The sequence below is a fragment of the Procambarus clarkii genome, unplaced genomic scaffold, assembly GCF_040958095.1.
Source record: "Procambarus clarkii isolate CNS0578487 unplaced genomic scaffold, FALCON_Pclarkii_2.0 HiC_scaffold_261, whole genome shotgun sequence".
Classification (NCBI taxonomy): Eukaryota; Metazoa; Arthropoda; class Malacostraca; order Decapoda; family Cambaridae; genus Procambarus; species Procambarus clarkii.
The window spans coordinates 11,393-83,481 of NW_027189294.1; the positions used below are offsets into that span (position 1 = coordinate 11,393).

The following is a 72,089-nucleotide window of genomic DNA, read 5'->3' on the forward strand; positions in this document are numbered from 1 at the left end:
AAATCGCCTCATACTAAAGGTAATTAAGCCAGGTCTTTCATGTTCCATGTACTGTATACAGTTTTCTCTGAAATACTTGTCATATATAGGTTTCTGGCTTCACAGCTAGCGCACTTTTGACAGGTCAAGACGAGGATGCAAGATTATGTGCACCAGTTACTGGGTGATAGAAGCTACCTCAAAGAGGATAATTTGGTGTCTACACTCTAGTTATACCTGGTGGACTAACCTGCTGTACTATAAGAGAAGGAACCTCATCAATGTATGTAGCTATTACTGTAGTTTGATTGGCTGCATATATATTAATTTAATAAACCCCCCCTAATGTGTAGAGGATCGATTTGTGAGATTATGAGATTATTGCAGAAATACAGTCCACTTATCATTATACAAATTGCTATCGAAGTATATAAATTAACGTAAATATAAATTCATATAAATTAAACAAATATAAATCTCACAGGTCGGTTCCCACAAAATCTGCGAGGCACTGAATGCCAGTTTCCATGGAGTGTTCACTACCGAGCCTGAGCAGCTCCCATTGTTGGAAGGGGTTACCCTAGATGAAAGACTATCAGATATAGAGGTGACAGCAGAGGAGGTAATGAAACAGTTGACAACTCTAGATGCAACTAAAGCAGTTGGACCAGACAAAGTATCACCGTGGATACTAAAAGAAGCAGCACAGGCCCTCAGCGTGCCTCTGGCAATGATCTTTAATGAGTCACTTATGTCAGGAGAATTGCCCAGTTGCTGGAAGAAGGCAAATGTCGTGCCGATCTTCAAGAAAGGTGATAGGGAGGAGGCACTTAACTATAGACCTGTATCACTGACAAGCATCCCCTGTAAAATACTGGAAAGAATAATTAGGCTACGACTGGTTGCACACCTGGAGAACATTAGGTTTGTGAACAAACGTCAACATGGGTTCTGGACAGGGAAATCGTGCCTAACAAACCTTCTGGAATTCTATGATAAAATAACGAGGATAAGACAGGACAGAGATGGTTGGGCAGACTGCATATTTCTGGACTGCCAAAAAGCCTTTGATACAGTACCGCACATGAGACTGCTGTTCAAGCTCGAGAGGCAGGCGGGGGTGGGGGGAAAGGTCCTAGCATGGATAAGGAACTACCTAATAGGAAGGAGCCAAAGAGTTATGGTAAGGGGCGAGAAGTCGGACTGGCGAACAGTAACAAGTGGAGTACCACAAGGATCGGTGCTGGGACCAATTCTATTTCTTGTATATGTTAACGACATGTTTACAGGCGTAGAGTCCTACATGTCGATGTTTGCGGATGACGCAAAGTTGATGAGAAGAGTTGTGACAGATGAGGATTGCAGGATCCTCCAAGAGGACCTGAACAGGTTGCAGAGATGGTCAGAGAAATGGCTACTGGAATTCAACACGAGCAAATATAAAGTTATGGAAATGGGACTAGGAGATAGGAGACCAAAGGGACAGTACACAATGAAGGGGAACAGCCTACCTGTAACGACGCGTGAAATAGACCTGGGGGTGGACGTAACACCTAATCTATCTCGATCCTGAGGCACATATAAATAGGATAACGACAGCAGCGTACTCTACACTGGCAAAAGTTAGAACATCATTCAGAAACCTAAGTAAGGAGGCATTTAGGGCGCTTTACACTGCCTACATAAGGCCAGTCTTAGAGTATGCCGCCTCATCATGGAGTCCCCATCTGAAGAAGCATATAATGAAACTGGAAAAGGTTCAGAGGTTTGCAACGAGACTCGTCCCAGAGCTACGAGGGATGGGGTATGAGGAGCGCCTGAGGGAACTGTGCCTTACGACACTAGAAAGAAGAAGGGAGAGGGGGACATGATAGGAACGTATAAGATACTCAGAGGGATTGACAGAGTGGACATAGACGAAATGTTCACACGGAATAGTAACAGAACGAGGGGACATGGATGGAAGCTTGAAACTCAGATGAGTCACAGAGATGTTAGGAAGTTTTCTTTTAGCGTGAGAGTAGTGGAAAAATGGAATGCACTTCAGGAACAGGTTGTGGAAGCAAATACTATTCATAATTTTAAAACCAGGTATGATAGGGAAATGGGACAAGAGTCATTGCTGTAAACAACCGATGCTCGAAAGGCGGGATCCAAGAGTCAATGCTCGATCCTGCAGACACAACTAGGTGAGTACACACACACACACACACCACACACACACACACACACACACACACACACACACACACACACACACACACACACACACACACACACACACACACACACACACACACACACACTCACACTCACACACACACACACACACACACACACACACACACACACACACACACACACACACACACACACACACACACACACACACACACTCACACACACACACACACACACACACACACACACACACACACACACACACACACACACACACACACACACACACACACACACACACACACACACACCACACACACACACACACACACACACACACACACACACACACACACACACACACACACACACCACACACACACACACACACCACACACACACACACACACACACACACACACACACACACACACACACACACACACACACCACACATACCACACACACCACACACACACACACACACACACACACACACACACACACACACACACACACACACACACACACACACACACACACACACACACCACACACACACACACCACACACCACACACCACACACACACACACACACACACACACACACACACACACACACACACACACACACACACACACACACACACACACACACACACACACACACACACACGGATGACGCAAAATTAATGAGAAGAGTTGTGACAGACGAGGATTGTAGGATCCTCCAAGAGGACTTAAACAGGTTGCAGAGATGGTCAGGGAAATGGCTACTGGAGTTTAACACCAGTAAATGTAAAGTTATGGAAATGGGATCAGGTGACAGGAGACCAAAGGGACAGTACACAATGAAGGGGAACAGCCTACCTGTAACGATTCGAGAAAGAGACCTGGGAGTGGATGTGACACCTAATCTAACTCCTGAGGCACATATAAATAGGATAACGACAGCAGGCTCTACACTGGCGAAAATTAGAACTTCATTCAGAAACCTAAATGAGGAAGCTTTTAGGGCACTTTACACTGCCTACGTGAGACCCGTCTTAGAGTATGCCGCGCCATCATGGAGCCCCCACCTGAAGAAACACATAAAGAAACTGGAGAAGGTTCAGAGGTTTGCGACGAGGCTTGTCCCAGAGTTACGAGGGATGGGATATGAAGAGCGGCTGAAGGAACTGAACCTAACGACACTAGAGAAAAGAAGGGATAGAGGAGATATGATAGGGACATATAAAATACTCAGGGCAATTGATAAAGTGGAAACAGATGAAATGTTCACACGTAATAATAACAGAACGAGGGGACATGGGTGGAAACTGGAAACTCAGATGAGTCACAGAGATGTTAGGAAGTTTTCTTTTAGCGTGAGAGTAGTAGAAAAATGGAATGCACTTGGGGAACAGGTTGTGGAAGCAAATACTATTCATACGTTTAAAACTAGGTATGATAGGGAAATGGGACAGGAGTCATTGCTGTAAACAACCGATAGCTAGAAAGGCGGGATCCAAGAGTCAATGCTCGATCCTGCAAGCACATATAGGTGAGTACATATAGGTGAGTACACACACACACACACACACACACCACACACACACACACACACACACACACACACACACACACACACACACACACACACACACACACACACACACACACACACACACACACACACCTGCCTCCCCTGCTAAACTTGACTAATATGAGGCACATATTTCACCATGTAATCGATAATATTGTTATTTATCTGATAATTAGCATAATTTAGCGCGGTACATCACAAGCCGGTTCATTATATCCCTTCGTAATATGCATTATATATCTCTATTAACTACATAGATCTTGCGAGCAAGCCAGGCTCCATACAACACAAGCCTGCAACACAACTACCACAACTGTAGCACATATGTGCTCTTACACCCGCTCCACTACCTGGTATCTCACGCTTATCTGTTTATACCTGTCGGCACACCTGTAAACAGATAAGCTTGCCTTGTCAACCATGTCTTGTCAACCATGTCTTGTCTACCTTGTCCTGTTAACCTTGTCCTGTCAACCATGTCTTGTCAACCTTGTCTTGTCAACCTTGTCTTGTCAACCTTGTCTTGTCAACCTTGTCTTGTCAACCTTGTCTTGTCAACTTTGTCTTGTCAACCTTGTCTTGTCAAGCACAGCTGTTTGAGAAGACAGTTCAGGAATCATTAGTAAATGAGCAGGAACATCATTACATGATTGGTTATAAGACACTTCTCCGTCTCTCAAAACAGAAAATATTGAGAATTTTGTTGTCTTTATCAGTCCATTTGGCTGTTCAGGTGCCTGGTTGATCAGGTGGCTGGTTGATCAGGTGGCTGGTTGATAAGGTGGCTGGTTGATAAGGTGGCTGGTTGATCAGGTGCCTAGTTGATCAGGTGGCTGGTTGATCAGGTGGCTGGTTGATCAGGTGCCTGGTTGATCAGGTGGCTGGTTGATCAGGTGGCTGGTTGATCAGGAGGCTGGTTGATCAGGTGCCTGGTTGATCAGGTGGCTGGTTGATCAGGTGGCTGGTTGATCAGGTGGCTGGTTGATCAGGTGGCTGGTTGATCAGGTGCCTGGTTGATCAGGTGCCTGGTTGATCAGGTGGCTGGTTGATAAGGTGGCTGGTTGATCAGGTGCCTGGTTGATCAGGTGGCTGGTTGATCAGGTGGCTGGTTGATCAGGTGCCTGGTTGATCAGGTGGCTGGTTGATCAGGTGGCTGGTTGATCAGGTGGCTGGTTGATCAGGTGCCTGGTTGATCAGGTGCCTGGTAGATCAGGTGGCTGGTTGATCAGGTTCCTGGTTGATCAGGTGGCTGGTTGATCAGGTGCCTGGTTGATCAGGTGGCTGGTTGATCAGGTGGCTGGTTGATCAGGTGCCTGGTTGATCAGGTGGCTGGTTGATCAGGTGCCTGGTTGATCAGGTGCCTGGTTGATCAGGTGCCTGGTTGATCAGGTGGCTGGTTGATCAGGTGCCTGGTTGATCAGGTGGCTGGTTGATCAGGTGCCTGGTTGATCAGGTGGCTGGTTGATCAGGTGCCTGGTTGTTCAGGTGGCTGGTTGATCAGGTGGCTGGTTGATCAGGTGACTGGTTGATCAGGTGCCTGGTTGATCAGGTGGCTGGTTGATCAGGTGCCTGGTTGATCAGGTGCCTGGTTGATCAGGTGCCTGGTTGATCAGGTGCCTGGTTGATCAGGTGCCTGGTTGATCAGGTGCCTGGTTGATCAGGTGCCTGGTTGATCAGGTGCCTGGTTGATCAGGGGCCTGGTTGATCAGGTAGCTGGTTGATCAAGTGCCTGGTTGATCAGGTGGCTGGTTGATCAGGTGGCTGGTTGATCAGGTGGCTGGTTGATCAGGTGCCTGGTTGATCAGGTGCCTGATTGATCAGGTGCCTGGTTGATCAGGTGCCTGGTTGATCAGGTGCCTGGTTGATCAGGTGCCTGGTTGATCAGGGGCCTGGTTGATCAGGTAGCTGGTTGATCAAGTGCCTGGTTGATCAGGTGGCTGGTTGATCAGGTGGCTGGTTGATCAGGTGGCTGGTTGATCACTGGGAAGGGGTCAGGATAAGGATTTGGGATGGGACGGAGGGAAAGGAATGGTGCTCAACCACTTATGGACGGCCGGGGATTGAACGCCGACCTACATGAAGCTAGGCCGTCGCTCTACCGTCCACTCAACCACATGGTTGAGCTCTTCTAGTGGGGATGACTAATTAGTACATTTGACAGGTATTTCAAACAGCCAGTAAGGTAGCGAGGGGCGTGGGGGGGGGGCGTCAAGTCCAGGGACCAGATTCACGAAGTAGTTACGCAAGCACTTACGAACGTGTACATCTTTTCTCAACCTTTGACGGCTTTGTTTACATTTATTAAACAGTTTACAAGCATGAAAACTTGCCAATCAACTGTTGTTATTGTTATAAACAGCCTACTGGTGCTTCGCAGCTCATTAACTGTTTAATAATTGTAAACAAAGCCGCCAAATATTGAGAAAAGATGTACAGGTTCGTAAGTGCTTGCGTAACTGCTTCGTGAATCTGGCCCCAGAAAACTTTTAGTTCAGGAGATTGATACATACGAAGCTAGAGGGCGTAACCGGCGGTGCCCGGGTCCACCACAGAACGCTGTGCCATTGAAGTAGTGACAGTCCCAGAATGTCATCAGATGATCACGCGCCTACCATCTCATTAGTAGAAATAGTACCAGACAGTAGCCAGTGTGACAAGTACCTAGCAACAGTACCTAGTGTGTCAAGTACCTAGCAACAGAACCTGGTGTGTCAAGTACCTAGCAACAGTACCTGGTGTGTCAAGTACCTAGCAACAGTACCTGGTGTGTCAAGTACCTAGCAACAGTACCTGGTGTGACAAGTACCTAGCAACAGTACCTGGTGTGTCAAGTACCTAGCAACAGTACCTGGTGTGTCAAGTACCTAGCAACAGTACCTGGTGTGACAAGTACCTAGCAACAGTACCTGGTGTGACAAGTACCTAGCAACAGTACCTGGTGTGTCAAGTAACTAGTAATGGTACCTGGTGTGACAAGTACCTAGCAACAGTACCTGGTGTGACAAGTACCTAGCAACAGTACCTGGTGTGACAAGTACCTAGCAACAGTACCTGGTGTGTCAAGTAACTAGTAATGGTACCTGGTGTGACAAGTACCTAGCAACAGTACCTGGTGTGACAAGTACCTAGCAACAGTACCTGGTGTGACAAGTACCTAGCAACAGTACCTGGTGTGTCAAGTACCTAGCAACAGTACCTGGTGTGACAAGTACCTAGCAACAGTACCTGGTGTGACAAGTACCTAGCAACAGTACCAGGTGTGTCAAGTACCTAGCAACAGTACCTGGTGTGTCAAGTACCTAGCAACAGTACCTGGTGTGACAAGTACCTAGCAACAGTACCTGGTGTGACAAGTACCTAGCAACAGTACCTGGTGTGACAAGTACCTAGCAACAGTACCTGGTGTGACAAGTACCTAGCAACAGTACCTGGTGTGTCAAGTAACTAGTAATGGTACCTGGTGTGACAAGTACCTGGCAACAGTACCTGGTGTGACAAGTACCTAGCAACAGTACCTGGTGTGACAAGTACCTAGCAACAGTACCTGGTGTGACAAGTACCTAGCAACAGTACCTGGTGTGTCAAGTACCTAGCAACAGTACCTTGTGTGTCAAGTACCTAGCAACAGTACCTGGTCTGGCAAGTACCTAGCAACAGTACCTGGTGTGACAAGTACCTAGCAACAGTACCTGGTGTGACAAGTACCTAGCAACAGTACCTGGTGTGACAAGTAACTAGCAACAGTACCTGGTGTGACAAGTACCTAGCAACAGTACCTGGTGTGTCAAGTACCAAGCAACAGTACCTGGTGTGGCAAGTACCTAGCAACAGTACCTGGTGTGTCAAGTACCTAGCAACAGTACCTGGTGTGTCAAGTAACTAGTAATGGTACCTGGTGTGACAAGTACCTAGCAACAGTACCTGGTGTGGCAAGTACCTAGCAACAGTACCTGGTGTGACAAGTAACTAGCAACAGTACCTGGTGTGTCAAGTACCTAGCAACAGTACCTGGTGTGACAAGTACCTAGCAACAGTACCTGGTGTGACAAGTAACTAGCAACAGTACCTGGTGTGTCAAGTACCTAGCAACAGTACCTTGTGTGTCAAGTACCTAGCAACAGTATCTGGTGTGGCAAGTACCTAGCAACAGTACCTGGTGTGACAAGTACCTAGCAACAATACCTGGTGTGTCAAGTACCTAGCAACAGTACCTGGTGTGTCAAGTACCTAGCAATAGTACCTGGTGTGACAAGTACCTAGCAACAGTATCTGGTGTGACAAGTACCTAGCAACAGTACCTGGTGTGTCAAGTAACTAGTAATGGTACCTGGTGTGACAAGTACCTAGCAACAGTACCTGGTGTGACAAGTACCTAGCAACAGTACCTGGTGTGACAAGTACCTAGCAACAGTACCTGGTGTGTCAAGTACCTAGCAACAGTACCTGGTGTGACAAGTACCTAGCAACAGTACCTGGTGTGACAAGTACCTAGCAACAGTACCTGGTGTGTCAAGTACCTAGCAACAGTATCTGGTGTGTCAAGTACCTAGCAACAGTACCTGGTGTGACAAGTACCTAGCAACAGTACCTGGTGTGACAAGTACCTAGCAACAGTACCTGGTGTGACAAGTACCTAGCAACAGTACCTGGTGTGACAAGTACCTAGCAACAGTACCTGGTGTGGCAAGTACCTAGCAACAGTACCTGGTGTGTCAAGTACCTAGCAACAGTACCTGGTGTGTCAAGTAACTAGTAATGGTACCTGGTGTGACAAGTACCTGGCAACAGTACCTGGTGTGACAAGTACCTAGCAACAGTACCTGGTGTGACAAGTACCTAGCAACAGTACCTGGTATGACAAGTACCTAGCAACAGTACCTGGTGTGTCAAGTAACTAGTAATGGTACCTGGTGTGACAAGTACCTGGCAACAGTACCTGGTGTGACAAGTACCTAGCAACAGTACCTGGTGTGACAAGTACCTAGCAACAGTACCTGGTGTGACAAGTACCTAGCAACAGTACCTGGTGTGTCAAGTAACTAGTAATGGTACCTGGTGTGACAAGTACCTGGCAACAGTACCTGGTGTGACAAGTACCTAGCAACAGTACCTGGTGTGACAAGTACCTAGCAACAGTACCTGGTGTGACAAGTACCTAGCAACAGTACCTGGTGTGTCAAGTACCTAGTAATGGTACCTGGTGTGTCAAGTACCTAGCAACAGTACCTGGTGTGACAAGTAACTAGCAACAGTACCTGGTGTGACAAGTACCTAGCAACAGTACCTGCTGTGGCAAGTACCTAGCAACAGTACCTGGTGTGTCAAGTACCTAGCAACAGTACCTTGTGTGTCAAGTACCTAGCAACAGTACCTGGTGTGGCAAGTACCTAGCAACAGTACCTGGTGTGACAAGTACCTAGCAACAGTACCTGGTGTGACAAGTACCTAGCAACAGTACCTGGTGTGACAAGTAACTAGCAACAGTACCTGGTGTGACAAATACCTAGCAACAGTACCTGGTGTGTCAAGTACCAAGCAACAGTACCTGGTGTGGCAAGTACCTAGCAACAGTACCTGGTGTGTCAAGTACCTAGCAACAGTACCTGGTGTGTCAAGTAACTAGTAATGGTACCTGGTGTGACAAGTACCTAGCAACAGTACCTGGTGTGGCAAGTACCTAGCAACAGTACCTGGTGTGACAAGTAACTAGCAACAGTACCTGGTGTGTCAAGTACCTAGCAACAGTACCTGGTGTGACAAGTACCTAGCAACAGTACCTGGTGTGACAAGTAACTAGCAACAGTACCTGGTGTGTCAAGTACCTAGCAACAGTACTTTGTGTGTCAAGTACCTAGCAACAGTATCTGGTGTGGCAAGTACCTAGCAACAGTACCTGGTGTGACAAGTACCTAGCAACAGTACCTGGTGTGACAAGTACCTAGCAACAGTACCTGGTGTGACAAGTACCTAGCAACAGTACCTGGTGTGACAAGTACCTAGCAACAGTACTTGGTGTGTCAAGTACCTAGCAACAGTACCTGGTGTGACAAGTACCTAGCAACAGTACCTGGTGTGTCAAGTAGCTAGCAACAGTACCTGGTGTGACAAGTACCTAGGAACAGTACCTGGTGTGACAAGTACCTAGCAACAGTACCTGGTGTGTCAAGTACCTAGCAACAGTACCTGGTGTGACAAGTACCTAGCAACAGTACCTGGTGTGACAAGTACCTAGCAACAATACCTGGTGTGACAAGTACCTAGCAACAGTACCTGGTGTGACAAGTAACTAGCAACAGTACCTGGTGTGACAAGTACCTAGCAACAGTACCTGGTGTGTCAAGTACCTAGCAACAGTACCTGGTGTGACAAGTACCTAGCAACAGTACCTGGTGTGTCAAGTACCTAGCAACAGTACCTGGTGTGACAAGTACCTAGCAACAGTACCTGGTGTGTCAAGTACCTAGCAACAGTACCTGGTGTGACAAGTACCTAGCAACAGTACCTGGTGTGACAAGTACCTAGCAACAGTACCTGGTGTGGCAAGTACCTAGCAACAGTACCTGGTGTGACAAGTACCTAGCAACAGTACCTGGTGTGTCAAGTACCTAGCAACAGTACCTGGTGTGACAAGTACCTAGCAACAGTACCTGGTGTCTCAAGTACCTAGCAACAGTACCTGGTGTGACAAGTACCTAGCAACAGTACCTGGTGTGACAAGTACCTAGCAACAGTACCTGGTGTGTCAAGTACCTAGCAACAGTACCTGGTGTGACAAGTAACTAGCAACAGTACCTGGTGTGACAAGTACCTAGCAACAGTACCTGGTGTGTCAAGTACCTAGCAACAGTACCTGGTGTGGCAAGTACCTAGCAACAGTACCTGGTGTGTCAAGTACCTAGCAACAGTACCTGGTGTGTCAAGTACCTAGCAACAGTACCTGGTGTGTCAAGTACCTAGCAACAGTACCTGGTGTGGCAAGTACCTAGCAACAGTACCTGGTGTGTCAAGTACCTAGCAACAGTACCTGGTGTGTCAAGTACCTAGCAACAGTACCTGGTGTGTCAAGTAACTAGTAATGGTACCTGGTGTGACAAGTACCTAGCAACAGTACCTGGTGTGGCAAGTACCTAGCAACAGTACCTGGTGTGTCAAGTACCTAGCAACAGTACCTGGTGTGTCAAGTAACTAGTAATGGTACCTGGTGTGTCAAGTACCTAGCAACAGTACCTGGTGTGTCAAGTACCTAGCAACAGTACCTGGTGTGTCAAGTACCTAGCAACAGTACCTGGTGTGTCAAGTAACTAGTAATGGTACCTGGTGTGACAAGTACCTTGCAACAGTACCTGGTGTGACAAGTACCTAGCAACAGTACCTGGTGTGACAAGTACCTAGCAACAGTACCTGGTGTGTCAAGTACCTAGCAACAGTACCTGGTGTGACAAGTACCTAGCAACAGTACCTGGTGTGACAAGTACCTAGCAACAGTACCTGGTGTGACAAGTACCTAGCAACAGTACCTGGTGTGTCAAGTAACTAGTAATGGTACCACACAGTACCTGGCAGTACCCCGGTGTAAGGCTCGATGATCTCAACACGCACCTGGGAAATAATATACATTAACCTGTAACGGTTTAATTTAGCAACAACTAATAAGATACAATAGAGTCAAATTTCAACTCTAAATAAATTAATTCTTTTATGTTATTTAGTGCTTTCACTCTCCTGCTCTAAGGTGCATTGTCACTACGTGTAGTCTGGCTCTGTGTGGCTGTGTGTGGCTCCGTGTGGCTGTGTGTGGCTCCGTGTGGCTCCGTGTGGCTGTGTGTGGCTGTGTGTGGCTCCGTGTGGCTCCGTGTGGCTGTGTGTGGCTGTGCGTGGCTCCGTGTGGCTGTGTGTGGCTCCGTGTGGCTCCGTGTGGCTGTGTGTGGCTCCGTGTGGCTCCGTGTGGCTGTGTGTGGCTCCGTGTGGCTGTGTGTGGCTGTGCGTGGCTCCGTGTGGCTGTGCGTGGCTGTGTGTGGCTGTGTGTGGCTCCGTGTGGCTGTGTGTGGCTCCGTGTGGCTCCGTGTGGCTGTGTGTGGCTGTGCGTGGCTCCGTGTGGCTGTGCGTGGCTGTGTGTGGCTGTGTGTGGCTCCGTGTGGCTGTGTGTGGCTCCGTGTGGCTCCGTGTGGCTGTGTGTGGCTGTGCGTGGCTGTGCGTGGCTGTGTGTGGCTGTGCGTGGCTGTGCGTGGCTGTGTGTGGCTGTGCGTGGCTGTGTGTGGCTGTGCGTGGCTCTGTGTGGCATTTGGCAGTAACAGATGCGGGTATTTTGTAGTATATTGATCAGTTCGAGTTGTGCAACTTGTGGGAGTGTTGTGCGTCAGAGTTCCGCCAAATGTCATGAGGCGAGATGTCGAGAGCCGGAGGCGCACGTCCACCCTCTACGGAGCTCCAGCAGCCACTGACGACCTGCCGCAGCTCCCGGCTGGGAGCGTCACCTAGCAGTTGTTTTTGCCACACTTTACATAATTCCACAACGTTTATAAGTAGGCATGTTGTGGCCTTGTTGTTGTTGTTGTTGGTGGTGGTGGTATGTGGTGACGAGGCTTCGTTCCTTCCTCCTTGTTGGCAGGTCCGATCATTAGCAGTGGTGACCCGTCCCCGCCTGATAAGACATAGTGGTGACCCGTCCCCGCCTGATAAGACATAGTGGTGACCCGTCCCCGCCTGATAAGACATAGTGGTGACCCGTCCCCGCCTGATAAGACATAGTGGTGACCCGTCCCCCCTGATAAGACATAGTGGTGACCCGTCCTCCCCTCATAAGACATAGTGGTGACCCGTCCCCCCTCATAAGACATAGCGGTGACCCGTCCCCCCCCCACCTCATAAGACATAGTGGTAACCCGTCCCCCCCTCATAAGACATAGTGGTGACCCGTCCTCCCCTCATAAGACATAGTGGTGACCCGTCCCCCCCCTCATAAGACATAGTGGTGACCCGTCCCCCCCCACCTCATAAGACATAGTGGTGACCCGTCCCCACCTCATAAGACATAGTGGTGACCCGTCCTCCCCTCATAAGACATAGTGGTGACCCGTCCTCCACTCATAAGACATAGTGGTGACCCGTCCTCCCCTCATAAGACATAGTGGTGACCCGTCCTCCCCTCATAAGACATAGTGGTGACCCGTCCCCCCCCCTCATAAGACACAGTGGTGACCCGTCCCCCCCCCTCATAAGACATAGTGGTGACCCGTCCCCCCCCCTCATAAGACACAGTGGTGACCCGTCCCCCCCACCTCATAAGACATAGTGGTGACCCGTCCTCCCCCTCATAAGACATAGTGGTGACCCGCCCTGTGACGGAGTTCCCCCCCTTATAATTCTCCCACGCCTGCAGTAAGAGTCATGTCTACTTTTCCCAAGCGTTCTCTACGTTGCAGGCTACAATTTGATATATGGGAGAGAGTGAAGTGTTCTCGGAGAGCCGAGAAATTTGTGAAATAGTAATATTTTGGCCTGTGGTTTAGGCCCTTTAGGGAGCCAAAATGGCGCTGGCTTCCCTGATCTCCCGCCAAAACCGTGTGACGTCAGTGGCACCGGATTGGTCACCGACAGCAATGTGGCACCGGGAGCCAATGAAAACTTCCCGTAGCGAAAGTGACGTCACGAAGGAAGGGGGTCCGGCCAGCGCGCCGGGCTGGCGCCAGCAGTCAGACACGACACGTCATAGAGGTCGGACGTGCGACGAGTGGTCCTGTCTGTCGGACAGCTGTTTCCCACTACCGTGGATTTACGCGTCACCTGAAGTCCGCCAGTACTCTGAGAAGTCTTCCCTAGTTCATGTGTTGAACCAGAAGAGGGAATTGACGGTTATTTGAGCAACAAGTGCTCCAGTCAGGTACTGTGCCAGTAGCAGTGAAGCCGTGCAGTGACGTATGTTGACGTCTGTGGCAATTCACCAGTTCGTGACAGCGTAGTGGCTGACAGAGCCACTGGGTAGCTGAGGAAGAGAGGACTATTTGGGGAAACCGGACGACTGTAGCTGAGACGTAGGCGACGGCCGTTGCTGGGAGAAGACGACGGCCAGGAGACCGACTCCAACCTTCAAGAAGTCAAGGAGGAGGACGGACCTGCAGTGAGGAGGCACGGAGACGACGCGCAAAACGGTGGGACGACGAGAGGCTCTGGTAGGACACGACGACGTGTAGTGTGGGGGCGTTCCCGACACGAGGACCAGGAGCTACATCTCGACTCTCATCGGAGGATAGGGTGAAGTAGGTGGTTCTAGTTCCCTCCCCATTCCCCTTTAGTTAGCTATATTATTTGGCTATATTATCTAGCCTGAAGATTTTATATGTCGTGAGCAAGTCTCACCTATGTCACGGTGAAGCACCAGTGTGCTAGACAGTACTATCAAGAGTACTTGTATTATTTATGTTGATTATTGGTGTGTACAGGCACCAGGAACCAGTGATAAATTTACTGTGTTGTGTATATCTTTCTATAGATTTTGATATGAACATATAGTGGTAAATTATATATAAGATTATGCCAGTATGTGGAGGTTAGGCTATGTGCCCAGAAACTATTTATTTTCCATGTATTGATGATTGATTTATATACCATATATATGTCTATGTTCATTCAGTGAATAATCATTTGTGAGTACAGTGAATTATTGCGTTATCGCCCACGAGAGAAAGTACTGAAAACTCCCGTGTTAATATTTCATAATATATTGTTGGATGAATAACAGTGTAAAGCCAGAACAGTGAATCATTATAGCATTGATTATAGAAAAGACTGTTTGAGCCTGAGTACAGTGTAACCAAGTGATACGTGCGGTTGTAGCCAATATCATGTGTGCGAGTTCAAAGTAATATTGGAGAATTTAAAGGATCAGTGCGCGTGAATCTAGAAAACAAGCAAAGAGCTTCCGCGCGTCGGCCATTGCGATCAGCTGTTCTTGACACTTGATGAGGAAGGGAGATGTTGCCATCTTATGATCACATAATATCCGTGGGAATTTCCGGCCGCGTCAGGATCAGTTGATTTATCGATTATTGTGTGGCCTTGTGACATCTTTCATACATTTTAAGTAAAATACAAAACTCTCTTTGTGTTTTTATCATCCCCTCCATTGATCTTGTGGCTATACTATACCTGACAGCATAGAGTGATAACAATAAGTACCTGCCTGATTCCTGATCTTTGAGTGTGACCTTGCCAAGGCTACCACTGAATACACCAGTCCACTGAGGGTGTTACTGGCCACCTAAAAAAAACACCAGTTGGCGACCTTGTGGTTTACCGTAGAGCCCTATTGTTGGGGAGGGCACACGACAGTCGATATGCACGAGTCGTGTTCTCACTCTTTCTTAATTAGAGGCCGTTAAGATTGACTGGGAGACTCTCCTGGCGTGCAGTGGCGCCGTGAGGATCGAGGGAAGACCCGCAGGGCTACGGGGAGTTACCTTGAGCGTAACTATTGCTCGCCCCAGAGTAAGGGTAGAGAATAATAGAGAGGTGGAAACCCCCAACATTGGCGACCTTGCCAGGATACAGATCGGAGCAAAGGTTGCAGTGGTACTTGGCAGTGGTGTTAGAGATCAGGTGCAGGTTAACACTCATAGCACAAGATGGAGGATGATAAAGTGACGAGGTTTATTGATTCTAGAGACGTACAGGTGCTGGAAGAGTGCACCAAGGCACAGTTACAGGCTATAGCGGATCATTTTGGAATAAAGCTGAAATCTGCCCGAGTTGGTGAAAGAAGACTAGAGATAATGGCTCAGCTAAAGGCTCGAGACGAAGCTTTGGGGGAGGAACGGCCCCAAACACCTGCCAGTGAGGGTGAACACCTGAGTATTGGTGGAAGCAGCAGGGGATCCAGCGGCAGCAGGCACAGCATTAAGCTGGAAATAATGAAGCTGCAGCTAGAAGCACAGCAGCGCAAAGAAGAGCGAGTAGCACAGCAGCGCAAAGAAGAACGAGAAGCAGAAGCGCAGCTGAGGAGAGAAGAAGCACAGCTGCGCAAAGAAGAACAGGAGCGAGAAGCACAGCTGCGCCGGGAAGAACAGGAGCGAGAAGCACAGCTGCGCCGGGAAGAACAGGAGCGAGAAGCACAGTCGAAGCGTGAGGAGCGAGAAGCACAGTCGAAGCGTGAGGAGCGAGAAGCACAGTCGAAGCGTGAGGAGCGAGAAGCACAGCTGCGCCGGGAAGAGCAAGAACGAGAAGCACAGCTACGCAGGGAAGAACGAGAGCAAGAAGTTAGGCAGAGACAAATGGAAATAGAAGCCAACCAGGAGGTGGAGCTGAAGCGAGCTGAACTGGGACTAGGTGCCCCTGCCCCGCCACAGGAAGACCGACGAGTGAGGGAACGAGACCTGCCGGTCTTTGTGCCTAGTGAAGCCGAAAGTTTCTTCGATCACTTTGAGAGAGTTGCTGCTATGAAGAGGTGGCCGAGGGCGGAGTGGGCGGAGTTGGTCCAAGGGAGGCTCACAGGGGAAGCTCGCCAAGCCTTCACTATGCTCGACTTCCAAGAATGCACTAACTACGATGCGGTAAAACGAGCTGTGCTCCGTTCCTTTAAGCTCACGCCAGAGTGTTACAGAAAGAGGTTTAGAGAATGTACCCGGTTGCCAGGAAAATCGTATGCGGAGACGGCGAGGGACATTGAAAGAAAGCTCCTTAAGTGGCTGGACTCTGAAGAAGCAAGGTCGGTCGAAGAGGTCAAGGAACTAATGGCCATGGAAAAGTTTATGTCCGTGCTCTCTCCTGAGATCAGGATGAGGGTAAAGGAGGCGGACATAAAGGACCTGAGGGCCGCAGCCGACCGGGCCGACAAGAAGCCCTACGCCCACGCCGAGAGGGACAGAACCGACCACCCGCATACGTCGGAAACGATAGGAGTTATAGAAGGACGGATGGATGGAGGACAGGAGCGAGTTCTCCCAAGTCCCATCTCTCAAGTTGGAACACCCGAGGATCAAAAGGTGCTGTAGCGCCGATAGAGGAGAACCAAGCTGAGAGCTCGGGAACTGTTACTGCAGGGAAAGAAACGACAAGTGAGGCGGGAAAGACACAGGGTGTGACGGTCTCTGGAGGCAGTGCTAAGGCGAGCGGTGGCGGATGGTCTCCGCCGAGGGGCCGCTGCTACAACTGCGGAATATTCGGACACGTCGCGCGGGAATGCAGACGCCCTAAGCAGCGGGGACACGTCGCTTTAGTGATGTTCGAGGACCAGAGGGCCGAGGGAGTGCGGGATGAACCCGTGCTGAAAGGGGAGAAGAAAGTTCACCCATTCGTGTGTCAAGGAACCGTAAGGATGGGGGTCGCAGACCCCATCCCAGTGAAGATGCTAAGAGACACCGGGGCTGACTTTACCCTGGTAAGTGAAACCCTGTTCCCCGAGGGTTACGAAAGTACCAGTGTGGGGGTGGCACGGGTGACCACTGTGGGAGGCCCAGTGAGGATGCCCCTACACCAGGTAACTTTAAATTCCGAATATGGCTGCCAGACCCTAGAGGTGGGAGTCTGTACATCAATGCCCAAGATGGAGGCGCAGGTCATCTTGGGGAATGACGCGTGTGGAGGATATGTCCTCCCGCATCTCGTGAAGGGCGAAAAGTGCACAGAACAATACAAGAAGACAGGAGGAGAGTTGAACGCCTGTGGGGACGAGAAGGGAATCGCACCGGTGGCGATCCCAGTTTGTACTGTGACACCGAGACAACGCGAAGAACCAGGAGGTTGTGGATCTGATGGGGCTGAGGAGTCGACTGACAGCCTGGGAACAGATCACCTCTGCGTAGGACCCAGAGAACGAGTGGAGGGCGAGAGTAGCCCGAATGGTGAGTTGCAGGTGACATTCACCATTTCTCTAGGGGTAAACCGCGCTCGTCTCGGAGAGTTACAACAGGAGGGGTTCCCCGAATTGGTTAGTAAGGCCGAAGGAGGACGTGTGGGTCCTGAGAAGGCTTACTTTCCATTTATCTATATTATATATGCCGTGCTATCTATGATGAGGGAACGATGGACGCCAGGAGCAACCGTGGGAACGGTGAATAAATATGTCCAGAAGTTCAAAGAACGTCTCACTAGAGCGAAGGGACTGGCTAGGAAACTCCTGAAGAAGGCGCAACGTAAGATGTCGAAGTGGTACGACAGGAGAGCTGCGCAGAGGGATTTTCAGGCCGGATCCAAAGTAATGATTGTGCTGCCAGGTAAAGGTAGAGTGACCAGGTCGCGGTTCAAGAGACCATACCGAGTGCTGCGACGATTGGGTCCAGTGTCGTACGAGATTGGGAAGCCGGATGGACCCCGAAAGAAACAGGTGTGTCGCGCAGACCGCCTGAGACCTTTCTTCAATGAGGAAGGAAGAGCCGACAAGCAGGACGGAACGATGTCCCGAGAAACCCAGCGGAAGACGGGTCTGAGTGTACAGGGGTACCGAGAACTCCCAGAGGAGGAAAGTAAGTGGTCCAGGGCGGACGGCACCAGTCTCACCCGCACTGAGAGTCTGACAAGGATCAAGGTCAAGCACATCAAAGGGAAGGACGACGTAGTAGCGGACGCCCTATCCCGCATACACTAACGAGACATGACTCTTATTTTAAGGGGAGGGGTATGTGACGGAGTTCCCCCCCTTATAATTCTCCCACGCCTGCAGTAAGAGTCATGTCTACTTTTCCCAAGCGTTCTCTACGTTGCAGGCTACAATTTGATATATGGGAGAGAGTGAAGTGTTCTCGGAGAGCCGAGAAATTTGTGAAATAGTAATATTTTGGCCTGTGGTTTAGGCCCTTTAGGGAGCCAAAATGGCGCTGGCTTCCCTGATCTCCCGCCAAAACCGTGTGACGTCAGTGGCACCGGATTGGTCACCGACAGCAATGTGGCACCGGGAGCCAATGAAAACTTCCCGTAGCGAAAGTGACGTCACGAAGGAAGGGGGTCCGGCCAGCGCGCCGGGCTGGCGCCAGCAGTCAGACACGACACGTCATAGAGGTCGGACGTGCGACGAGTGGTCCTGTCTGTCGGACAGCTGTTTCCCACTACCGTGGATTTACGCGTCACCTGAAGTCCGCCAGTACTCTGAGAAGTCTTCCCTAGTTCATGTGTTGAACCAGAAGAGGGAATTGACGGTTATTTGAGCAACAAGTGCTCCAGTCAGGTACTGTGCCAGTAGCAGTGAAGCCGTGCAGTGACGTATGTTGACGTCTGTGGCAATTCACCAGTTCGTGACAGCGTAGTGGCTGACAGAGCCACTGGGTAGCTGAGGAAGAGAGGACTATTTGGGGAAACCGGACGACTGTAGCTGAGACGTAGGCGACGGCCGTTGCTGGGAGAAGACGACGGCCAGGAGACCGACTCCAACCTTCAAGAAGTCAAGGAGGAGGACGGACCTGCAGTGAGGAGGCACGGAGACGACGCGCAAAACGGTGGGACGACGAGAGGCTCTGGTAGGACACGACGACGTGTAGTGTGGGGGCGTTCCCGACACGAGGACCAGGAGCTACATCTCGACTCTCATCGGAGGATAGGGTGAAGTAGGTGGTTCTAGTTCCCTCCCCATTCCCCTTTAGTTAGCTATATTATTTGGCTATATTATCTAGCCTGAAGATTTTATATGTCGTGAGCAAGTCTCACCTATGTCACGGTGAAGCACCAGTGTGCTAGACAGTACTATCAAGAGTACTTGTATTATTTATGTTGATTATTGGTGTGTACAGGCACCAGGAACCAGTGATAAATTTACTGTGTTGTGTATATCTTTCTATAGATTTTGATATGAACATATAGTGGTAAATTATATATAAGATTATGCCAGTATGTGGAGGTTAGGCTATGTGCCCAGAAACTATTTATTTTCCATGTATTGATGATTGATTTATATACCATATATATGTCTATGTTCATTCAGTGAATAATCATTTGTGAGTACAGTGAATTATTGCGTTATCGCCCACGAGAGAAAGTACTGAAAACTCCCGTGTTAATATTTCATAATATATTGTTGGATGAATAACAGTGTAAAGCCAGAACAGTGAATCATTATAGCATTGATTATAGAAAAGACTGTTTGAGCCTGAGTACAGTGTAACCAAGTGATACGTGCGGTTGTAGCCAATATCATGTGTGCGAGTTCAAAGTAATATTGGAGAATTTAAAGGATCAGTGCGCGTGAATCTAGAAAACAAGCAAAGAGCTTCCGCGCGTCGGCCATTGCGATCAGCTGTTCTTGACACTTGATGAGGAAGGGAGATGTTGCCATCTTATGATCACATAATATCCGTGGGAATTTCCGGCCGCGTCAGGATCAGTTGATTTATCGATTATTGTGTGGCCTTGTGACATCTTTCATACATTTTAAGTAAAATACAAAACTCTCTTTGTGTTTTTATCATCCCCTCCATTGATCTTGTGGCTATACTATACCTGACAGCATAGAGTGATAACAATAAGTACCTGCCTGATTCCTGATCTTTGAGTGTGACCTTGCCAAGGCTACCACTGAATACACCAGTCCACTGAGGGTGTTACTGGCCACCTAAAAAAACACCAGTTGGCGACCTTGTGGTTTACCGTAGAGCCCTATTGTTGGGGAGGGCACACGACAGTCGATATGCACGAGTCGTGTTCTCACTCTTTCTTAATTAGAGGCCGTTAAGATTGACTGGGAGACTCTCCTGGCGTGCAGTGGCGCCGTGAGGATCGAGGGAAGACCCGCAGGGCTACGGGGAGTTACCTTGAGCGTAACTATTGCTCGCCCCAGAGTAAGGGTAGAGAATAATAGAGAGGTGGAAACCCCCAACAGCCCCCACCTCATAAGACATAGTGGTGACCCGTCCCCCCCTCATAAGACACAGTGGTGACCCGTCCCCCCCCCCTCATAAGACACAGTGGTGACCCGTCCCCCCCTCATAAGACACAGTGGTGACCCGTCCCCACCTCATAAGACACAGTGGTGACCCGTCCTCCCCTCATAAGACACAGTGGTGACCCGTCCCCCCCCCCCTCATAAGACATAGTGGTGACCCGTCCCCCCCTCATAAGACACAGTGGTGACCCGTCCCCCCCCTCATAAGACACAGTGGTGACCCGTCCCCCCCTCATAAGACACAGTGGTGACCCGTCCCCACCTCATAAGACACAGTGGTGACCCGTCCTCCCCTCATAAGACACAGTGGTGACCCGTCCCCCCCCCTCATAAGACACAGTGGTGACCCGTCCCCCCCTCATAAGACATAGTGGTGACCCGTCCTCCCCTCATAAGACATAGTGGTGACCCGTCCCCCCCTCATAAGACATAGTGGTGACCCGTCCCCCCCTCATAAGACATAGTGGTGACCCGTCCCCCCTCATAAGACATAGTGGTGACCCGTCCTCCCCCTCATAAGACATAGTGGTGACCCGTCCCCCCCTCATAAGACATAGTGGTGACCCGTCCTCCCCTCATAAGACATAGTGGTGACCCGTCCCCCCACCTCATAAGACACAGTGGTGACCCGTCCCCCCCCTCATAAGACACAGTGGTGACCCGTCCCCCCCCCTCATAAGACATAGTGGTGACCCGTCCCCCCCCCTCATAAGACATAGTGGTGACCCGTCCCCCCCCCTCATAAGACATAGTGGTGACCCGTCCTCCCCCTCATAAGACACAGTGGTGACCCGTCCCCCCCCCCTCATAAGACATAGTGGTGACCCGTCCCCACCTCATAAGACACAGTGGTGACCCGTCCCCCCCCCCTCATAAGACATAGTGGTGACCCGTCCCCCCCTCATAAGACACAGTGGTGACCCGTCCCCCCCCTCATAAGACATAGTGGCGACCCGTCCCCCCCCCCCTCATAAGACACAGTGGTGACCCGTCCCCCCCCCCTCATAAGACATAGTGGTAACCCGTCCCCACCTCATAAGACACAGTGGTGACCCGTCCCCCCCCCCCTCATAAGACATAGTGGTGACCCGTCCCCCCCTCATAAGACACAGTGGTGACACGTCCCCCCCCCTCATAAGACATAGTGGTGACCCGTCCCCCCCTCATAAGACATAGTGGCGACCCGTCCCCCCCTCATAAGACATAGTGGCGACCCGTCCCCCCCTCATAAGACATAGTGGCGACCCGTCCCCCCCTCATAAGACATAGTGGTGACCCGTCCCCCCCTCATAAGACATAGTGGTGACCCGTCCCCCCCTCATAAGACATAGTGGTGACCCGTCCCCCCCCCTCACAAGACATAGTGGTGACCCGTCCCCCCCCCCTCACAAGACATAGTGGTGACCCGTCCCCCCCTCATAAGACATAGTGGCGACCCGTCCCCCCCACCTCACAAGACATAGTGGTGACCCGTCCCCCCCCTCACAAGACATAGTGGTGACCCGTCCCCCCCCCTCACAAGACATAGTGGTGACCCGTCCCCCCCCTCACAAGACATAGTGGCGACCCGTCCCCCCCCTCATAAGACATAGTGGTGACCCGTCCCCCCCTCATAAGACATAGTGGTGACCCGTCCCCCCCCCTCATAAGACATAGTGGTGACCCGTCCCCCCTCATAAGACATAGTGGTGACCCGTCCCCCCCCCTCATAAGACATAGTGGCGACCCGTCCCCCCCCCCTCATAAGACATAGTGGTGACCCGTCCCCCCCTCATAAGACATAGTGGTGACCCGTCCCCCCCCTCATAAGACATAGTGGTGACCCGTCCCCCCCCTCACAAGACATAGTGGTGACCCGTCCCCCCCCCATAAGACATAGTGGCGACCCGTCCCCCCCCCCTCACAAGACATAGTGGCGACCCGTCCCCCCCCTCACAAGACATAGTGGCGACCCGTCCCCCCCCTCATAAGACATAGTGGCGACCCGTCCCCCCCCCCCCTCATAAGACATAGTGGTGACCCGTCCCCCCCTCACAAGACATAGTGGTGACCCGTCCCCCCCCCTCATAAGACATAGTGGTGACCCGTCCCCCCCTCATAAGACATAGTGGTGACCCGTCCCCCCCCTCATAAGACATAGTGGTGACCCGTCCCCCCCCTCATAAGACATAGTGGCGACCCGTCCCCCCCCCCTCATAAGACATAGTGGTGACCCGTCCCCCCCTCACAAGACATAGTGGTGACCCGTCCCCCCCCTCATAAGACATAGTGGTGACCCGTCCCCCCCCTCATAAGACATAGTGGTGACCCGTCCCCCCCACCTCATAAGACATAGTGGTGACCCGTCCCCCCCCCCCTCACAAGACATAGTTCACAAGGCCACTACAGCGACGTGGTGCTCCAGTCTTGACCAGTAATCAATAACAGATCAATATATAAACTGATGTACTAACATTGCCCGAACCTAACCTACCCGAGCACCCACCAACAGAAAACGGGACTTATACATTATAAACATCACGTCAGTTTTGGCGTCTTAGTGAACCTAAACGTCACATTTGTGGTGTACTATGCTGGAGAACGCACAGAAGTGAGAACGTTTCTAGCATTGAAATATTTTACGTTCAAGAGCGAACTAGGGCGGGCGGAGGTTCATAGATGGTTCACACACCCTTAAGACGGTCTCCCGTCATGCAGGTCGGCGTTCAATCCCCGACCGTCCATAAGTGGTTGGGCACCATTCCATCCTCCGTCCCATCCCAAACCCTTATCCTGACTCCTTCCCAGTGGTATATTGTCGTAATGGCTTGGTGCTTTACCCCTGATAGTTCTCCTTCCTTCCCTTAAATAAAAGTATAATTACGTGAAGTATATTGAGGTAGGTTTATATAATATATAATTATATAAACCCAAACCTATTTACTGACTGTGAATTAACTAGACAGGTGCAACATATATATTTTATAGTGTTTATTAACAAGGTAATGAATCCTGTGATTAATTATGCGAGTTAATGATTAACGTCGAGTACAATGATGAGTTATTTGATCCTTCACGACTTTGTTTAGATAATTGATGTTTATGTTAGATGCGCCAGTCATCTACTGTATAGTCTACCCAGATGTGTTAGTCATCTACTGTATAGTCTACCCAGATGTGTTAGTCATCTACTGTATAGTCTACCCAGATGTGTTAGTCATCTACTGTATAGTCTACCCAGATGTGTTAGTCATCTACTGTAGTCTACCCAGATGTGTTAGTCATCTACTGTATAGTCTACCCAGATGTGTTAGTCATCTACTGTATAGTCTACCCAGATGTGTTAGTCATCTACTGCCCCCTCCCCGCTCAGCTCGTTGTCGCCGTCTGGGGGCTTAGTGGGCGGCTGCCGGAGTGTGATGCTCCTTGGGACAGTCCTCTGTCCTTTTCTAGCCTTGTGCTCCTGCTGCCGTCCTCTCCAATTCTGCTGGGCATCTTTTCCTTTTCCTTCTGTTTCGTTTTTCTCCCCCCTCTTCTCCTATCTGCTTGCCGTTTCCTGCCGACCTTTTGCTCGTTCTGGTTCTTCCCTTGGACTTCTTCTACTTTGACGCCCGGGTGCTTGAGGAGGCATACTCTTGCACCCGTAGAACTGCGGTACCCGACGTCGAGAGCGAGGGGAACCTTTTATTGTCAATCCCCACTTCGTCACTGAACCCGATCTCGACGGACTGTCGGTTTCTTAAGGTGGCGTTTGTGGGGCGTATACTCACGACGCACCCCTAGGAGGCCCCGACAAGATCGGCGATAGCTTCTTGTTGGGTGTCCTGCCTCTAATTGTGGCTCCATGGTGGGTGTGGGGGCACATTCGTGAGTGAATTCGTAATTTCGTCAAGATGATAACCCCTGTTTCGGCTGTTTCTGGCTTACCTTTTCAGGCTCGTGGGGTGGGCGACCAAGCCCCCGAGTCGGTCCGTATTGGAAGACCGGGCTCTGTAGCCTCCGCTGCATTGGGCCCCGACCTTGCTCCTCCTTTGGCCTCTCTGACTCCTTCCCCTGGCTCCCCTCCCTCCTCTGTGGTTGGGTCGAGCCCCAAGCCCCCAGTGGTGACTACCTCGTCCCCTGGCGCGGCTCCTTCTCTAGTTGTTACTACTGCGCCTTTTAACCCCTCTCTCTCTGGGGGTTCTCACCGCCGTTCTCGTCACGGCCGCCCTCGCTCGATTCCTTCCAGTTCTGCTACCTATCAAGCCTTGTTTGGTCCCGCTTCGTGGGCCAAATATTTTGATCTCCTCCCTCTTGATTCTGCGCCTCCTGACGATTTCTCCCTTCATCGACATCTCATTGATTCCGTGGATGCCTCCATTACTTTTAACCCCACTCGTCTCGGTACGCGTGTCGTTGCTGCTCCTTCTCAGGATGCTGCTTCCCGCTTGGCTGCCTTATCCTGCCTTGGCGAGACCCCCGTTCGGGTCTCGAAGAACGTCCAGTTGAATGCCAGTGTTGGCACTATTTTGCTCCCGCCCCATGTTGCAACCGGTGTTCGGGACCTACGCGACTGCCACGACGATATTCGACATATCCTCGCTGCCCAGGGCCATTCTATTCTCCAGGTGGACACGTTTACTCGTCCCCCTCGTGGTAGTCGCCGTCAACCCCTCCGGGTTGTGAAGGTTACCTTTGATGGTAGGACCCTTCCACCCTCTGTCATTCTTGCTGGTGCCAGGTGCTCTGTCCAGGAGTACATTCCTTCTCCTCGGCTCTGCAACAAGTGCTGGAGGTTTGGGCATGGTGCCCTCCGCTGCTCCGGGACTGTCTCTCTCTGTCCTTTGTGTGGTGGCGAAGGTCACTCTAAGTCGGAGTGCGCTTCTCCCCAGGCTCGTTGCCTCAACTGCGGTGAGGCCCATCCTACCTTCTCCCGTGCGTGTGTCCATTACAAGCTTGAGGCAGCCGTCCTCAACTTGAAGCACCGGGAGCGTTTATCTTTTCCTGAGGCGAGGCGCCAGGTTCGCCGGCTCCCGCCTTATGCTAATATCTCTTATGCTCGCGTGTTGCGCTCTTCCTCTCCTCGTCCTTCCCGCCTTCCTCAGACTCACAACCGTTTCCAGGCCTTGGACCCTGATGCGCCCACTGCCCCCTCCTCTGTCCCTTTGGGTTCTCTCCCGAAGGATCCTCCTCCTGGTCCTCTGTCTGGGGTTCCCCTTCCTTCTACCCGGTCTGTCGTGTCTTCTGTGTCTCCTTCCTCGTCCCCCTCCGATCCTCCTTCCCATCCTCTTCCTCCATCTATCGGCTCTCCCCGCCGCCTGTCGGTGCGGGCGGATGTCCATCGCTCTCCTAACGGCCGTCGTGTGTGCTCTCGTTCGGCTTCTCCTGTTGAGACACTGGAATCCGTTGCCCGGTACGTAGTTGCTGGGACACCGGTCTCTTTAAGTCAGAAGCGTAAGCCTGGCTCCTCTCCTTCCTCTTCCCCGGCGGGTAAGAAGGCTTCGCTTTCTTCCTCAGCTCCTCCTTCTGGCTCTGTTGCTCCTTCCACTCCCGTTTCAGTGCTTGCGCCCCCTGTTCCTGCTATGGAGGTTTCTTTGGCCCCTGCTTCCCTTTCGGTTGCTGCTCTTGCTGGGGTGCGCTCCTCTCTTTCTACTCCCCCTCTTCCTGCTGCTGTCCTTGACTGCTCCTCTCCGTTGTCTCCTCCTCCTCCTCCTCCTCCTCCTCCTCCTCTTCCTCCGGACCCTGCCCGCCCACCTCTGATCTGTTCTCCCGTTTCCTTCCCTCCGTCTTTGCTCAGTTTACCCATGCCCCCTAACCCTGACTTTGCTGACCCTGATCCCGACCCTGATATTCTTTAACGTGCTCTGTTGGTCTTTCGCCTTTGTTTCTTCCTTGTTCTCTGTTTTTGTCCTTTCTCTTCTCGTCGTTGTCCATTCTTCAATGGAACGTTCGAGGTTATTACGCCAATTTCCTCGAACTCCAACTTCTGGTTTCGCGGTTTTCGCCCCTTTGTGTCTGTCTCCAGGAGCCGATGCTTGGTGCTCGTCCTGGTCGTTTTCGTGGCTATTCCTTTCTCTCCCCCCCCCCAGCCATTGCTGGGGCTTCTAATTCTTCTGCTCTCTTGATTCGGGCTGATGTTCCCTTTGTTCCTTTACTTTTTCCTTCGCCTCTCCATTGTTCTGCTGCTCGTATCTTTGTGGGGAAATGGTACACAGTTTGTTCCATTTATCTCCCCCCGGGTGTCCCGCTCTCTCTTCCTGATTTGAAACACCTCCTAGACTCCTTGCCGGAGCCTGTGCTCCTGCTGGGTGACTTCAATTGTCGTCATTCTCTTTGGGGTGACGTTCTGACGAATACCCGGGGTCGCCTCCTTGAGCCGTTTCTCCTCTCTTCTTCCCTGTCTCTTCTGAATTCTGGTGAGCCCACTCATTTGGACTCTCGAACTCGCACCCTTTCTTGTCTTGATCTTTCTCTCTGCTCTTCTTCTCTTTACTTAGATTTCACATGGCAGGTTCTTGATGACCTCCATGGAAGTGATCATTTCCCCATCCTTGTTTCCTTTTTCTCTTTTCGCCCTTCCCTCTCTTTCCCTAGGTGGCAGTTTGCTAAGGCGGACTGGACCCTGTTTTCCCTCAGTGCTACTCTCTCTGACCTCTCCCTTCTGCCCCTCTCTCGCGCTCTCCTCCTTTTTCATGACACTGTCTTCGACGCTGCCCTCCGCTCTATTCCTCGCTCTTCCTCTCGGGGTCCACGGAAGTGCGTTCCCTGGTGGAATGCGGACTGTGCTCGGGCTGTCCGCTGTAAGCGTGCAGCCTGGAAGAAGCACCGCCGTAGGCAGACGACCGATTCTTTTCTTTTCTTTCGGAAAGCGAGTGCGGTGGCCCGTAGGGCCATCCGTACGGCTAAACGTGAATGTTGGGCATCTTATGTCTCGACAATTACGTCCGAAACCCCTCTGGCCCAGATCTGGAAGCGTATCCGCAAGATAGCGGGTAAGTTCGTTCCCGATGTTTCACCGGTCCTTCACCTCCATGATACTCTTGTGGCGGACCCGTTGCAGGTCGCTTCCGAACTGGGTTCCCACTTTTCTTCTGTTAGCTCTGGTCTTCATCTTCCCCAATCTTTCCTTCTTCGTAAACCTGTCCTTGAGTCTCGTCCTTTAGATTTCTGCACTCATCTTCAGCTTCCCTATAATGATCCCTTCTCTCTCTCTGAACTTCGTTCTGCCCTGGCCCTCTGTGGTTCTACGGCGGCGGGCTCCGATGGTATTCATTATGAGATGCTTCGCCATCTCCCTCCGAGCACGTCTCAGTATTTACTGAGTCTGTATAATCGGATCTGGGAGTCGTCGTCGGTCCCTGAGGACTGGCTCGATGCCGTTGTCCTCCCTGTTCGCAAACCAGGGTCTCTGGGTACTTCCCCTAAGGACTTTCGCCCTATTGCTCTCACAAGTTGTGTCTGCAAACTCTTTGAACGTATGGTTAACGTTCGTCTGATGTGGTTCCTGGAACACCATCACCTCCTCTCCCCTTCTCAATTTGGTTTCCGCAAGTGCCGCAGCACGACAGATGTCCTGGTGAACTTGGAGGTCTATATACGTACTGCTTTTGCTGCGAAGACCTCCGTTGTTGCCGTCCTTTTTGACCTAGAAAAGGCTTACGACACCACTTGGCGTTATCATATCCTATCTCAACTTCATTCTTTTGGCCTTCGTGGTCATCTCCCTCTCTTTCTCCGCAGCTTCCTCTCTCGTCGTTCCTTTCGGGTGCGCCTTGGTACCGCTCTCTCTCCCCCTTTTCAGCAATACGAAGGTGTGCCCCAGGGTAGTGTTCTGAGCACTACTCTTTTTCTGGTTGCCCTCAATGGTCTTCTTTCCTCTCTTCCTTCTGGTGTCTTCTCCGCTCTCTATGTCGATGATCTTACCCTTTGTTGTCAGGGTGATGATTCGCCTCTCCTTCAACGCCGGCTTCAACTTGCGATTGATGCCGTGTCGTCTTGGGCCACAGGTCATGGCTTCAAGTTCTCTACTTCTAAGACTTGTGCCATGACTTTTACGCGGAAACGGGTTGTTCTTCGTCCCTCTTTGTCACTTTATGGTCATCCCCTTGAATACAAAGATTCCGCGAAGCTTTTGGGGTTATTCCTTGACACTCGTTTGTCTTGGTCTCCCCATATCTCTTACCTCCGTGTTGAGTGCTCTAAGTCCCTTACCCTCCTTCGGGTCTTGTCCCATACTTCTTGGGGGGCAGATAGGCGCACTCTCCTTGCTTTACATTCCTCTCTCGTCCTGTCTAAGCTCGATTATGGTTGCCCTGCTTACTCGTCTGCTTCTCCTTCTACTCTTCGCCGTCTTGATGCTTTGCACCATACTGGGTTGCGCCTCAGTTCTGGTGCCTTTCGTTCGACTCCCGTCCTTAGCTTGTATGTTGACACTGGCTTCCTGTCTCTCCAGGACCGCCGTGATCGCTACTGTCTTCGCTATCTTGCGCGGTCCTTGCAACATCCTTCCTCTCGTCTCTGTCGTGCTTTAACTTTTATCCCTCCTGCGGTTCCTGTTCCTCTTCACCACCTCCCTCTTTCTGTCCGGTTATCTCGCCTGCAGGATTCTCTTTCCGTTCGTATTTCTGATGTTTCTCCTCGTGTTGTTCCTTCTTTGCCCCCGTGGAGGGTCCCTCTTCCGCGGTTTTGTACATCCTTGACTCGTATCACTAAAGCTTTTACCCCTCCTACAGTTCTAAAACGCCTTTTCCTCGAGCACTTTTCTTCTCACTCCCGCTCCGTTTCTGTCTTCACCGATGGGTCTAAGTCAGCGGACGGTGTTGGCTACTCTGTTGTTTTTCCTGATCGCACTTATATGTGTCGCTTGCCTCCGGAGACTAGCATCTTTACAGCGGAACTTTATGCTATTCTCTATGCTCTTCGTCTCCTGCTTTCTCGTTGTCAGTCTTCCTTTGTGGTTGTTGTTGACTCTCGTAGTGCCCTCATGGCTCTCGGGTGCTTTAATCCAGTTCATCCGGTAGTTGTCGAGATCCAGCATTGGCTGTTTCTCGTTCACAGTAAATTTAAGTCGGTTGAGTTTTGTTGGGTTCCCAGCCATATTGGCGTGTCTTTAAATGAGCGTGCGGATGCTGCCGCTAAGGAAGCTGTCCGCTCTTGTCCCATCTCTCGTAAAGGCATTCCGTATTCCGACTTTTACCCGGTTATCCATTCCTCAGTCCTTACCCATTGGCAGGCTTCTTGGCTGTCTGTTACTGGTAACAAGCTACGTACTCTTAAATGTTGTGTTTCCTCGTGGCCGTCCTCCTTCCACCGTAACCGGCGGTGGGAAACAGCTCTAGCGAGGTTGCGTATTGGCCATACTCGCTTAACCCATGGTCACTTGATGGAGCGCCGCCCTGCTCCTTATTGTCCTAGTTGCATTGTCCCTCTTACGGTCGTGCATGTCCTTCTTGAATGTCCTGACTTCCAGGACGAGCGTGTGTCTTGCTTTCCAACCGCCCCTCGCGGTCACCTGTCCCTCGATAGACTTCTTGGTGACTCGGATACTTTTGATATCGTTCGCCTTATGCGTTTTTGTTCTCGTATTGGCATCCTTGGTGATATTTAGCGCCCTCTGATTATTTTGCGTATTTGATGGTGCTACATAGCCTTCCCGGTTTGGTGCCTTCTTTTGATAATTACTTACTTACTACTAGTCATCTACTGTATAGTCTACCCAGATGTGCCAGTCATCTACTGTATAGTCTACCCAGATGTGTTAGTCATCTACTGTATAGTCTACCCAGATGTGTTAGTCATCTACTGTATAGTCTACCCAGATGTGTTAGTCATCTACTGTATAGTCTACCCAGATGTGTTAGTCATCTACTGTATAGTCTACCCAGATGTGTTAGTCATCTACTGTATAGTGTACCCAGATGTGCCAGTCATCTACTGTATAGTCTACCCAGATGTGTTAGTCATCTACTGTATAGTCTACCCAGATGTGTTAGTCATCTACTGTATAGTCTACCCAGATGTGCCAGTCATCTACTGTAGTCTACCCAGATGTGCCAGTCATCTACTGTATAGTCTACCCAGATGTGCCAGTCATCTACTGTAGTCTACCCAGATGTGCCAGTCATCTACTGTATAGTCTACCCAGATGTGTTAGTCATCTACTGTATAGTCTACCCAGATGTGTTAGTCATCTACTGTATAGTCTACCCAGATGTGCCAGTCATCTACTGTAGTCTTCCCAGATGTGCCAGTCATCTACTGTAGTCTACCCAGATGTGCCAGTCATCTACTGTATAGTCTACCCAGATGTGCCAGTCATCTACTGTAGTCTACCCAGATGAGCCAGTCATCTACTGTATAGTCTACCCAGATGTGTTAGTCATCTACTGTATAGTCTACCCAGATGTGTTAGTCATCTACTGTATAGTCTACCCAGATGTGCCAGTCATCTACTGTAGTCTACCCAGATGTGCCAGTCATCTACTGTATAGTCTACCCAGATGTGTTAGTCATCTACTGTATAGTCTACCCAGATGTGTTAGTCATCTACTGTATAGTCTACCCAGATGTGCCAGTCATCTACTGTAGTCTTCCCAGATGTGCCAGTCATCTACTGTAGTCTACCCAGATGTGCCAGTCATCTACTGTATAGTCTACCCAGATGTGCCAGTCATCTACTGTAGTCTACCCAGATGAGCCAGTCATCTACTGTATAGTCTACCCAGATGTGTTAGTCATCTACTGTATAGTCTACCCAGATGTGTTAGTCATCTACTGTATAGTCTACCCAGATGTGTTAGTCATCTACTGTATAGTCTACCCAGATGTGCCAGTCATCTACTGTAGTCTACCCAGATGAGCCAGTCATCTACTGTATAGTCTACCCAGATGTGCCAGTCATCTACTGTATAGTCTACCCAGATGTGTTAGTCATCTACTGTATAGTCTACCCAGATGTGTTAGTCATCTACTGTATAGTCTACCCAGATGTGCCAGTCATCTACTGTAGTCTTCCCAGATGTGCCAGTCATCTACTGTAGTCTACCCAGATGTGCCAGTCATCTACTGTATAGTCTACCCAGATGTGCCAGTCATCTACTGTAGTCTACCCAGATGAGCCAGTCATCTACTGTATAGTCTACCCAGATGTGCCAGTCATCTACTGTATAGTCTACCCAGATGTGTTAGTCATCTACTGTAGTCTACCCAGATGTGCCAGTCATCTACTGTAGTCTACCCAGATGAGCCAGTCATCTACTGTATAGTCTACCCAGATGTGCCAGTCATCTACTGTATAGTCTACCCAGATGTGTTAGTCATCTACTGTATAGTCTACCCAGATGTGTTAGTCATCTACTGTATAGTCTACCCAGATGTGCCAGTCATCTACTGTAGTCTTCCCAGATGTGCCAGTCATCTACTGTATAGTCTACCCAGATGTGCCAGTCATCTATTGAAGTCTACCCAGATGTGCTATAGTCATCTAATGTATAGTCTACCAAGATGTGCCAGTCATCTACTGTATAGTCTTCCTAGATGTGCCAGTCATCTACTGTATTGTCTACCAAGATGTGCCAGTCATCTACTGTATAGTCTACCTAGATGTGCCAGTCATCTACTGTATAGTCTACCTAGATGTGCCAGTCATCTACTGTATTGTCTACCAAGATGTGCCAGTCATCTACTGTATAGTCTACCTAGATGTGCCAGTCATCTACTGTATAGTCTACCCAGATGTGCCAGTCATCTACTATATAGTCTACCCAGATGTGCCAGTCATCTACTGTAGTCTACCCAGATGTGCCAGTCATCTACTGTATAGTCTAAGACAAACACATACGAGCTCTACATAATCTACGCCGGGTGCTTCCTGGAAGTGTCTACTCAGAGGTTTGTGAGTAGATGACACTTCCAGTACTTCATAGTGATTATAGACGTCCAGAGTGCGGGTACTCTTACACCATCGAGGCCAGAGTGCGGGTACTCTTACACCACCGAGGCCAGAGTGTGGGTACTCCAACACCACCGAGGCCAGAGTGCGGGTACTCTAACACCACCGAGGCCAGAGTGCGGGTACTCTAACACCACCGTGGCCAGAGTGTGGGTACTCTAACACCACCGAGGCCAGAGTGCGGGTACTCTAACACCACCGAGGCCAGAGTGGGGGTACTCTAACACCACCGAGGCCAGAGTGCGGGTACTCTAACACCACCGTGGCCAGAGTGTGGGTACTCTAACACCACCGAGGCCAGAGTGCGGGTACTCTAACACCACCGAGGCCAGAGTGCGGGTACTCTAACACCACCGAGGCCAGAGTGCGGGTACTCTAACACCACCGTGGCCAGAGTGCGGGTACTCTAACACCACCGAGGCCAGAGTGCGGGTACTCTAACACCACCGTGGCCAGAGTGTGGGTACTCTAACACCACCGAGGCCAGAGTGCGGGTACTCTAACACCACCGAGGCCAGAGTGCGGGTACTCTAACACCACCGAGGCCAGAGTGCGGGTACTCTTACACCACCGAGGCCAGAGTGCGGGTACTCTAACACCACCGTGGCCAGAGTGCGGGTACTCTAACACCACCGAGGCCAGAGTGCGGGTACTTTAACACAACCGAGGCCAGAGTGTGGGTACTCTAACACCACCGTGGCCAGAGTGTGGGTAATCTAACACCACCGTGGCCAGAGTGCGGGTACTCTAACACCACCGTGGCCAGAGTGCGGGTACTCTAACACCACCGTGGCCAGAGTGCGGGTACTCTAACACCACCGTGGCCAGAGTGCGGGTACTCTAACACCACCGTGGCCAGAGTGCGGGTACTCTAACACCACCGAGGCCAGAGTGCGGGTACTCTAACACCACCGTGGCCAGAGTGCGGGTACTCTAACACCACCGTGGCCAGAGTGCGGGTACTCTTACACCATCGAGGCCAGAGTGCGGGTACTCTTACACCACCGTGGCCAGAGTGTGGGTACTCTAACGCCTCCGTGGCCAGAGTGCGGGTACTCTTACACCACCGAGGCCAGAGTGCGGGTACTCTTACACCACCGTGGCCAGAGTGTGGGTACTCTTACACCACCGAGGCCAGAGTGCGGGTACTCTTACACCACCGAGGCCAGAGTGCGGGTACTCTTACACCACCAAGGCCAGAGTGCGGGTACTCTTACACCACCAAGGCCAGAGTGCGGGTACTCCTACACCACCAAGGCCAGAGTGCGGGTACTCCTACACCACCAAGGCCAGAGTGCGGGTACTCCTACACCACCAAGGCCAGAGTGCGGGTACTCTTACACCACCGTGGCCAGAGTGCGGGTACTCTTACACCACCGAGGCCAGAGTGTGGGTACTCCTACACCACTGAGGCCAGAGTGCGGGTACTCTTACACCACCGAGGCCAGAGTGTGGGTACTCCTACACCACCAAGGCCAGAGTGCGGGTACTCTTACACCACCGTGGCCAGAGTGCGGGTACTCTTACACCACCGAGGCCAGAGTGCGGGTATTCTTACACCACCGAGGCCAGAGTGTGGGTACTCTTACACCACCGGGCCAGAGTCCGGGTACTCTTACACCACCGAGGCCAGAGTGCGGGTACTCCTACACCACCGAGGCCAGAGTGTGAGTACTCCTACACCACCAAGGCCAGAGTGCGGGTACTCTTACACCACCGAGGCCAGAGTGTGGGTACTCTTACACCACCGAGGCCAGAGTGCGGGTACTCTTACACCACCGTGGCCAGAGTGCGGGTACTCTTACACCACCGAGGCCAGAGTGTGGGTATTCTTACACCACCGAGGCCAGAGTGCGGGTATTCTTACACCACCGGGCCAGAGTGTGGGTACTCTTACACCACCGAGGCCAGAGTGCGGGTATTCTTACACCACCGGGCCAGAGTGTGGGTACTCTTACACCACCGAGGCCAGAGTGCGGGTATTCTTACACCACCGGGCCAGAGTGTGGGTACTCTTACACCACCGAGGCCAGAGTGCGGGTACTCCTACACCACCGGGCCAGAGTGTGGGGTACTCTTACACCACCGAGGCCAGAGTGTGGGTACTCTTACACCACCGAGGCCAGAGTGCGGGTACTCCTACACCACCGGGCTAGAGTGTGGGTACTCTTACACCACCGAGGCCAGAGTGCGGGTACTCCTACACCACCGGGCCAGAGTGTGGGTACTCCAACACCACCGAGGCCAGAGTGCGGGTACTCTAACACCACCGAGGCCAGAGTGCGGGTACTCTAACACCACCGTGGCCAGAGTGCGGGTACTCTAACACCACCGAGGCCAGAGTGCGGGTACTCTAACACCACCGTGGCCAGAGTGTGGGTACTCTAACACCACCGAGGCCAGAGTGCGGGTACTCTAACACCACCGAGGCCAGAGTGCGGGTACTCTAACACCACCGAGGCCAGAGTGCGGGTACTCTTACACCACCGAGGCCAGAGTGCGGGTACTCTAACACCACCGTGGCCAGAGTGCGGGTACTCTAACACCACCGAGGCCAGAGTGCGGGTACTTTAACACAACCGAGGCCAGAGTGTGGGTACTCTAACACCACCGTGGCCAGAGTGTGGGTAATCTAACACCACCGTGGCCAGAGTGCGGGTACTCTAACACCACCGTGGCCAGAGTGCGGGTACTCTAACACCACCGTGGCCAGAGTGCGGGTACTCTAACACCACCGTGGCCAGAGTGCGGGTACTCTAACACCACCGTGGCCAGAGTGCGGGTACTCTAACACCACCGAGGCCAGAGTGCGGGTACTCTAACACCACCGTGGCCAGAGTGCGGGTACTCTAACACCACCGTGGCAAGAGTGCGGGTACTCTTACACCATCGAGGCCAGAGTGCGGGTACTCTTACACCACCGAGGCCAGAGTGCGGGTACTCTTACACCACCAAGGCCAGAGTGCGGGTACTCTTACACCACCAAGGCCAGAGTGCGGGTACTCCTACACCACCAAGGCCAGAGTGCGGGTACTCCTACACCACCAAGGCCAGAGTGCGGGTACTCCTACACCACCAAGGCCAGAGTGCGGGTACTCTTACACCACCGTGGCCAGAGTGCGGGTACTCTTACACCACCGAGGCCAGAGTGTGGGTACTCCTACACCACTGAGGCCAGAGTGCGGGTACTCTTACACCACCGAGGCCAGAGTGTGGGTACTCCTACACCACCAAGGCCAGAGTGCGGGTACTCTTACACCACCGTGGCCAGAGTGCGGGTACTCTTACACCACCGAGGCCAGAGTGCGGGTATTCTTACACCACCGAGGCCAGAGTGTGGGTACTCTTACACCACCGGGCCAGAGTCCGGGTACTCTTACACCACCGAGGCCAGAGTGCGGGTACTCCTACACCACCGAGGCCAGAGTGTGAGTACTCCTACACCACCAAGGCCAGAGTGCGGGTACTCTTACACCACCGAGGCCAGAGTGTGGGTACTCTTACACCACCGAGGCCAGAGTGCGGGTACTCTTACACCACCGTGGCCAGAGTGCGGGTACTCTTACACCACCGAGGCCAGAGTGTGGGTATTCTTACACCACCGAGGCCAGAGTGCGGGTATTCTTACACCACCGGGCCAGAGTGTGGGTACTCTTACACCACCGAGGCCAGAGTGCGGGTATTCTTACACCACCGGGCCAGAGTGTGGGTACTCTTACACCACCGAGGCCAGAGTGCGGGTATTCTTACACCACCGGGCCAGAGTGTGGGTACTCTTACACCACCGAGGCCAGAGTGCGGGTACTCCTACACCACCGGGCCAGAATGTGGGGTACTCTTACACCACCGAGGCCAGAGTGTGGGTACTCTTACACCACCGAGGCCAGAGTGCGGGTACTCCTACACCACCGGGCTAGAGTGTGGGTACTCTTACACCACCGAGGCCAGAGTGCGGGTACTCCTACACCACCGGGCCAGAGTGTGGGTACTCTTACACCACCGAGGCCAGAGTGTGGGTACTCTTACACCACCGAGGCCAGAGTGCGGGTACTCTTACACCACCGAGGCCAGAGTGCGGGTACTCTTACACCACCGGGCCAGAGTGTGGGTACTCTTACACCACCGAGGCCAGAGTGCGGGTACTCCTTCACCACCGAGGCCAGAGTGCGGGTACTCTTACACCACCGAGGCCAGAGTGTGGGTATTCTTACACCACCGAGGCCAGAGTGCGGGTATTCTTACACCACCGAGGCCAGAGTGCGGGTACTCTTACACCACCGAGGCCAGAGTGCGGGTATTCTTACACCACCGAGGCCAGAGTGCGGGTATTCTTACACCACCGAGGCCAGAGTGCGGGTACTCTTACACCACCGAGGCCAGAGTGCGGGTACTCTTACACCACCGAGGCCAGAGTGCGGGTACTCCTACACTAAAGAGGCCAGAGTGCGGGTACTCCTACACCACCGAGGCCAGAGTGCGGGTACTCTTACACCACCGAGGCCAGAGTGTGGATACTCTTACACCACCGAGGCCAGAGTGCGGGTACTCCTACATCACCGAGGCCAGAGTGCGGGTACTCCTACACCACCGAGGCCAGAGTGTGGGTACTCTTACACCACTGAGGCCAGAGTGCGGGTACTCCTTCACTAAAGAGGCCAGAGTGCAGGTACTCTTACACCACCGAGGCCAGAGTGTGGGTACTCTTACACCACTGAGGCCAGAGTGCGGGTACTCAAGAGGCCAGAGTGCGGGTACTCTTACATAACCGAGGCCAGAGTGCGGGTACTCTTATACCACTGAGGCCAGAGTGCGGGTACTCTTACAACACCGAGGCCAGAGTGTGGGTACTCTTACACCACCGAGTCCAGAGTGCGGGTACTCTTACACCACCGACGCCAGAGTGCGGGTACTCTTACACCACCGAGGCCAGAGTGTGGGTACTCTTACACCACCGAGGCCAGAGTGCGGGTACTCTTACACCACCGAGGCCAGAGTGCGGGTATTCTTACACCACCGAGGCCAGAGTGCGGGTATTCTTACACCACCGAGGCCAGAGTGCGGGTACTCCTACACCACCGTGGCCAGAGTGCGGGTACTCCTACACCACCGAGGCAAGAGTGCGGGTACTCTTACACCACCGAGGCCAGAGTGCGGGTACTCAGGCTCCCTACCGCCCCCCCCCCCCCCCCCCCACAGTACCCGAGCTCACCCACACACCCACATGTTACCCACTCCCCAAACCTATGCAAATTGCATGGCTTCCATTTCAATTGAATTAATGTGAGTGGTTCATGCAATCTGTAACTACTGGCCCAATGGCCCCCAGCACTCACTCCTGATGTTGGGGTTATTGCTGTGGTTAATGTGGGCCGACCCGCTGGTTATCGTCGCCATCAATACCTGTTATCCTCCATATTTTAATGTTATATCTGGTGGAGACACGGGTCCAAATGTCTGAGGTTGTGAGTATTAGGTCCAGTGGTAATGTTATCATTGTCATTCATTGTCTCCACGTTCTTCATTGTCAAGACTGTCATTACACATTGTTAGGGATGGTTATTTTCGGATAGTGTTATTTACTAATTGGTTATGCCTCAAAAGTATAGAAAATGGGCTGTTATAGCTACTCAAACCTTGTTACGGGCTCACCATAGCCCGTGTTACTTGGAACTTTTTGTTCCAGGTAGCGAATCTTCAACAACAACATCAAACCTTGTGGGTAGGACAGCATCCTGTTTTGTTTACACCATTGTTGATGGTTGTGGCTGGAGGTGTGGCCCGGGGGAGGCGCTCTCCTGGTGCTCCGGGAGACCTCCAGCTTCTCCCTCAGGGTATTATGATGAACCTTAAAGGACATGAACGTTGAGGTACATCCTGCAGCCCGTGGTGCTCCAGCTCCTCGGCCGAGGCTCAGCCACCTCCCACACGGTGATCGGCCAGGAACCCCTGAACCACTGCGATAATCTTGGTCCATCACGCTCTCTCCTTCCTTGTGACCTTCTTGGGGAGTTCTTTGCCCTCCAGGATCTTCTTTGTCTGTGGTTCAGCGACCACACCAGATCGGACCTTTGTCTGTGGTTTAGCGACCACACCAGCACTGACCTTTGTCTGTGGTTCAGCGACCACACCAGCTCTGACCTTTGTCTGTGGTTCAGCGACCACACCAGCACTGACCTTTGTCAGTGGTTCAGCGACCACACCAGCACTGACCTTTGTCTGTGGTTCAGCGACCACACCATCACTGACCTTTGCCTCAGACACCTTAAGGAAGACGTCTTGAAGGTACTTGAAGGCTGCCGTCGCCTTATCTAGAGCTGTGACACATGGTATCATAAGGCCCAGTTGACGGTGTTCCTCCCCACAGAGAGCCGGGTCGGCTGTGGCCCGGCCCGCCTGTGGTAGTGGGCCTTGGTCCTCCTGCTGGGCCAGAGACACAGACAGCCGGGACGCTGGTACACCGGCCTCGGCGACCCATCAAGAGTGACACCATGTTGAAGTCTCTGACAACTTGACCATACTTGAAGGCTCACTCCTGCTCATAAAGCAAAGTTTGTGGCTAATAATAGTAATTTTCTATGCTGTAGAGGCTTCAACAATTACGAAATATCACTTATTAGCCAGGAACCAAACGTCAGGAAATACTTGTTACAGAATGTTATAACACTGTACAGGTTCCTGAGCCTACTGGGCTCCACCTCATCGCTGCCAACTGCATTCCACCTGTTAACTACTCTGACACTGAAAATATCTTTCTGATATCTCTGTGGTTCATTTGGGTACTAAGTTTCCACCTGTGTCCCCTTGTTCGTGTTCCACCCATACTAAATAGTTTGTCTTTGTCCATCCTGTCAATTTCTCTCTGAAATTTTTAGGTGGTTATCATGTCTCCCTTAAACGCTTCTGTTTTTCATTGACGTGAGGTTTAGCTCCCGTAGCCTTTCCTCTCAGTTCTGGAACTAGTCTGGTGGCATACCGCTGAATCTTCTCTAACTTTCTATTGTGTTTAACTAGGTATAGACATCAGGCTAGAGCTGCATATCCCAGGATTGGTCTGACATAGGTGGTATACAAGATCCTGAACGATTCCTTACACAAGTTTCTAAAGGCAGTTCTTATGTTGGCCAGTCTAGAACATGCCGCTGATGATATCCTTTTCATGTGGTTCTCTGGGGACAGGTTTGATGTGATATCAACCCCCAGATCTTTCTCTCTATTTGACTCTTGCAGGATTTCACCTCCCAGATGGTACCTTGTGTTCAGCCGCCTGCTCCCTTCTCCTAATTCACAGTGTGTGAGGAGGAATGTGTGCTACACAGCCGTGAGGGATGAACACCCGGGCCTCACACAGCGGGGAGTTAGCTGTGTTGCAAGAATTGATCACTTGGGACTGTCACTTAACACCACCAGTTCTAGTTGCCTCAAGACGGGTTACGTCGTTACGTTCTCATCAAGTTGATTCAATAAACTATTGTGTTTAAACTTCGACTTCTCTGTGTTAACCCCCCCCCCACCTGTACTGGTGGGCTAACCTTCAGCATGGTACACACCCCCCCCACCACCTGTACTGGTGGGCTAACCTTCATCATGGTACACCACCCCCCCCCACCTGTACTGGTGGGCTAACCTTCAGCATGGTACACCCCCCCCCCACCACCTGTACTGGTGGGCTAACCTTCAGCATGGTACACCCCCCCCCCCACCACCTGTACTGGTGGGCTAACCTTCAGCATGGTACACACCCCCCCCCCACCACCTGTACTGGTGGGCTAACCTTCAGCATGGTACACACCCCCCCCACCACCTGTACTGGTGGGCTAACCTTCATCATGGTACACCACCCCCCCCCCCACCTGTACTGGTGGGCTAACCTTCAGCATGGTACACCCCCCCCCCCACCACCTGTACTGGTGGGCTAACCTTCAGCATGGTACACCCCCCCCCCCACCACCTGTACTGGTGGGCTAACCTTCAGCATGGTACACAAGTTGTTTGTCCCCTCCCCCAGTGGGTAGAGGTGTATTAATGATTACTTAAGTGTCTATTCCACTCATTCTCCCCTGTACTGTGAGAACTGTGATGAAAGGTATTCGAGCTGAAGGACCTCGACTCTGGGTAAAATACTCCCTATGTAGTGCACACACCCACACAGCCAGTAGGATATTAGGATCTATTTTCCCTTAACTCAATCTCAGTTTCCTGATGCATTGAGTTTTTTCCCTGAACTCAGTGCATCAAGAAAATAATATAAATATTAATTACAGTTGAGGGTGGTGGCCTTGTGTCTATATAACTCTTCAGGTGTTGCTATAGTGGGGTTATATAGGTTAATATATGACGTAGCGGCGATATTTATCTATTAAGCTTTTTCTCTCTCTCACTCCTCATCTTGCACTGTCCTTCATGCTCTCTTTCACCTCACAGATTATCTTTGTGTCTCTCTCTGCCTCTTGCATTCTTCCCTTTTTCCCCACTTTCTCCTCCTATCGCTCCTTCTCTTTTCTTTACCCTCTCACACTCTCCCCGTCTCCTCTCCCTCTCTCTCCCGTCCTCTCAGCTCGCTACATATGACAGATGACAGTACAGTCGAGTCAATATAATGGTGACAGTTTAACCTTAACAGAAAAAATCCAAGTGGCCATAACTGGAAGAAACATCGTAAATGTTATATTTCCAGATCACCGGGGTTGGGTGTCAAGTTATGTGAGGTGACGGACAAGATCATAAGAGAGGCCAGCAGAACATCTGCCCATCAGGGAACTGATAGCAGAACACGAACACGGGTTTAGGGCTCGCAGACCCTGCCTAACAAACCTAACTCCTCAATAACCAGGTGAGTGAGATGGGAGAAGATGAAGGTGGACGACTCACAAGTATACAAGGGCTCTAAGACAGCCTCGGACCCAGGTCTTCCTCGGGAGACTTGTACATAACATGGAGGAGCAGGCAGACGTGAGAGAGAGGTGTTCTGGAGGATGAAGGAGCACCTGTGGGAGAGACGACGGGCTCACAGTAACAGGAATGTCAACAATGGTAGTCGCAGTCTCTCTCTAGCAGTCTCCGTGGCGTAGTGGTAAGACACTCGCCTGGCGTTCCGCGAGCGCTTTGTCCTGGGTTCGTATCCTGGCCGGGGAGGATTTACTGGACGCAAATCCTTAACTGTAGCCTCTGTTTAACTCAACAGTAAAATGGGTGCTTGGTTGTAAGAACGATTCTTCGCGGCGGGGATCGTATTCCAGGGACCATAGGATTAAGGACTTGCCCGAAACGCTACGGGTACTAGTGGCTCTACAAGAATCTAAGAACTCCTATATATATATATATATATATATATATATATATATATATAAATATATATATATATATATATATATATATATATATATATATATATATATATATATATATATATATATATATATATAAAGGCATATTATATTACAGCACATTAAGGGGCCTGACGGCTGAGTGGACAGCGCTCGGAATTCGTAATCCTAAGGTCCCGGGTCCGATCCCGGCGAAGGCGGAAACAAATGGGCAGAGTTTTTTTCACCCTGATGCCCCTCTTCACCTCAATCTATTCAAAACAACCTCAAGAAGATGACGTCGCACACGGATCGGCCTGGGGCCAGTATTAGTCATAATCTACTTGATCAACTTACCAAATGAAATAGATTTCTTTCTTTCACAAGACTACAGATGCACAAATTATGAGAATGATGAATACAATGGAAGACTAGAAGAAACTACAGGATGACCGGGACAAAATGAATGAATGGTCCCTAAAGTGGTTACAAGAGTTCAGTTTTAGTAAATGCAAATTAATACAGCTGGGTAGACACACACAGGCTAGACGGGTAGCACACAGTAGCGGAACCCTCCTGGGATCGGACGGATAAAGATACTTGGGGGGGCGAAGGGAGGGTGTGACGGGTTAATATTAAACCGAACCTGTCAATAAATCCCAGATCAACCGTTTATCATCACCTGCATACGGAAAGTTAGCTAATTATGATTATCTAACTTTCTGTATGTTCTTTAGCTAATGACTGTTCTCTACATTCCTAAAGAACAGTCTTAAGGAACTTGAACATGGAGTCATTTCGGAGCGTGAATACTATTTATGTTAGACCAAATTCTGCAATCTTCGGCACCAGCGAGGAATCTGTCTCATTAATTAACCACAAAATGAAGCTTGAAAAAGTTAAAAAGAAATCTACCAGTTTATTCCTGGAGCTGAGTGGAATGTGATACAAGGAAACGTCAAAGGAGTTAAACCTCCTTTAAGAAGAGAGACGACATAGTGAAGACATGATCATAATATACAAAATACTCAGGGGGAATGGACCGAGCAGACATAGACAGATAATTTAACATATGTAGTTAATCGAATAAGGGGACGCAGGCGAAAACTAACTATCCAAATAAACCACGAAGAAATTAGACAAAATTTCTTCAGTGTTAAGACAGTGTTAGACAGAAAACGACAGCACCCGTCACACACCAGCCTGTGCCAGACAGAAGAGACAGCACCCGTCACACACCAGCCTGTGCCAGACAGAAGAGACAGCACCCGTCACACACCAGCCTGTGCCAGACAGAAGAGACAGCACCCGTCACACACCAGACAGTGCCAGACAGAAGAGACAGCACCCGTCACACACCAGCCTGTGCCAGACAGAAGAGACAGCACCCGTCACACACCAGACAGTGCCAGACAGAAGAGACAGCACCCGTCACACACCAGCCTGTGCCAGACAGAAGAGACAGCACCCGTCACACACCAGACAGTGCCAGACAGAAGAGACAGCACCCGTCACACACCAGACAGTGCCAGACAGAAGAGACAGCACCCGTCACACACCAGCCTGTGCCAGACAGAAGAGACAGCACCCGTCACACACCAGACAGTGCCAGACAGAAGAGACAGCACCCGTCACACACCAGACAGTGCCAGACAGAAGAGACAGCACCCGTCACACACCAGACAGTGCCAGACAGAGGAGGACAGCACTTCAAGTTCAAGATAATGGTAAGAGATAACATTCCTGCAGCATCGGGAGCACTAGCCACCATAGTGTGAGCGGCCACAACTCATCTCTGGATGACAGTCAACCTGAGAGGAGAAAATGTTAAGACACCACCTGACCAAGACTCTGCACATTACTTAGAGACACTAACAGTCCTGGAGTAGAAACCTTTACACTTGGACAAGCTGGGCTCATCAGCAAGGAGCACACGACTCATACTGTTGGTATACCAACGCAACTTTCCATTGGATCCAATATTAGAAAAGCAAATCCTCAATGCCGAACGATGCCACACAAAACTAGAACAAGTAGCAACACGAGAGATTCTAGTGATCGTCATTGGACAGTTGCCACAAACATTTAATCTTGGAAATTGTGGAATATACCGACACAGAGCTGAAATCTCGCCTTTCCGGCGCTGCAGCGAGCATGAGAGATGCGGAGTGTGCAGCCTGAGGCACCCAACCAAAGACTGTATAGCCAAGCACAAGGCAAACCAGACCACAACAGCCAAATGTCTAAATTAACATCATGCCTGGAGCACAACCTGCTCTGCACGGAAAGGAAAGGTGCAGACAGCTCAGGCCAGGATAAACACACACCAGCACTACAGCCGAGTCGGTCGGCCGAGCGGACAGCACGCGGGACTTGTGATCCTGTGGTCCTGGGTTCGATCCCAGGCGCCGGCGAGAAACAATGGGCAGAGTTTCTTTCACCCTATGCCCCTGTTACCTAGCAGTAAAATAGGTACCTGGGTGTTAGTCAGCTGTCACGGGCTGCTTGCTGGGGGTGGAGGCCTGGTCGAGGACCGGGCCGCGGGGACACTAAAAAGCCCCGAAATCACCTCCAGATAACCTCAAGAAGATACATACACCAACACCAACGTCTGCAACACTCGAGCACAGCCACAACACTCGTGCTCACCCACAACACACACACACTCTCATAAAACCATATTTCCCAATTGTATCAACTTCAAGTCAGAAAATACACAGAAACACTGCAAAAATATAACATGGAAATAAAATGCAATGACACAGTTCCCTAGTCAGAAACACCATACACATTAAGACAACAGACCGAGTTAGGTGTGGGGAGGAGTAGAGGGGCTGGAGTATTAGCAGTAACAGTGAATATTGAGCTCCTCATATACAACGTCTACAAGCCCCCCCTAGACGTTAACTACAAGTAGAGGCAGTGCTTGCCTTGGTCACGCACCACAATGTAATTATTACTGGGGACCCCCAGTGACCACTATGCCACTGTCACAACACGAAACACAGAACGATCTCCTACACCACCTGTACAACCAACGTGAAATATAAATAAACCCAACTGAAATATATACCAAAAAGGAACTAGAAAATGTTATGCTTCATACTCGCCAACTACAATACAATACAATACAATTTTATTTACGTAAGGTACATACATACAATAAATATTTACAAGGATTGTTTGACTTATAGGTATAGCTAGTACATACAATGCCTAAAGCCACTATTACGCAAAGCGTTTCGGGCATATCCTCAACTGAGGATTTGAACACGAAACTGTTCTCCAGGAAACACTTACATGTGCTGCATGAAAGCTGTTCCAGTCATCATCCCGTGAAACATAAAAGGAAATAATTATTGATTCTACGGTGAAGAAATTAAAGAGCAAAACCTCACAGTCAACATCTTCAGGAAACATGTAAAGACAAACCCCACACCAGCAGGAGGAGCTGTGAGGCGAGGTGATATTAGTGAGGCGAGATAAGACACTATAGAGGTGAAGGAGGCGAGACCAGTCACTATAGAGGTGAAGGAGGCGAGACCAGTCTCTATAGAGGTGAAGGAGGCGAGACCAGTCACTATAGAGGTGAAGGAGGCGAGACCAGTCACTATAGAGGTAAAGGAGGCGAGACCAGTCACTATAGAGGTGAAGGAGGGGAGACAAGACACTATAGAGGTGAAGGAGGGGAGACCAGTCACTATAGAGGTGAAGGAGGCGAGACAAGACACTATAGAGGTGAAGGAGGCGAGACAAGACACTATAGAGGTGAAGGAGGCGAGACCAGTCACTATAGAGGTGAAGGAGGCGAGACCAGTCACTATAGAGGTGAAGGAGGCGAGACCAGTCACTATAGAGGTGAAGGAGGCGAGACCAGTCACTATAGAGGTGAAGGAGGGGAGACAAGACACTATAGAGGTGAAGGAGGGGAGACCAGTCACTATAGAGGTGAAGGAGGCGAGACAAGACACTATAGAGGTGAAGGAGGCGAGACCAGTCACTATAGAGGTGAAGGAGGCGAGACCAGTCACTATAGAGGTGAAGGAGGCGAGACCAGTCACTATAGAGGTGAAGGAGGCGAGACCAGTCACTATAGAGGTGAAGGAGGCGAGACCAGTCACTATAGAGGTGAAGGAGGGGAGACAAGACACTATAGAGGTGAAGGAGGGGAGACCAGTCACTATAGAGGTGAAGGAGGCGAGACAAGACACTATAGAGGTGAAGGAGGCGAGACCAGTCACTATAGAGGTGAAGGAGGCGAGACCAGTCACTATAGAGGTGAAGGAGGCGAGACCAGTCACTATAGAGGTGAAGGAGGCGAGACCAGTCACTATAGAGGTGAAGGAGGCGAGACAAGACACTATAGAGGTGAAGGAGGCGAGACCAGTCACTATAGAGGTGAAGGAGGCGAGACCAGTCACTATAGAGGTGAAGGAGGCGAGACCAGTCACTATAGAGGTGAAGGAGGCGAGACCAGTCACTATAGAGGTGAAGGAGGCGAGACCAGTCACTATAGAGGTGAAGGAGGCGAGACCAGTCACTATAGAGGTGAAGGAGGCGAGACCAGTCACTATAGAGGTGAAGGAGGCGAGACCAGTCACTATAGAGGTGAAGAAGGCGAGACCAGTCACTATAGAGGTGAAGGAGGCGAGACCAGTCACTATAGAGGTGAAGGAGGCGAGACCAGTCACTATAGAGGTGAAGGAGGGGAGACAAGACACTATAGAGGTGAAGGAGGCGAGACCAGTCACTATAGAGGTGAAGGAGGCGAGACCAGTCACTATAGAGGTGAAGGAGGCGAGACCAGTCACTATAGAGGTGAAGGAGGCGAGACAAGACACTATAGAGGTGAAGGAGGCGAGACCAGTCACTATAGAGGCGAAGGAGGCGAGACCAGTCACTATAGAGGTGAAGGAGGCGAGACCAGTCACTATAGAGGTGAAGGAGACGAGACAAGTCACTATAGAGGTGAAGGAGGGGAGACCAGTCACTATAGAGGTGAAGAAGGCGAGACAAGTCACTATAGAGGTGAAGGAGGGGAGACCAGTCACTATAGAGGTGAAGAAGGCGAGACAAGACACTATAGAGGTGAAGGAGGCGAGACAAGTCACTATACAGGTGAAGGAGGGGAGACCAGTCACTATAGAGGTGAAGAAGGCGAGACAAGACACTATAGAGGTGAAGGAGGCGAGACAAGACACTATAGAGGTGAAGGAGGGGAGACAAGACACTATAAAGGTGAAGGAGGCGAGACAAGACACTCTAGAGGTGAAGGAGGGGAGACAAGACACAATTGAGGTGAAGGAGGCGAGACAAGGCACTATAGAGGTAAAAGAGGCGAGACAAGACACTATAGAGGTGAAGGAGGCGAGACCAGTCACTATAGAGGTGAAGGAGGCAAGACCAGTCACTATAGAGGTGAAGGAGGCGAGACCAGTCACTATAGAGGTGAAGGAGGCGAGACAAGTCACTATAGAGGTGAAGGAGGCGAGACAAGTCACTATAGAGGTGAAGGAGGCGAGACAAGACACTATAGAGGTGAAGGAGGCGAGACACGTTACTATAGAGGTGAAGGAGGCGAGACAAGACACTATAGAGGTGAAGGAGGCGAGACAAGAGACTATAGAGGTGAAGGAGGCGAGACAAGAGACTATAGAGGTGAAGGAGGCGAGACAAGACACTATAGAGGTGAAGGAGGCGAGACAGTTCGTGTGGTGATCAACTCTACACGAACACAGTGGTCTTCGTAAGATATGGGGCCAGATTAGAGCCATATCAGGTATCCCAGCCCGACCACAGCCTTGCACCCAACCACTCCGGGAAGCCAAGACACTTGTTGTCTAATGCAGACAGCTTCATATCATAGTTCTCTGAAACACTATGTGTGTTAGTGGCTTCGTAAGAATGTAAGAACACCGATATTATGTACCATCACAAAACCCAATGTACCTTCTTATATATAAATAAATAGATAATAAATAAATAAACTTCCAACAATGGTCCAGCAAGCAAGAACAATTAAAACAAGAGAGGTTGACAGTCATTCATGAGAAGATAGCTATAAATGACGAGTGTGACTCTCCCTTCACCAAACATGAACTAATCAGAGCCAAATAAGGTGGTAAGGACACTGCACCAGGTGCTGATAACATTACATAATCAATGGTGGCACACGCAGGTCCTGCTGGAGAACAATGTATATTGGACGTCATCGATGCATCTTGGCAGGTAGTTAGACCTCTTGGAAGAAAGAAGAGAATTCCGATTCCTATTCCGAAACAAGCTGGCAATATCAGATCCATTTCAATAACAACATGCATTAGTAAAACTGCAGAAAGAAGGGTCTTAAGCGGACTACTATGGAAGACCAGGACCTGAATAAAAACATATTTGGCTTCACCAGAGGAATAGGTACTGCCAACTACATAGCAACAGTACTAGGAACAGTTAGGTCCAGCTAGAGTGATCTTTCTTCATCTGGACAACAAATTCGAGCTTGCAAGCCAGCAAACAATTTTACACACACATATATCAACAAATTTGTGAGGGAAAACTGCAAGCCGTGGTACATGACTCCCTCAGTCACAGTTAGGCCAGAGGAAAGCTGCAGGGCCAAGTGTCACACTACCAACTACATGGGATGGCACTCCATAAGCAGGAGTCCTTAGCTCTTGTCATTATAACATTCTTATGGAATATCTCGTTATCATGACACTACAGAAACATTTAAATATTTAAGCTATGCTGATGATTTAGCATGACTCGTCACAGGTCCTTCAATTCTGAATAAAGCACAGAGGGCGCTAAGGTAACATCTGAATGCAGCATTTTAGGGCTAAACATATCTGTACAGAAGTCTAAGACAATGAGACTAGGCGGCAACACTCCAGACAGGCACCTACACATTCAAGACATTAACCTTCAGTGGGCTACACAATATCAATAACTCAGAGTGTTGATAGATTTTAAAATGACATTCAACAAGCAATTTCAATATCTGAAGGAGAAGCAAAATCACGACTGAATATAATAAGAGCAATCACAGGGCCCCGTCTAGGAGCGGGACACAAAGTGTTAAGAATGTTTGACATACACGCCGTTCGTTCCCTAGTTGATTATGCAGCGCCTGCCTTACTCACTCTTTCTCCTGGCCAGTGGACAAACGTTGAGGTTATTCAAAATGATGCAATGTGAGTCATAACAGGAGCTCCCAGATGGACCAAAATACTATGCTTAAGATTTGAAACCAAACTAACATCGGTTGAAATAAGGGTAAAAGGGGCTTGCTGCGTGCGTGCTGACCTCGATATTGACTATATCAAAACAGTTCACTTAGATATAATAAATGGAGCACTTACTCGGGACAGAAGAGCCTCCAATAGCAACTGGTGGAACCACTGCAATAAACACTTTCAATACATTTGGTGTCACAGATACAATCAGAGGGAGGTGTCGACGAGATACACAGAGACTTAGCCATAGAAGCCATTGGGAAATGTTGCCAGTAGATCTTAAGATTATTGTTTTTCAAAGAAAAAATATTGACACTAATCCCCATCTGCTATGCATCATTCCACAGACGAATACTTCACAGATTGATCAGTAAACCATCTGACAAGAATTTGGAGCTACAATTCAAGCAGAAATTCTATAGATCGCTGGAGGTTCAAATGGATGCTGAGCTTAACACAGATGCTAGCCATGAAAGAGACTTTGGAACACGCTCATGCTGAACGCAGTTATCATATATCGAGATTCGAGAACTGCCATAGAAACCTTGCAACGAGAACACTTATGTGATAACATTCATCTGCCAACAGATGCAACAGCAATAAGGCAAAAACTCAAGGGCCAATGCTGTAAATACTTATCAACTGGGTGCCAAGTTATGTAGGATTAGCATGCAATGACATTGCAGATGAAGCTGTAAAACTTGCAGCTAAGAGAAGGATGTTGACATACACAGAAACCTCAGAGTCAAGTACAGATTAAGAAAATAACTAGAGATAGATCAGTGCAGAAGATAGCCAGCGACCACAACACACGAGCTGGCACACCAGGACCTGGGGGTTGGTACACGAGTTTAATCATCTATGAACCTCTAGTTGTGATGACAGGTTACTACACGAGAGGAGACAGGAGGCACTAAACTACCGTCCCGTATCGTTAACATACCCTAGGAGGCTCTGACAACATGAATCAGAAGACTACTGGAACACTCACAATGGAAATTAAATGATGACAACACAGATTCACAGATGTGAGGTCACGTCAAAGTTTTCGAATTTCATGATAAGAAACTAATAATAATGATCACACCGGCCGTCCCCCAGACCTACACTGTAACGTGAAGTGAAGACTCAACAGTCAGCACCACACCAACATGGACACAACAGTCAGCACCACACCAACAAACACACAACAGTCAGCACCACACCAACAAGGACACAACAGTCAGCACCACACCAACATGGACACAACAGTCAGCACCACACCAACATGGACACAACAGTCAGCATCACACCAACATGGACACAACAGTCAGCACCACACCAACAAACACTCAACAGTCAGCACCACACCAACAAACACACAACAGTCAGCACCACACCAACAAACACTCAACAGTCAGCACCACACCAACAAACACACAACAGTCAGCACCACACCGACATGGACACAACAGTCAGCACCACACCAACAAACACACAACAGTCAGCACCACACCAACATGGACACAACAGTCAGCACCACACCAACAAACACACAACAGTCAGCACCACACCAACATGGACACAACAGTCAGCACCACACCAACAAACACTCAACAGTCAGCACCACACCAACAAACACTCAACAGTCAGTACCACACCAACAAACACTCAACAGTCAGCATCACACCAACAAACACTCAACAGTCAGCACCACACCAACAAACATTCAACAGTCAGCATCACACCAACAAACACTCAACAGTCAGCACCACACCAACAAACACTCAACAGTCAGCACCACACCAACAAACACACAACAGTCAGCACCACACCAACAAACACACAACAGTCAGCACCACACCAACATTGACACAACAGTCAGCACCACACCAACATGGACACAACAGTCAGCACCACACCAACAAACACACAACAGTCAGCACCACACCAACATGGACACAACAGTCAGCACCACACCAACAAACACACAAAAGTCAGCACCACACCAACATTGACACAACAGTCAGCACCACACCAACATTGACACAACAGTCAGCACCACAACAACAAACACACAACAGTCAGCACCACACCAACAAACACACAACAGTCAGCACCACACCGACATGGACACAACAGTCAGCACCACACCAACATTGACACAACAGTCAGCACCACACCAACATGGACACAACAGTCAGCACCACACCGACATGGACACAACAGTCAGCACCACACCAACATGGACACAACAATCAGCACCACACCAACAAACACACAACAGTCAGCACCACACCAACAAACACTCAACAGTCAGCACCACACCAACATTGACACAACAGTCAGCACCACGCCAACAAACACACAACAGTCAGCACCCCACCAACAAACACACAACAGTCAGCACCACACCAACAAACACACAACAGTCAGCACCACACCAACATGGACACAACAGTCAGCACCACACCAACAAACACACAACAGTCAGCACCACACCAACAAACACACAACAGTCAGCACCACACCAACAAACACACAACAGACAGCACCACACCAACATGGACACAACAGTCAGCACCACACCAACAAACACACAACAGTCAGCACCACACCAACAAACACTCAACAGTCAGCACCACACCAACATTGACATAACAGTCAGCACCACACCAACAAGGACACAACAGTCAGCACCACACCAACATGGACACAACAGTCAGCACCACACCAACATTGACACAACAGTCAGCACCACACCAACAAGGACACAACAGTCAGCACCACACCAACAAACACACAACAGTCAGCACCACACCAACAAACACTCAACAGTCAGCACCACACCAACAAACACACAACAGTCAGCATCACACGAACAAACACACAACAGTCAGCACCACACCAACATGGACACAACAGTCAGCACCACACCAACAAATACACAACAGTCAGCACCACACCAACAAGGACACAACAGTCAGCACCACACCAACATGGACACAACAGTCAGCACCACACCAACAAGGACACAACAGTTAGCACCACACCAACATGGACACAACAGTCAGCATCACACCAACATGGACACAACAGTCAGCACCACACCAACAAACACTCAACAGTCAGCACCACACCAACAAACACACAACAGTCAGCACCACACCAACAAACACTCAACAGTCAGCACCACACCAACAAACACACAACAGTCAGCACCACACCAACATGGACACAACAGTCAGCACCACACCAACAAACACACAACAGTCAGCACCACACCAACATGGACACAACAGTCAGCACCACACCAACAAACACTCAACAGTCAGCACCACACCAACAAACACTCAACAGTCAGCACCACACCAACAAACACTCAACAGTCAGCATCACACCAACAAACACTCAACAGTCAGAACCACACCAACAAACATTCAACAGTCAGCATCACACCAACAAACACTCAACAGTCAGCACCACACCAACAAACACTCAACAGTCAGCACCACACCAACAAACACACAACAGTCAGCACCACACCAACAAACACACAACAGTCAGCACCACACCAACATTGACACAACAGTCAGCACCACACCAACATGGACACAACAGTCAGCACCACACCAACAAACACACAACAGTCAGCACCACACCAACATGGACACAACAGTCAGCACCACACCAACAAACACACAAAAGTCAGCACCACACCAACATTGACACAACAGTCAGCACCACACCAACATTGACACAACAGTCAGCACCACAACAACAAACACACAACAGTCAGCACCACACCAACAAACACACAACAGTCAGCACCACACCGACATGGACACAACAGTCAGCACCACACCAACATTGACACAACAGTCAGCACCACACCAACATGGACACAACAGTCAGCACCACACCGACATGGACACAACAGTCAGCACCACACCAACATGGACACAACAATCAGCACCACACCAACAAACACACAACAGTCAGCACCACACCAACAAACACTCAACAGTCAGCACCACACCAACATTCACACAACAGTCAGCACCACGCCAACAAACACACAACAGTCAGCACCACACCAACAAACACACAACAGTCAGCACCACACCAACATGGACACAACAGTCAGCACCACACCAACAAACACACAACAGTCAGCACCACACCAACAAACACACAACAGTCAGCACCACACCAACAAACACACAACAGACAGCACCACACCAACATGGACACAACAGTCAGCACCACACCAACAAACACACAACAGTCAGCACCACACCAACAAACACTCAACAGTCAGCACCACACCAACATTGACACAACAGTCAGCACCACACCAACAAGGACACAACAGTCAGCACCACACCAACATGGACACAACAGTCAGCACCACACCAACATTGACACAACAGTCAGCACCACACCAACAAGGACACAACAGTCAGCACCACACCAACAAACACACAACAGTCAGCACCACACCAACAAACACTCAACAGTCAGCACCACACCAACAAACACACAACAGTCAGCATCACACGACCAAACACACAACAGTCAGCACCACACCAACATGGACACAACAGTCAGCACCACACCAACAAATACACAACAGTCAGCACCACACCAACAAGGACACAACAGTCAGCACCACACCAACATGGACACAACAGTCAGCACCACACCAACAAGGACACAACAGTTAGCACCACACCAAAATGGACACAACAGTCAGCATCACACCAACATGGACACAACAGTCAGCACCACACCAATAAACACTCAACAGTCAGCACCACACCAACAAACACACAACAGTCAGCACCACACCAACAAACACTCAACAGTCAGCACCACACCAACAAACACACAACAGTCAGCACCACACCAACATGGACACAACAGTCAGCACCACACCAACAAACACACAACAGTCAGCACCACACCAACATGGACACAACAGTCAGCACCACACCAACAAACACTCAACAGTCAGCACCACACCAACAAACACTCAACAGTCAGCACCACACCAACAAACACTCAACAGTCAGCATCACACCAACAAACACTCAACAGTCAGCACCACACCAACAAACATTCAACAGTCAGCATCACACCAACAAACACTCAACAGTCAGCACCACACCAACAAACACTCAACAGTCAGCACCACACCAACAAACACACAACAGTCAGCACCACACCAACATTGACACAACAGTCAGCACCACACCAACATGGACACAACAGTCAGCACCACACCAACATGGACACAACAGTCAGCACCACACCAACAAACACACAACAGTCAGCACCACACCAACATGGACACAACAGTCAGCACCACACCAACAAACACACAACAGTCAGCACCACACCAACAAACACACAACAGTCAGCACCACACCAACAAACACACAACAGTCAGCACCACACCAACATGGACACAACAGTCAGCACCACACCAACAAACACACAACAGTCAGCACCACACCAACAAACACACAACAGTCAGCACCACACCAACAAACACACAACAGTCAGCACCACACCAACATGGACACAACAGTCAGCACCACACCAACATTGACACAACAGTCAGCACCACACCAACAAGGACACAACAGTCAGCACCACACCAACAAACACACAACAGTCAGCACCACACCAACAAACACTCAACAGTCAGCACCACACCAACAAACACACAACAGTCAGCATCACACGAACAAACACACAACAGTCAGCACCACACCAACATGGACACAACAGTCAGCACCACACCAATAAATACACAACAGTCAGCACCACACCAACACGGACACAACAGTCAGCACCACACCAACAAACACAGAACAGTCAGCACCACACCAACATGGACACAACAGTCAGCACCACACCAACATTGACACAACAGTCAGCACCTCACCAACATGGACACAACAGTCAGCACCACACCAACATGGACACAACAGTCAGCACCACACCAACAAACACACAACAGTCAGCACCACACCAACAAGGACACAACAGTCAGCACCACACCAACATGGACACAACAGTCAGCACCACACCAACATGGACACAACAGTCAGCACCACACCAACATGGACACAACAGTCAGCACCACACCAACAAACACACAACAGTCAGCACCACACCAACATGGACACAACAGTCAGCACCACACCAACATGGACACAACAGTCAGCATCACACCAACATGGACACAACAGTCAGCACCACACCAACAAGGACACAACAGTCAGCACCACACCAACAAGGACACAACAGTCAGCACCACACCAACATGGACACAACAGTCAGCACCACACCAACATGGACACAACAGTCAGCACCACACCAACAAACACACAACAGTCAGCACCACACCAACAAGGACACAACAGTCAGCACCACACCAACAAACACACAACAGTCAGCACCACACCAACATGGACACAACAGTCAGCACCACACCAACAAACACACAACAGTCAGCACCACACCAACATTGACACAACAGTCAGCACCACACCAACAAGGACACAACAGTCAGCACCACACCAACAAACACACAACAGTCAGCACCACACCAACAAACACTCAACAGTCAGCACCACACCAACATAGACACAACAGTCAGCACCACACCAACAAACACACAACAGTCAGCACCACACCAACATTGACACAACAGTCAGCACCACACCAACAAACACACAACAGTCAGCACCACACCAACAAACACTCAACAGTCAGCACCACACCAACAAACACACAACAGTCAGCATCACTCGAACAAACACACAACAGTCAGCACCACACCAACATGGACACAACAGTCAGCATCACACCAACAAACACACAATAGTCAGCACCACACCAACAAACACACAACAGTCAGCACCACACCAACAAACACTCAACAGTCAGCACCACACCAACAAACACACAACAGTCAGCATCACACGAACAAACACACAACAGTCAGCACCACACCAACATGGACACAACAGTCAGCACCACACCAACAAACACACAACAGTCAGCACCACACCAACAGGGACACAACAGTCAGCACCACACCAACAAACACACAACAGTCAGCACCACACCAACATGGACACAACAGTCAGCACCACACCAACAAACACACAACAGTCAGCACCACACCAACATGGACACAACAGTCAGCACCACACCAACATGGACACAACAGTCAGCACCACACCAACATGGACACAACAGTCAGCACCACACCAACAAACACACAACAGTCAGCACCACACCAACATGGACACAACAGTCAGCACCACACCAACATGGACACAACAGTCAGCACCACACCAACATGGACACAACAGTCAGCACCACACCAACATGGTCACAACAGTCAGCACCACACCAACATGGACACAACAATCAGCACCACACCAACAAACACACAACAGTCAGCACCACACCAACAAACACACAACAGTCAGCACCACACCAACAAGGACACAACAGTCAGCACCACACCAACATGGACACAACAGTCAGCACCACACCAACATGGACACAACAGTCAGCACCACACCAACATGGACACAACAGTCAGCACCACACCAACATGGACACAACAGTCAGCACCACACCAACATGGACACAACAGTCAGCACCACACCAACATGGACACAACAGTCAGCATCACACCAACAAACACTCAACAGTCAGCACCACACCAACATGGACACAACAGTCAGCATCACACCAACAAACACTCAACAGTCAGCACCACACCAACGTGGACACAACAGTCAGCACCACACCAACATGGACACAACAGTCAGCATCACACCAACAAACACTCAACAGTCAGCACCACACCAACATGGACACAACAGTCAGCACCACACCAACAAACACACAACAGTCAGCACCACACCAACAAACACACAACAGTCAGCACCACACCAACATGGACACAACAGTCAGCACCACACCAACATGGACACAACAGTCAGCATCACACCAACAAACAAACAACAGTCAGCACCACACCAACAAACACACAACAGTCAGCACCACACCAACAAACAAACAACAGTCAGCACCACACCAACATGGACACAACAGTCAGCACTACACCAACAAACACACAACAGTCAGCACCACACCAACAAACACACAACAGTCAGAACCACACCAACAAACACACAACAGTCAGCACCACACCAACAAACACACAACAGTCAGCACCACACCAACAAACACACAACAGTCAGCATGACACCAACAAACACTCAACAGTCAGCATCACACCAACATGGACAAAACAGTCAGCACCACACCAACAAACACACAACAGTCAGCACCACACCAACATGGACACAACAGTCAGCACCACACCAACAAACACACAACAGTCAGCACCACACCAACATGGACACAACAGTCAGAACCACACCAACAAACACACAACAGTCAGCACCACACTAACATGGACACAACAGTCAGCACCACACCAACAAACACACAACAGTCAGCACCACACCAACATGGACACAACAGTCAGCACCACACCAACAAACACACAACAGTCAGCACCACACCAACATGGACACAACAGTCAGCACCACACCAACAAACACACAACAGTCAGCACCACACCTACAAACACTCAACAGTCAGCATCACACCAACAAGGACACAACAGTCAGCACCACACGAACATCGACACAACAGTCAGCACCACACCAACATGGACACAACAGTCAGCACCACACCAACAAACACACAACAGTCAGCACCACACCAACAAACACTCAACAGTCAGCACCACACCAACAAACACACAACAGTCAGCATCACACGAACAAACACACAACAGTCAGCACCACACCAACATGGACACAACAGTCAGCACCACACCAACAAATACACAACAGTCAGCACCACACCAACAAGGACACAACAGTCAGCACCACACCAACATGGACACAACAGTCAGCACCACACCAACAAGGACACAACAGTCAGCACCACACCAACATGGACACAACAGTCAGCATCACACCAACATGGACACAACAGTCAGCACCACACCAACAAACACTCAACAGTCAGCACCACACCAACAAACACACAACAGTCAGCACCACACCAACAAACACTCAACAGTCAGCACCACACCAACAAACACACAACAGTCAGCACCACACCAACATGGACACAACAGTCAGCACCACACCAACAAACACACAACAGTCAGCACCACACCAACATGGACACAACAGTCAGCACCACACCAACAAACACTCAACAGTCAGCACCACACCAACAAACACTCAACAGTCAGCACCACACCAACAAACACTCAACAGTCAGCATCACACCAACAAACACTCAACAGTCAGCACCACACCAACAAACACACAACAGTCAGCACCACACCAACAAACACTCAACAGTCAGCACCACACCAACAAACACACAACAGTCAGCACCACACCAACATGGACACAACAGTCAGCACCACACCAACATGGACACAACAGTCAGCACCACACCAACATGGACACAACAGTCAGCACCACACCAACATGGACACAACAGTCAGCACCACACCAACATGGACACAACAGTCAGCACCACACCAACATGGACACAACAGTCAGCACCACACCAACATGGACACAACAGTCAGCACCACACCAACATGGACACAACAGTCAGCATCACACCAACAAACACTCAACAGTCAGCACCACACCAACATGGACACAACAGTCAGCACCACACCAACATGGACACAACAGTCAGCATCACACCAACAAACACTCAACAGTCAGCACCACACCAACATGGACACAACAGTCAGCACCACACCAACAAACACACAACAGTCAGCACCACACCAACAAACACACAACAGTCAGCACCACACCAACATGGACACAACAGTCAGCACCACACCAACATGGACACAACAGTCAGCATCACACCAACAAACAAACAACAGTCAGCACCACACCAACAAACACACAACAGTCAGCACCACACCAACAAACAAACAACAGTCAGCACCACACCAACATGGACACAACAGTCAGCACCACACCAACAAACACACAACAGTCAGCACCACACCAACAAACACACAACAGTCAGAACCACACCAACAAACACACAACAGTCAGCACCACACCAACAAACACACAACAGTCAGCACCACACCAACAAACACACAACAGTCAGCATCACACCAACAAACACTCAACAGTCAGCATCACACCAACATGGACAAAACAGTCAGCACCACACCAACAAACACACAACAGTCAGCACCACACCAACATGGACACAACAGTCAGCACCACACCAACAAACACACAACAGTCAGCACCACACCAACATGGACACAACAGTCAGCACCACACCAACAAACACACAACAGTCAGCACCACACTAACATGGACACAACAGTCAGCACCACACCAACAAACACACAACAGTCAGCACCTCACCAACATGGACACAACAGTCAGCACCACACCAACAAACACACAACAGTCAGCACCACACCAACATGGACACAACAGTCAGGACCACACCAACAAACACACAACAGTCAGCACCACACCAACAAACACTCAACAGTCAGCATCACACCAACAAGGACACAACAGTCAGCACCACACGAACATCGACACAACAGTCAGCACCACACCAACATGGACACAACAGTCAGCACCACACCAACAAACACACAACAGTCAGCACCACACCAACAAACACTCAACAGTCAGCACCACACCAACAAACACACAACAGTCAGCATCACACGAACAAACACACAACAGTCAGCACCACACCAACATGGACACAACAGTCAGCACCACACCAACAAATACACAACAGTCAGCACCACACCAACAAGGACACAACAGTCAGCACCACACCAACATGGACACAACAGTCAGCACCACACCAACAAGGACACAACAGTCAGCACCACACCAACATGGACACAACAGTCAGCATCACACCAACATGGACACAACAGTCAGCACCACACCAACAAACACTCAACAGTCAGCACCACACCAACAAACACACAACAGTCAGCACCACACCAACAAACACTCAACAGTCAGCACCACACCAACAAACACACAACAGTCAGCACCACACCAACATGGACACAACAGTCAGCACCACACCAACAAACACACAACAGTCAGCACCACACCAACATGGACACAACAGTCAGCACCACACCAACAAACACTCAACAGTCAGCACCACACCAACAAACACTCAACAGTCAGCACCACACCAACAAACACTCAACAGTCAGCATCACACCAACAAACACTCAACAGTCAGCACCACACCAACAAACATTCAACAGTCAGCATCACACCAACAAACACTCAACAGTCAGCACCACACCAACAAACACTCAACAGTCAGCACCACACCAACAAACACACAGCAGTCAGCACCACACCAACAAACACACAACAGTCAGCACCACACCAACATTGACACAACAGTCAGCACCACACCAACATGGACACAACAGTCAGCACCACACCAACAAACACACAACAGTCAGCACCACACCAACATGGACACAACAGTCAGCACCACACCAACAAACACACAAAAGTCAGCACCACACCAACATTGACACAACAGTCAGCACCACAACAACAAACACACAACAGTCAGCACCACACCAACAAACACACAACAGTCAGCACCACACCGACATGGACACAACAGTCAGCACCACACCAACATTGACACAACAGTCAGCACCACACCAACATGGACACAACAGTCAGCACCACACCAACATGGACACAACAGTCAGCACCACGCCAACAAACACACAACAGTCAGCACCCCACCAACAAACACACAACAGTCAGCACCACACCAACAAACACACAACAATCAGCACCACACCAACATGGACACAACAGTCAGCACCACACCAACAAACACACAACAGTCAGCACCACACCAACAAACACACAACAGTCAGCACCACACCAACAAACACACAACAGTCAGCACCACACCAACATGGACACAACAGTCAGCACCACACCAACAAACACACAACAGTCAGCACCACACCAACAAACACACAACAGTCAGCACCACACCAACATTGACACAACAGTCAGCACCACACCAACAAGGACACAACAGTCAGCACCACACCAACATGGACACAACAGTCAGCACCACACCAACATTGACACAACAGTCAGCACCACACCAACAAGGACACAACAGTCAGCACCACACCAACAAACACACAACAGTCAGCACCACACCAACAAACACTCAACAGTCAGCACCACACCAACAAACACACAACAGTCAGCATCACACGAACAAACACACAACAGTCAGCACCACACCAACATGGACACAACAGTCAGCACCACACCAACAAATACACAACAGTCAGCACCACACCAACACGGACACAACAGTCAGCACAACACCAACAAACACACAACAGTCAGCACCACACCAACATGGACACAACAGTCAGCACCACACCAACATGGACACAACAGTCAGCACCACACCAACATGGACACAACAGTCAGCACCACACCAACATGGACACAACAGTCAGCACCACACCAACAAACACACAACAGTCAGCACCACACCAACAAGGACACAACAGTCAGCACCACACCAACATGGACACAACAGTCAGCACCACACCAACATGGACACAACAGTCAGCACCACACCAACATGGACACAACAGTCAGCACCACACCAACAAACACACAACAGTCAGCACCACACCAACATGGACACAACAGTCAGCACCACACCAACATGGACACAACAGTCAGCATCACACCAACATGGACACAACAGTCAGCACCACACCAACAAGGACACAACAGTCAGCACCACACCAACAAGGACACAACAGTCAGCACCACACCAACATGGACACAACAGTCAGCACCACACCAACATGGACACAACAGTCAGCACCACACCAACAAACACACAACAGTCAGCACCACACCAACAAGGACACAACAGTCAGCACCACACCAACAAACACACAACAGTCAGCACCACACCAACATGGACACAACAGTCAGCACCACACCAACAAACACACAACAGTCAGCACCACACCAACAAACACTCAACAGTCAGCACCACACCAACAAACACACAACAGTCAGCATCACACGAACAAACACACAACAGTCAGCACCACACCAACATGGACACAACAGTCAGCATCACACCAACAAACACACAATAGTCAGCACCACACCAACAAACACACAACAGTCAGCACCACACCAACAAACACTCAACAGTCAGCACCACACCAACAAACACACAACAGTCAGCATCACACGAACAAACACACAACAGTCAGCACCACACCACCATGGACACAACAGTCAGCACCACACCAACAAACACACAACAGTCAGCACCACACCAACATGGACACAACAGTCAGCACCACACCAACAAACACACAACAGTCAGCACCACACCAACATGGACACAACAGTCAGCACCACACCAACAAACACACAACAGTCAGCACCACACCAACATGGACACAACAGTCAGCACCACACCAACATGGACACAACAGTCAACACCACACCAACATGGACACAACAGTCAGCACCACACCAACAAACACACAACAGTCATCACCACACCAACATGGACACAACAGTCAGCACCACACCAACATGGACACAACAGTCAGCACCACACCAACATGGACACAACAGTCAGCACCACACCAACATGGTCACAACAGTCAGCACCACACCAACATGGACACAACAATCAGCACACACCAACAAACACACAACAGTCAGCACCACACCAACAAACACACAACAGTCAGCACCACACCAACATGGACACAACAGTCAGGACCACACCAACAAACACACAACAGTCAGCACCACACCAACAAACACTCAACAGTCAGCATCACACCAACAAGGACACAACAGTCAGCACCACACGAACAATCGACACAACAGTCAGCACCACACCAACATGGACACAACAGTCAGCACCACACCAACAAACACACAACAGTCAGCACCACACCAACAAACACTCAACAGTCAGCACCACACCAACAAACACACAACAGTCAGCATCACACGAACAAACACACAACAGTCAGCACCACACCAACATGGACACAACAGTCAGCACCACACCAACAAATACACAACAGTCAGCACCACACCAACAAGGACACAACAGTCAGCACCACACCAACATGGACACAACAGTCAGCACCACACCAACAAGGACACAACAGTCAGCACCACACCAACATGACACAACAGTCAGCATCACACCAACATGGACACAACAGTCAGCACCACACCAACAAACACTCAACAGTCAGCACCACACCAACAAACACACAACAGTCAGCACCACACCAACAAACACTCAACAGTCAGCACCACACCAACAAACACACAACAGTCAGCACCACACCAACATGGACACAACAGTCAGCACCACACCAACAAACACACAACAGTCAGCACCACACCAACATGGACACAACAGTCAGCACCACACCAACAAACACTCAACAGTCAGCACCACACCAACAAACACTCAACAGTCAGCACCACACCAACAAACACTCAACAGTCAGCATCACACCAACAAACACTCAACAGTCAGCACCACACCAACAAACATTCAACAGTCAGCATCACACCAACAAACACTCAACAGTCAGCACCACACCAACAAACACTCAACAGTCAGCACCACACCAACAAACACACAACAGTCAGCACCACACCAACAAACACACAACAGTCAGCACCACACCAACATTGACACAACAGTCAGCACCACACCAACATGGACACAACAGTCAGCACCACACCAACAAACACACAACAGTCAGCACCACACCAACATGGACACAACAGTCAGCACCACACCAACAAACACACAACAGTCAGCACCACACCAACATTGACACAACAGTCAGCACCACAACAACAAACACACAACAGTCAGCACCACACCAACAAACACACAACAGTCAGCACCACACCGACATGGACACAACAGTCAGCACCACACCAACATTGACACAACAGTCAGCACCACACCAACATGGACACAACAGTCAGCACCACACCACATGGACACAACAGTCAGCACCACGCCAACAAACACACAACAGTCAGCACCCCACCAACAAACACACAACAGTCAGCACCACACCAACAAACACACAACAGTCAGCACCACACCAACATGGACACAACATTCAGCACCACACCAACAAACACACAACAGTCAGCACCACACCAACAAACACACAACAGTCAGCACCACACCAACAAACACACAACAGTCAGCACCACACCAACATGGACACAACAGTCAGCACCACACCAACAAACACACAACAGTCAGCACCACACCAACAAACACACAACAGTCAGCACCACACCAACAAACACACAACAGTCAGCACCACACCTACATGGACACAACAGTCAGCACCACACCAACAAACACACAACAGTCAGCACCACACCAACAAACACTCAACAGTCAGCACCACACCAACATTGACACAACAGTCAGCACCACACCAACAAGGACACAACAGTCAGCACCACACCAACATGGACACAACAGTCAGCACCACACCAACATTGACACAACAGTCAGCACCACACCAACAAGGACACAACAGTCAGCACCACACCAACAAACACACAACAGTCAGCACCACACCAACAAACACTCAACAGTCAGCATCACACCAACAAACACACAACAGTCAGCATCACACGAACAAACACACAACAGTCAGCACCACACCAACATGGACACAACAGTCAGCACCACACCAACAAATACACAACAGTCAGCACCACACCAACACGGACACAACAGTCAGCACAACACCAACAAACACACAACAGTCAGCACCACACCAACATGGACACAACAGTCAGCACCACACCAACATGGACACAACAGTCAGCACCACACCAACATGGACACAACAGTCAGCACCACACCAACATGGACACAACAGTCAGCACCACACCAACAAACACACAACAGTCAGCACCACACCAACAAGGACACAACAGTCAGCACCACACCAACATGGACACAACAGTCAGCACCACACCAACATGGACACAACAGTCAGCACCACACCAACATGGACACAACAGTCAGCACCACACCAACAAACACACAACAGTCAGCACCACACTAACATGGCACAACAGTCAGCACCACACCAACATGGACACAACAGTCAGCATCACACCAACATGGACACAACAGTCAGCACCACACCAACAAGGACACAACAGTCAGCACCACACCAACAAGGACACAACAGTCAGCACCACACCAACATGGACACAACAGTCAGCACCACACCAACATGGACACAACAGTCAGCACCACACCAACAAACACACAACAGTCAGCACCACACCAACAAGGACACAACAGTCAGCACCACACCAACAAACACACAACAGTCAGCACCACACCAACATGGACACAACAGTCAGCACCACACCAACAAACACTCAACAGTCAGCACCACACCAACAAACACTCAACAGTCAGCACCACACCAACAAACACAAAACAGTCAGCATCACACGACCAAACACACAACAGTCAGCACCACACCAACATGGACACAACAGTCAGCATCACACCAACAAACACACAATAGTCAGCACCACACCAACAAACACACAACAGTCAGCACCACACCAACAAACACTCAACAGTCAGCACCACACCAACAAACACACAACAGTCAGCATCACACGAACAAACACACAACAGTCAGCACCACACCAACATGGACACAACAGTCAGCACCACACCAACAAACACACAACAGTCAGCACCACACCAACATGGACACAACAGTCAGCACCACACCAACAAACACACAACAGTCAGCACCACACCAACATGGACACAACAGTCAGCACCACACCAACAAACACACAACAGTCAGCACCACACCAACATGGACACAACAGTCAGCACCACACCAACATGGACACAACAGTCAGCACCACACCAACATGGACACAACAGTCAGCGCCACACCAACAAACACACAACAGTCAGCACCACACCAACATGGACACAACAGTCAGCACCACACCAACATGGACACAACAGTCAGCACCACACCAACATGGACACAACAGTCAGCACCACACCAACATGGTCACAACAGTCAGCACCACACCAACATGGACACAACAATCAGCACCACACCAACAAACACACAACAGTCAGCACCACACCAACAAACACACAACAGTCAGCACCACACCAACATGGACACAACAGTCAGCACCACACCAACATGGACACAACAGTCAGCACCACACCAACATGGACACAACAGTCAGCACCACACCAACATGGACACAACAGTCAGCACCACTCCAACATGGACACAACAGTCAGCACCACACCAACATGGACACAACAGTCAGCACCACACCAACATGGACACAACAGTCAGCATCACACCAACAAACACTCAACAGTCAGCACCACACCAACATGGACACAACAGTCAGCATCACACCAACAAACACTCAACAGTCAGCACCACACCAACATGGACACAACAGTCAGCACCACACCAACATGGACACAACAGTCAGCATCACACCAACAAACACTCAACAGTCAGCACCACACCAACATGGACACAACAGTCAGCACCACACCAACAAACACACAACAGTCAGCACCACACCAACAAACACACAACAGTCAGCACCACCCCAACATGGACACAACAGTCAGCACCACACCAACATGGACACAACAGTCAGCATCACACCAACAAACAAACAACAGTCAGCACCACACCAACAAACACACAACAGTCAGCACCACACCAACAAACAAACAACAGTCAGCACCACACCAACATGGACACAACAGTCAGCACCACACCAACAAACACACAACAGTCAGCACCACACCAACAAACACACAACAGTCAGAACCACACCAACAAACACACAACAGTCAGCACCACACCAACAAACACACAACAGTCAGCACCACACCAACAAACACACAACAGTCAGCATCACACCAACAAACACTCAACAGTCAGCATCACACCAACATGGACAAAACAGTCAGCACCACACCAACAAACACACAACAGTCAGCACCACACCAACATGGACACAACAGTCAGCACCACACCAACAAACACACAACAGTCAGCACCACACCAACATGGACACAACAGTCAGCACCACACCAACAAACACACAACAGTCAGCACCACACTAACATGGACACAACAGTCAGCACCACACCAACAAACACACAACAGTCAGCACCACACCAACATGGACACAACAGTCAGCACCACACCAACAAACACACAACAGTCAGCACCACACCAACATGGACACAACAGTCAGCACCACACCAACAAACACACAACAGTCAGCACCACACCAACAAACACTCAACAGTCAGCATCACACCAACAAGGACACAACAGTCAGCACCACACGAACATCGACACAACAGTCAGCACCACACCAACATGGACACAACAGTCACCACCACACCAACATGGACACAACAGTCAGCACCACACCAACAAACACACAACAGTCAGCACCACACCAACAAACACACAACAGTCAGCACCACACCAACAAACACTCAACAGTCAGCATCACACCAACAAGGACACAACACTCAGCACCACACCAACAAACACACAACAGTCAGCACCACACCAACATGGACACAACAGTCACCACCACACCAACATGGACACAACAGTCAGCACCACACCAACAAACACACAACAGTCAGCACCACACCAACATGGACACAACAGTCAGCATCACACCAACAAACACTCAACAGTCAGCATTACACCAACAAGGACACAACAGTCAGCACCACACCAACATGGACACAACAGTCAGCATCACACCAACAAACACACAACAGTCAGCATCACACCAACAAACACTCAACAGTCAGCACCACACCAACAAGGACACAACAGTCAGCACCACACCAACAAACACACAACAGTCAGCATCACACCAACAAGTCACAACAGTCAGCACCACACCAACAAACACACAACAGTCAGCATCACACGAACAAACACACAACAGTCAGCATCACACCAACAAGGACACAACAGTCAGCACCACACCAACAAACACACAACAGTCAGCATCACACGAACAAACACTCAACAGTCAGCATCACACCAACAAACACTCAACAGTCAGCACCACACCAACAAGGACACAACAGTCAGCACCACACCAACAAACACTCAACAGTCAGCATCACACGAACAAACACTCAACAGTCAGCACCACACCAACAAACACTCAACAGTCAGCATCACACTAACAAACACTCAACAGTCAGCATCACACTAACAAACACTCAACAGTCAGCAACACACCAACAAACACTCAACAGTCAGCATCACACGAACAAACACTCAATAGTCAGCACCACACCAACAAAAACTCAACAGTCAGCATCACACTAACAAACACACAACAGTCAGCATCACACCAACAAACACTCAACAGTCAGCACCACACCAACAAACACTCAACAGTCAGCATCACACGAACAAACACTCAACAGTCAGCACCACACCAACAAACACACAACAGTCAGCATCACACCAACAAACACACAACAGTCAGCATCACACGAACAAACACTCAACAGTCAGCATCACACGAACAAACACACAACAGTCAGCATCACACCAACAAGGACACAACAGTCAGCACCACACCAACAAACACACAACAGTCAGCATCACACCAACAAACACACAACAGTCAGCACCACACCAACATGGACACAACAGTCAGCATCACACCAACAAACACTCAACAGTCAGCATTACACCAACAAGGACACAACAGTCAGCACCACACCAACATGGACACAACAGTCAGCATCACACCAACAAACACACAACAGTCAGCATCACACCAACAAACACTCAACAGTCAGCACCACACCAACAAGGACACAACAGTCAGCACCACACCAACAAACACACAACAGTCAGCATCACACCAACAAGTCACAACAGTCAGCACCACACCAACAAACACACAACAGTCAGCATCACACGAACAAACACACAACAGTCAGCATCACACCAACAAGGACACAACAGTCAGCACCACACCAACAAACACACAACAGTCAGCATCACACGAACAAACACTCAACAGTCAGCATCACACCAACAAACACTCAACAGTCAGCACCACACCAACAAGGACACAACAGTCAGCACCACACCAACAAACACTCAACAGTCAGCATCACACGAACAAACACTCAACAGTCAGCACCACACCAACAAACACTCAACAGTCAGCATCACACTAACAAACACTCAACAGTCAGCATCACACTAACAAACACTCAACAGTCAGCAACACACCAAGAAACACTCAACAGTCAGCATCACACGAACAAACACTCAATAGTCAGCACCACACCAACAAAAACTCAACAGTCAGCATCACACTAACAAACACACAACAGTCAGCATCACACCAACAAACACTCAACAGTCAGCACCACACCAACAAACACTCAACAGTCAGCATCACACGAACAAACACCCAACAGTCAGCATCACACCAACAAACACACAACAGTCAGCATCACACCAACAAACACACAACAGTCAGCATCACACGAACAAACACTCAACAGTCAGCATCACACGAACAAACACACAACAGTCAGCATCACACCAACAAACACTCAACAGTCAGCATCACACCAACAAACACACAACAGTCAGCATCACACGAACAAACACACAACAGTCAGCATCACACTAACAAACACTCAACTGTCAGCACCACACCAACATGGACACAACAGTCAGCACCACACCAACAAACACACAACAGTCAGCATCACACTAACAAACACACAACAGTCAGCATCACACCAACAAACACACAACAGTCAGCATCACACTAACAAACACTCAACAGTCAGCATCACACCAACAAACACACAACAGTCAGCATCACACCAACAAACACACAACAGTCAGCATCACACCAACAAACACACAACAGTCAGCATCACACCAACAAACACACAACAGTCAGCATCACACCAACAAACACACAACAGTCAGCACCACACCAACATGGACACAACAGTCAGCATCACACCAACAAACACTCAACAGTCAGCACCACACCAACATGGACACAACAGTCAGCACCACACCAACATTGACACAACAGTCAGCACCACACCAACAAACACACAACAGTCAGCGTCACACCAACAAACACACAACAGTCAGCACCACACCAACAAACACACAACAGTCAGCATCACACCAACAAGGACACAACAGTCAGCACCACACCAACAAATACACAACAGTCAGCACCACACCAACAACCACACAACAGTCAGCACCACACCAACAAACACACAACAGTCAGCACCACACCAACAAACACACAACAGTCAGCATCACACCAACAAACACACAACAGTCAGCATCACACCAACATGGACACAACAGTCAGCACCACACCAACATGGACACAACAGTCAGCATCACACCAACAAACACTCAACAGTCAGCACCACACCAACAAACACTCAACAGTCAGCACCACACCAACATGGACACAACAGTCAGCACCACACCAACAAACACTCAACAGTCAGCACCACACCAACAAGGACACAACAGTCAGCATCACACCAACAAACACTCAACAGTCAGCACCACACCAACAAGGACACAACAGTCAGCATCACACCAACAAACACTCAACAGTCAGCACCACACCAACATGGACACAACAGTCAGCATCACACCAACAAACACTCAACTGTCAGCATCACACCAACAAACACTCAACAGTCAGCATCACACCAACAAACACACAACAGTCAGCACCACACCAACAAACACACAACAGTCAGCACCACACCAACAAACACACAACAGTCAGCATCACACCAACAAACACACAACAGTCAGCACCACACCAACAAACACACAACAGTCAGCACCACACCAACAAACACACAACAGTCAGCACCACACCAAGAAACACACAACAGTCAGCATCACACCAACAAGGACACAACAGTCAGCACCACACCAACAAACACTCAACAGTCAGCACCACACCAACAAGGACACAACAGTCAGCATCACACCAACAAACACACAACAGTCAGCACCACACCAACAAACACACAACAGTCAGCACCACACCAACAAACACACAACAGTCAGCATCACACCAACAAACACACAACAGTCAGCACCACACCAACAAACACACAACGGTCAGCATCACACCAACAAGGACACAACAGTCAGCATCACACCAACAAACACTCAACAGTCAGCACCACACCAACAAACACTCAACAGTCAGCACCACACCAACAAGGACACAACAGTCAGCATCACACCAACAAACACACAACAGTCAGCACCACACCAACAAACACACAACAGTCAGCACCACACCAACAAACACACAACAGTCAGCATCACACCAACAAACACACAACAGTCAGCACCACACCAACAAACACACAACGGTCAGCATCACACCAACAAGGACACAACAGTCAGCACCACACCAACAAACACACAACGGTCAGCACCACACCAACAAGGACACAACAGTCAGCACCACACCAACAAACACACAACAGTCAGCAACACATCAACAAACACTCAACAGTCAGCACCACACTAACATGGACACAACAGTCAGCACCACACCAACAAACACACAACAGTCAGCACCACACCAACAAACACACAACAGTCAGCACCACACCAACAAACACTCAACAGTCAGCACCACACTAACATGGACACAACAGTCAGCACCACACTAA

At 50.0% G+C, this 72,089-nt stretch overlaps 1 protein-coding gene across 1 annotated transcript; it reads left to right on the forward strand.

Annotated features, from left to right (window-relative positions):
• The first annotated feature begins 18,132 nt into the window (after positions 1-18,132).
• On the forward strand, positions 18,133-49,550 carry LOC138361210 (enolase-phosphatase E1-like). The gene is made up of 3 exons (XM_069320627.1): positions 18,133-18,202; positions 45,314-47,522; positions 49,397-49,550. Exons 1-3 carry the CDS (start codon positions 18,133-18,135, stop codon positions 49,548-49,550), a joined length of 2,433 nt encoding a protein of 810 aa, XP_069176728.1.
• Positions 49,551-72,089: the final 22,539 nt, after the last annotated feature.

What these genes read in the sequence shown, in the direction of transcription:
- LOC138361210 (XM_069320627.1), top strand. Translation starts at nt 18,133, where the DNA reads ATGTCCCGAGAAACCCAGCGGAAGACGGGTCTGAGTGTACAGGGGTAC. An exon ending in AGAACTCCCAGAGGAGGAAA is followed by an intron (nt 18,203 to 45,313) that starts GTAAGTGGTCCA and finishes AAGACACTATAG; the next exon opens with AGGTGAAGGAGGCGAGACCA. An exon ending in GAGGTGAAGGAGGCGAGACA is followed by an intron (nt 47,523 to 49,396) that starts GTTCGTGTGGTG and finishes ATCATTCCACAG; the next exon opens with ACGAATACTTCACAGATTGA.